This window comes from Pelobates fuscus, chromosome 12, assembly GCF_036172605.1.
Source record: "Pelobates fuscus isolate aPelFus1 chromosome 12, aPelFus1.pri, whole genome shotgun sequence".
Lineage (NCBI taxonomy): Eukaryota > Metazoa > Chordata > Amphibia > Anura > Pelobatidae > Pelobates > Pelobates fuscus.
This window is the reverse complement of record NC_086328.1, coordinates 100,880,466-100,941,413: the sequence shown is the minus strand read 5'-3', so window position 1 is coordinate 100,941,413 and position 60,948 is coordinate 100,880,466. Positions and strand designations below refer to the sequence as shown.

Genomic DNA, 60,948 nt, shown 5'->3' with positions numbered 1-60,948 from the left:
AATCCCTTACCATTTATCACACTCAGCCAGTATCATAGGTTAGCTCCTGGTTTCTGCATACTATAGCAGAGTGTTCCATTTCCTGTAGGTGGCAGTGTTGATAGAACCACTGTTGGTCTTGATGTGAAATGTAAATTATTGTGAATTAAACCTGAAGTTGAGCCCATGCTGGAGTTTAATTTATGGTTTATGGTTATGTTTAGAACAATCTTATGTGTAATTTATATTGGCTGGTAAATTGTATATGACATGTGAAGACAGTTTTGCTGTTGACCAGTAGGGGTCAGAAATGCTGATTGTATGTTAAAATACCCTTTAACCCCTTAAGGACCAAACTTCTGGAATAAAAAAACCCCATCATTACATGTCACACATGTCATATGTCCTTAAGGGGTTAATCCTACCGTTTGACAGATAGGAGTCAGTATAAAAGCGAAAATGCTGTAGTTAGTTTGTTTGCTTATGAAGTGAAATAAAGTCTGAGAAGCCTGTAGTATACCGATTGACCGGTAGGGGTCAGCATGTAGGTGAAAATGCCATGGTTAGTTGGTTTGTACATGAAATGCAATAATGTCTGAGAAGCCTGTAGTACACTGAATGACTGGTAGGGGTCAGTGTGTAGGTGAAAATGCAGTGGTTTATTGTTTTGTACATGAAAAGCAATAATGTCTGAGAAGCCTGTAGTACACCAAATGACTGATAGGGGTCAGTGTGTAAGTGAAAAATGCAGTGGTTTGTTGGTTTGTACATGAAATGCAATAATGTCTTGAGAAGCCTTTAGTACACCGAATAACCGGTAGGGGTCAGTGTGTAGGCGCAAATGCAGTGGTTCGTTGATTTGTACATGAAATGCGATAATATCTAAGAAGCCTTTAGTACACCAAAAGACCAGTAGGGGTCAGTGTGTAGGCGAAAATGCAGTTGTTCGTTGATTTGTACATGAAATGCAATAATGTCTGAGAAGCATGTAGTACACCAAATGACCAGTAGGGGTCAGTATGTAGGCGAAAATGCAGTGGTTCGATGGTTTGTACATAAAATGCGATAATGTCTAAGAAGCCTGTAGTATACCAAAAACCGGTAGGGGTCAGTGTATAGGTGAAAATGCAGTGGTTTATTGGTTTGTACATGAAAATGCAAAAAACGTCTAAGACGCCTGTAGTACACCAAATGACCAATAGGGGTCAGTGTGTAGGTGAAAAATGCGGTGGTTGGTTGGTTTTTACATGAAATGCAATAATGTCTGAGAAGCCTGTAGTACACTGAATGACCGGTAGGGGTCAGTGTGTAGGCGAAAATGCAGTGGTTCGATGGTTTGTACATGAAATGCAATAATGTCTGAAAAGCCTGTAGTACACCAAATGACCGGTAGGGGGTTTAAACGAATGAACTTGCAATGGTTTTAGAACAGACTTAGACAAAATGCAGCCGTAAAGTGAGGACCTGACCCGTGCATGGTGCCGTGGGACTGATGCCTGGCGTAACGGGTAGGTCGACTTACAGTTTGTGAGTCACTTGGACACCATCCACGGTGATGGATTGAAGAAAGAAGGTGGTAGGCCGGAAAAGCCTGTGGCTGGATTCCTGACACAGCTCTGCTTAGAAAACCTCATGGAGTAATCAGGTAAAATGGCGTCTGGATGACCCGGAAGTGGAAATCATTCTGATGCTGACCTCAAGTGATATGAGTCAGGTAAGGGGTGTCCCTTATATAGGGGAGTGAATTAATTTAAGCCCCTCCCACAAATACAGGCCAAACGGCCTTAATACATAAGGAAGCCAATAATACTTGCAAAAGGGCAATTAAAGTGGCTAAACTAGAAATGAGAAATTGATAGCCAAAGAATGCAAAACCAACCCCAAACATTTTTTCAAGTACATTAATTCTAAAAAAACAAAAAATGAAAGTGTAGGTACACTGAAAACAGAGATGGGTCTGTTAGTCAATGAAGACCAGGAAAAGGCAGAAATTTTAAATAACTATTTTTCTTCAGTATATATTAATGAGGATGGTAAGAGATATGCAAATGATTGCTGCAACAAATTTGCAGATAACTTGTGATTGGATAACTCGAGACAAGGTGCTACAGCTATTAAAGAAAATTAATGTAAATAAAGCTCCGGGGTCTGACGGTATCCACCCACGAGTACTTAAGGAGCTAAGTGGGGAAATAAGTGAACCTCTGTATTTAATTTTTCAAGATTATTTTGTTTCAGGTATTGTACCGGAGGATTGGAGGAAGGCAGATGTTGTTCCTATATTCAAAAAGGGTTCAAAATCCTTGCCTGGAAATTATAGACCTGTGAGCTTAACTTCTGTGGCTGGGAAATTATTTGAACGGCTATTAAGGGATAATATTCAGGAATTCATTGGGAAGAACTGTGTTATTAGCAATAATCAGCATGGTTTTATGAAACATAGGTCATGTCAAACTAACGTAATTGCATTCTACGAAGAAGTAAGTAGAAATATAGATCAGGGTGTTGCAGTGGATGTGATCTACTTGGATTTTGCCAAGGCATTTGATACGGTTCCTCACAATAGGTTAGTCTTCAAACTAAAAGAAATTGGTCTAGATGAATATTCTTGTTCTTGGGTAGAACATTGGCTTAAGGATAGAGTACAACGAGTTGTCATAAATGGTAAATTTTCTTTCCCCCTCCTAATACTGATCCTCCTCTCTCGCTCTCCCTTCAAGTCAGTGATATCCACATAAGTCCATCTCTGCAAGCACGCTGTCTTGGCGTCATACTTTACTCTGGTCTCACCTTTGAGTCTCACATCCAGTTTGTTGCCAAGTGCTGTAGGTTCCAACTCAAAAACATAGCCCGCATCCGCCCCTTTCTTACACAAGATGCTACCAAGGAGCTTGTCCATGCTCTAGTAATTTCCCTCATGGATTACTGTAACCCTCTTTTGATTGGTCTCCCCAAAAGCCGTATTGCCCCGCTACAGTCTGTAATGAATGCTGCAGCTAGACTGATTTTCCTCTCTAGTCGGTCCTCTCACACCTCACCCCTCTGCCAGCCCTTACATTGGCTCCCTGTATACTATAGGAGTCAATTCAAAGTGCTAACCCATACATTTAAAGCACTGAACAATTCTAGCCCCTCTTATATCTCTTCACTGAGCCATAGGTATGCCCCTCCTTGTTCCCTCCGCTCTGCCCGTGACCACCTCCTGACCGCTGCTCGCACCCGTACGGCCTACTCGCGCTTGCAGGACCTCTCGCGGACGGCTCCTTTCCTATGGAATTGCCTGCCTACTGCCATCAGACTCTCCCCTAGTCTTCAATCATTTAAGAAGGGCCTTAAAACCCAAAGCTTATGGTCTCCCAGAGTAATCTCTACCTTACATACCTGTCTCTTGCTCTCTCCTATAGGACAGTGCTTTACTATCTCCTCCAGCTCTGCTTCACTCCCACCCTATTTGATATTTCCTGTCCTAACGTTTCTAATACTCCACCTCCTATAGTCTGTAAGCTTGTTTGAGCAGGGTCCTCTTCAACCTATTGTTCCTGTACGTTTTCTTGTAATTGTCCTATTTATAGTTACATCCCCCCTCTCAAAATATTGTAAAGCGCTACGGAATCTGATGGCGCTATATAAATGGCAATAATATTAATAATAAAAATTATATACTGGTCATTTCTTTGTCAGTGGGCAAACATTCAAAATCAGCAGGGGATCAAATACTTTTTCCCCTCACTGTATACACACACACACACACACACACACTACTACACACACACTCATACAGACAGTATATATATATACACTGCCTTACATATACAATGCTATACAGACAGTCAATGTACAAACATTATAAGTAGTTTATTAGTGATTTAGGGATTTTTCTCCTTCCAAGTGTTCTCATTCTTTTATGTACGTCGTGTCCTGTGATGTCACGCATATATAATTAATTATGCAAATTTACATAGCCGGTATTTAACAAAATAAATAAAAAAAAGATTGCAACCCTAACATTTAATAAAGTCTATATGCTTTAATATGGTGGCATTTTGTGTACAATTATTACAGTTGTTTGCTCCAGTAGCTTTTGTTTTCTTTGCAGAACTGTCCTTTCACTGGGAACTCTGTTAACAGCTTTTAATAGGGCCTATACCGGCCTGATGGTTGCAACTATTTATGTCAATGAAACTGTTATGTCAATGTTGTCACCTGAACCGGAGTCATCCGTATATATCAACAAAGACAACGACACACGCTTTATTAACTTGCTTAACATTTATTTAATTGATTTTTTCTTTTTTAAATATATATCACAGGTAATGAACATTTCAGACACAGAATAAAATTAAGATAATTTCTAAATTTGGTTTAAACCAGTTTGCAAACTTCAGTTGTGACTCAGCATAATCTAATTGCTGTTAGGATATGAGTTGCTCAAATAACTTACGTTCTCATTTAAAGGTGCCTTAGGTTTAATTTCAGTATATTTTTGTGTAACTTACATTATCCCTGACTATCGCTCACTAGCAAGGAGAATGTGTTATAAGTTTGCCTTGTATATCTATTGCTTCTCTCTTTCGAGAGTCTGCTTTTGTTATTTGGGCTTAACATTCTTTTCCTTAGATGTGTTTTACTGGTTATTATCTTCACTACTTATTTTGTCTCTTGTCTCATATTCCTAGCAGTGGGTATCGACACAGGCACAACTGATGACATTTATAAAGGAATATTTCTTGGTTACACCAGTGGGACAACTTAAGTCGATGGTCACTTTTTCCGTTTGAGTTTCCTGGCAACAGCTACACTGGTGCTCCATGGTCTGTGCAGTTTCCGAATATCTGTAGAGAAGATGGGGTAAGTGATTGCATGAAGCCTTGTGTACATAAAGAAAGTATGGATTAATTCACTAAACTAAGAGTTGTGGACTACTGTCAAGAGATTTTCCAGCTTGGCTTTTTTTGGTCTATTATTTTTAATAAACTTGTCAATTCTCTACTTGCTCGTTTAATAAGTTTACCTTATACAGTGCTAAAATAATTAAAACAGTAGAGAAAAATCAAGTCTGTTCCCTGGAGATATCTTTACATTTTAATTTTAAAGTACAACTACACCCTCCTTAGTATGAGTTGGCTATTAAACTACATTTGTAATTCCATGCTGTTTTTAGTATGTTGTAACTTTAAAGAGATGATGTATTCGTATCTCAGTTATGCAGAGTTTTCCCCTACAATATCAATAATATGGGAAAATAAAACTCTTAAAACCGAAAGAATTGAGAGAATGTTGGGGATGTTCTTTTAGTCCCATATTTGCAGTGACTTACTTGGAGGAACTGGCACAATTGCCCGAGCAGTAAGACATTGTCACTGGGGAAAGGGACTTGCAGCCATCTTGAAGGACGATGCTTTCGGTTTTTATTTTCTGACACTTTGTGGGTTGTTGGACACCTTTGAATAAATGAGAGAAATGTTAAGACTGATGTCTTGTGACAGAGCAGGGATGGGGAATCTAGAGGAAGTTACTTAATAGAGAGTTCAGGAATGTGAAAAAACACAGCGGAGGCCAATGTCATAGAGTTGGGGAAGGCTGAAGTAATTTAGGAGTTGAACATGCATTGTACAGCATTTCAGTAGATATAGGAACTATTGCAAGGGGAAATTATGACAATTTAGATTTACGACTCTACTAAACAGAAAAATAACTGCCTGGATTCAGCTCGTATAATTACCGTATATACTCGAGTATAAGCCGACCCGAATATAAGCCGAGGCCCCTAATTTTACCCCAAAAAACTGGGAAAACTTATTGACTCGAGTATAAGACTAGGGTGGGAAATGCAGCAGCTACTGGTAAATTTCTAAATAAAATTAGATCCTAAAAAAAATATATTAACTGAATATTTATTTACAGTGTGTGTATAATGAATGCAGTGTGTGTGTATGAATGCAGTGTGTGTGTATGAATGCAGTGTGTGTGTATGAATGCAGTGTGTGTATGAATGCAGTGTGTGTATGAATGCAGCGTGTGTGAGTGCAGCGTGTGTATGAGTGCAGTTTGTGTGTGTGTATGAGTGCAGTGTGTGTATGAGTGCAGTGTGTGTATGAGTGCAGTGTGTGTGTATGAATGCAGTGTGTGTGTATGAATGCAGTGTGTGTATGAGTGCAGCGTGTGTGTATGAGTGCAGCGTGTGTGTATGAGTGCAGCGTGTGTATGAGTGCAGTGTGTGTGTGTATGAGTGCAGTGTGTGTATATGAGTGCAGTGTGTGTATATGAGTGCAGTGTGCGTGTATGAGTGCAGTATGTGTGTATAAATGCAGTGTGTGTGTATGAATGCAGTGTGTGTATGAATGCAGTGTGTGTGTATGAGTGCAGTGTGTGTGTATGAATGCAGTGTGTGTGAGTGCAGTGTGTGTGTGTGAGTGCAGTGTGTGTATGAGTGCAGTGTGTGTATGTGTGCAGTGTGTGTGTGTATGAATCCAGTGTGTGTGTGTGTTGCAGTGGTGGGGGTGGGCAATTTAATTATTTTTTTATTTATTTATTTTATTTTTTTATAATTATTTTAATATATTTTTTTAATTATTATTCATCTTATTTTTTATTTTATTATTATTATTTTTTTTCGTCCCCCCTCCCTGCTTGATATATGGCAGGGAGGGGGGCTCTTACTCCCTGGTGGTCCAGCATTGGTAGTTCAGTGGGGGCTGTGGGGGCTGCAGAGAGATGTAACTTACCTGTCCTGCAGCTCCTGTCAGCTCTCTCCTCCTCCTCGCCGTCCGTACAGCTCCCTCTGTCAGCTCCCAGTGTAAGTCTCGCGAGAGCCGCGGCTCTCGCGAGATTTACACTGGGAGCTGACCGAGGTGCTGAACGGACGGCGCGGAGGAGGAGAGAGCTGACAGGAGCTGCAGGACAGGTAAGTAACGCTCTCTGCAGCCCCCACAGCCCCTGTCTGTATTATGGCAATGCAAATTGCCATAATACAGACTATTGACTCGAGTATAAGCCGAGTTGGGGTTTTTTAGCACAAAAAATGTGCTGAAAAACTCGGCTTATACTCGAGTATATACGGTATACCATGAAAATGCTGTGACAATCTTAGAGAGGGTACATGGGGAAAAAAAGGTCCCTAGCTTAAGTCCCAAACAGCTATTAACAAATTTAACTGGTATTGGTCACAACACTCTTGATCTTCTAAATTGTTAAATGTATGATAACAAAATATATATGTTTAACAATGCTTACAGGTCTGACAGCATCCAGTGTCATCCATTTTAATTGTACCCTGAAATAAAGTAAGTAAAAGTAGAGAACGTAAAAACTGTGATCATTTGGCACAAGATGACTTAACTTCCTAGACATTTCATATCAATATGGATAGGCATACAATAACCCTCTGTACATTAGTGATACAAGCAATAATTGACTCTCTCTTCACCAAAACGTATTATTATTTCAATGATGCATCTGCCTTTCTTACACAGTGCACTAAAGTACCATAACTACTTACATATGCAAGAGCTGCTAGAAATAAGCTTGGTACTATGAAAACCGACGTGACATACAAACTAGTGGACCACCAACACAGAGTGGTTGGCTTTTAATGACATTCAAAATATTCCCTTTGCACAGACAAAATATACTATAGTACATCTAACAACACTTTTGGTAAATACTCACATTGATACAGTTATCCACGTCAATTTGGGGGCAGGACATTATGGATGCCACAGGTAGCAACTTGTCATTTTTCTTTACACACTCATAATGTGTGCAGTTATCACCAGGAGGTGACCAGATCTCTCCGGGCTGAGAAGAAAAATCAATTGGCCTTATAGAGACACTTGGTCATTTATTGATGTATTGATCGCATTGACTGAAAATATGAGCCACTATATGCAATGACTTCATTGTCTCACATACTGAGGATATCACTATCTACATGCCGGCCTTAATTGTTATTTAGCCATAGCGAACATATGGGTATCTGCCCACCTTGGATTAATTATTATTTCAAATGCTGAATATACAGCCCACTGATTCATTTATATCAAGTAAGTTTCAACACGTCATTCACACAAAGAAACACTTTAGCCATTACCTTAGTTAATGGTCTGGTTATTCACTCACATGTTCAGTTAGTAGCTAGACACCTTTAAATTTATATCTTGTTTTCTCAATGTAATGCTACTATATAAAATGCCAATTTACACCGCCATACTCTCCCTGGTAATGACACAGCACATAATTAGCTAGTTTGATTATCTATGCACTTGGCTTGTCAGCAGCATTCACGTATCTTCCCCCAATTCTTTACATTGCTCTTACTCTTTAATTATGCTCTCCTTTTCACCACACACACTACATCTGCCAGTTATCTCTTTAGTACTACACTACCATTTTATTCGCTCTTTTGTTTCGTATCTTACTTTTCAAATCTTTCTCATCCACATATTTTCTAACGCTTTTCCTTTATTTATATTCCTCCATCTCAATTTTTTTCTATAATGACTTATTTCCAACACCTTGTTGCTTTTTTTTTATAGTTTATATTTTTATCTATCTTTATTTCACTTTCTTTCCTATTTACTTTTAACATTCCTATATACAAATGGTATGCAATGTGCTTACCGGCAGCAGATAAACAGAGTTATCTGGAAGATCTATGGTACAGTTAGTCTGTACACACTTTCCGCAGCATTTATCTGGAATGTCTTGATACACATAACCCTGAAAGAAAGAACCCATTAGACATTTCACACTTAGTAGTACTTCTGTCAACAATGAAGATCATTATAGTAGCCATGCAGTGTGGTCCACATAATCTGTGGCTTATTTAGACCATTACCTTTGCGCATTTTATTTGACACACAAGTGGTGTGCAGGAAATGGAAGGCTGTTCCATGGTGATCTCACAGTTACACTGCTCGCATGGGTTGGTTGAAGGAACAATGGTGCCAGGCTAAGAAGAAGGTCAAAATATACACAAATTCACAAGTTGAAAAATGTTTGTTGTATAAGATGAAAGCATTTATGTTATCAAGTACATAGTAATATAGACTGAAAAAAGACAGGTTCATAATTTTCCGCCTTTTACATATTGATATTTCTGCTCTTGATCCAAAAGAAGACGAAAAAAACTACTTATTGACTCCAAACTGGGAGTCTTATTTCTCACTGGATATCTATCTTTGCATGCAATAGAAGGCACAACACATTAGATGCATTACCTGGTACTCGGTTTCATTATACACACACACAGGTTTGGGCTCTGTGAAGATGGAAACACATCAAATGTTAACCTAAAGCTTGAGTAACACTTTTTATTTCGTACATAGCAAGCATCTCCCACAAGATGTAATGAAATGATAAAACATGCAATTATTGCAATACATACCACATGTGTAGGCAGGGCAGCAGGCTCCTTCATTGTAATGTGGTACAGATTCAGTGCCAGGTGCACAAACAGGCTTCTCACTTCTACACAAGCTGAGGTTGCACCCTGTAGAACGGTAAGAGTTAATTCTCAGCAGTGGCTTACTTACTAACCAATATGAAATTATATAATCTTTTGGGTTTTTAGTTGCTAACCAGCACTCGCACACTCTAAGTCTCACAGGCATTTATCATTTAAACCACAACAGCAGGCCAATAAGGAATGTGTCAAGCACTTACTGCATTCTGTCACAATGCAGCAGGGGTTGGCAAGGTCGGGCACAGATATTGGCATTGATCCTTCCTCTGTGCAAGTGTTAGGGGTAGGTGAAGGGCACACCTTTGGTGTACACTGCACACTCATTGTCTGGTTATCACATTGACATGTTTGGCAGTTACTTTCCCATTCTTCTCCTGGCTACAATGGATATAAAGCAAAGATGTAAAGTTACTAGGTGGACAAATACATTTTGTAGAGTCCCCATTTAATCTCCATATAGACCACAATAAATTACCTCTCTGGGCATTCCATCTGGGCCAGTGCAACCTAAAAGAAAATAAAAAAGCACAGGTCAATCTACAGATTTTGTGAATGTCAAGCACCTGCTCTTACCCAGCCATGTAGCCTATGGAACTATGGTCAAGTTTAGTCATTTTTAATCCTATCACACTACTATAATCTTTTAAAAGTATTATGAATTCAGAGGAATCTGGTAAAAGAATGGGGTAAAAAAAAAATAACAAATTGAATATAAACTACTTAGTTAAAGGTAACTTACCACAAGAGGTGACACATATGCTCGAAATTTTGTTGAATTTGAAAGTACCCTCAGGACAATAACATCCTTCAACAATATCATGCTGGCTGTTATGTGTGAACATTTCATTGTATCTGCAATGACAGTAAAATCAGACATGAAGGGATATGAGGAAATGCGGCCATTAAATACTCAGGATAATTCAGTGAACTCACTCACCTGGAGTTACAGGTAGGTTCTGTTGGAACGCCACATGGTTTATAAACCGTACCTTCGGTGCAATTCTTGGCTGCAAGCGGGGAAAATAAGAAAAGTTTAATGCAATCCAATTAAATAGAGCATGCAGATAAACTTAGAGTGGCCTTTATTTTAATTTTGATACGTTCAATAAAAAGGTTAATGCAATGTACAAGAATATCTCTATCAACAATCAACTGTTATCCACGTTATGAAATGTTGGTGCTTTATAACTAATATTACACTAATAATAATATCCAAAAATTAACAATTATCCCCGAAAGAATGGTGGCCTTGCATTAGACAGTTTTATATGCTATTTGGACTAGAGGATCTCCTTAACATATTTTTTTAATAAACTATAGTTTGATAATGTTGCACTTACGACATATGCCATTAGTACTGTTCCTCCAATCTATACAGATGCCTTGTATAGCACATATTCTGGCATAACTCTCTAAACTGGAGCAGAGAATTCCACCACCGGTCCTGTTACATCCATCATGGACACAGGACTGGAAGAATGGATCAGGGGGCACAGCTGTGTGGCACGGCTTGAAGACACTAATAAAAAAAAAAAAAAAAACAACTTTTAGTGAAAAAGCAAAACTGCTCAGCGTTATTTTCATGTTAAGAGTGACAATAACAGGATTGGTTACTAAACTGAGAATTGTTGAGAATGCAAAGTGAATTAGAAATGAATTTCAAATTTAGGGCCAAACTGGTAATTTTAGCCTTGAATTTTAAACTCACTTAGAATCCTGACAATACTCATTTTAGTGAAGAACCCTGAATACCTTTGTACATTTTAATCTTACATCTTTATTGAAAGCAAGGAAATTAAGTTTTACTCTCAGAGCTGCCTCACATTCTTTGTTTGGTAGCAATTCAGAGAGATTATAGCAAGTGACGTATTTAGAACTCGTGCTATTGTTTATGTTTTGAGTGTGTGACTGTCGGAGACCTTAATAACTTTCATGCATAGCTAAAGCATATATAGTAGTCAGTTAGTGATATAAAACGGATGTAGAAATTCCTACGCATGAGTAGTCAAAATGTCCTGTGTTTTACAATCTTGATTCCAAATTTGTAACTTTTTAGACGGTTCTAACTCTGAACCTTGCAAACAATTAAAAAATAGTAAGTACCTGCTAAGGATGAGAGAGCAGAGCTCTGGGGTCTCGCAGGGCCCTTCCCCCCCAGTAGTGGGTGCAAAATGGGTAGATGGTAGAGTGGACAGTTCTGTAAGTGGAATAGCTGTTGATGAGATTGTTGGAGGTAGGCTAGATAACAATGTGGAGAAATATGTGGATGCCTTTGTGGAAAATTGGAATGTGGTTTGGATTATAGTGGAAGGGGCAATGGTGGAGGAGGCACTACAGGTAGATGGATCCTGGTCTGGTGCACTCCATTCTCCTGCCATTTGTGCACAAGATGGAGCCAGCTTTCCATTGGGCAGTATGCAATCATCAATACGGTTATTGGAACACTTGCCTTTAGAAGGAAAGGAGAAACTTAGTATAATATGAGATACACAACTTGTTCTCTATTAATTTAATACCCAGACATTGATAAGCCACAATGAATATATATGAGGTGCTTACCACAATGGCCTTCTGTATTCCCTGAAAACTTGTTTAATGGCAACCTAATAGTGAAACTAATGACATTAAATGAGATGTAGGCGGACAACTCTGGTATTTCCACAATCACAAAGATACCAGAGAAGGAGATATTAATGCCGTTTCTGTTTATTGTTGGGTACACCCTTTCCTCGTTGAAGTATACCTGAAATGATGCAAAAGTAGCATGTTAATATGTAATAATGCCTTGCAGTCTTAATAGGTTGTGAACCCAAATCAACACATCATGTGTAAATGTACAGTGTAGCTATATTTCAATAAAAGAACCAACTAATATAACATGACTTCAATGACTCTTATTTATTTCACAATTACACTGCTTGCATGAATTGGTGTAAGAAACATTTGGTATTGTGCTAAGAAGAAGGGCAATAAATACACGATTTCACAAGTAGAAAATAGGTATATAAAATTATAGTTTCTGGGTTATCATCCCTTGGCTGTATACAATTAACCTTTTAGTTGTGTCAGTTAAAGGGTAACTTGATTTTCCTATTTAGTTGCTTTTGAAACATTAAGTTGTGATTATTAATGGTCGCACGACTCACCTGATCTTGTTTGTTCAGAGATTATTTAACCCCTTAAGGACACAACTTCTGGAATAAAAGGGAATTATGACGGAATATTTCTATCATATGTCCTGAAGGGGTTAATATGTAGTCCTTTTTTTTCAGATGTGCACATTTGAAATGCTCTTATTAAAAAGCTATTGTCTCTTGTTTATTTGTATCGGAAACAAAAAGCTATTGTCTCTTGTTTATTTGCATTCGAAACTGTTTATTAATAGCATTAAACTGAATTGCTACCTTGCTCTCCGGTCTCTGGTTCTCCTCTCGGGATTCCAGCACGACCACATCATTCTTGTACATGATCCGGAGTGTCTTAACACAGTTTGGATCATCAGGGTCACAACTGAAGTTATCAATATAAATCTGGAAATGGTCAAAGCGTGGTGTGATTTGCTGAACAAGGACATAGGTGCATTGGCCAGAGAAGTCATAATAAGTACCATCAAAAGTGATGTAATGGGAGTTTCCCCAACCACCGCAAACACCTGAAAATATAAAAATAACAAAGATTAGTTCCATGGAAGTATAGAGAATATTTATGTTAGACTTTTTTTTCTTGTCCAGTTACCGTATTTCACCGCATAACTGTCCCCTCAGCATGAAGGTCGCACCATGGTTTTTCAGTACATAAATTGGTTCAAATCATATTCATCGCAATAGTCTAATAGTCACAAAATTGTCCATTGCTGTTTTTGTTGTGAGACAAAATTTTATTCTTGAAAACTGATGGCGAACATCCTGCTGATTTTATACTTATGAGAGGATTTATTACCTATCAGTTTATTGTATTTTAGTGCGTTTTATCTATGTAATTCATTAGATAATGTGCATGTTCTTAGCTTAAACAACAGGAGGACAGGAATCAGAATCATAACTGGGAGATAGGGACCAGCATCAGATTTTATGTAATGCATTAGGAAATATGCATATTCTCAGCAACTATATTATGTTTTCAGCAACTTTGTTATCAGCAAATGTAGTATTATCAACAACTGTTAAAACAAAACAAAGCTACACATAATGGTTGCATATAATATAGCAAAAAAAATAAAGCTTCACATAATGGTCGCACCCATATTTTTAAGAAAATAATTAGTCATAATATCTGTGACTATTATGCGGTGAAATACGGTAGTTACATATTAGCTACAGGGCTGGGTTTACAAAAAAAGGACATTCAGTAGAATTAAAATTAATACTATAATTTAATTATTTACAAGAAGTTAAATTAACATTTTCTAGTTTTCAAATATACCTAATTACTTATCTCAAAGGCACTCATTTTATCAAGTCTTTTATCAAGTATATAAGTCTGGTTAGACCCTTGGAGAGAGCTGATATTAGGTTCCCAAAATACTAGTTTGCACAACAGTCAAACATACATTTATACATCGTCTCAGAACATTTTCTATAAAATCTCTACACAGTTTAATGCATTTATTAGGACTCACATTCACATTGATTTTGATAGCAGCAGCCACTCTCGTCATATGTTTTTCTTGGCTGGAAGCGATTGGCGCAGACAATGTTTTTAACTGGTGGGCATTGCATCTTTTTTATATCTATGTTGTTCTGACCAACACAAGTTGCATTGTAACATTGGTCTACAGCCCAGGTTTCATTTATCTGTGAAGAGAGTGGATTTTATTTTTTTTCTCTCCTCTTGCAGTTTAAGCCAGGACATATTACTTTTACAGTATACAGTCTATCTCTGTGGACCAGAGTATTAATGTAACGTTCACTAGGGAACCCTAACACGCAGACAGGACAGAGTAGAGAGAATTGCAATACCGATCCTTAGAATGGTCGGGTTATGCAAAAAGGATAGTCAAAACACGAGCAGAGATCAAGGGAAACAGAGAGAGACAGAATAACGAGAGACAAAGCCAAATATCAGTAACCAGGAAATCCAAATAAGTGCAACGCTCAATGGTAAACCAAAGACCACCACCGGGCACTGAGGCAAGGGAGGTTTTAGCTTATGTACACACAGGGTTTGTCTTATTGGCTAACCTCCAATTAGTGTTAACCACAACACGTGGGAAGAGTTTATTCCCTCCCTTGTGGTCTCTGAGGTCATCACTGTGTGCCGGGTCTCATGACCGGGTGCAGCACACACATAAGGAGGTGGCTCTGGAGCGTGCAGCATCAGACACACTGCCAGTCTGGAGACAGGGACCAGATGATGCTGCTCGCGGTGACGAGGTAAGCAAGGTCGCCGCGAGCGGCGCGGGGGCAGGGGACCTGACAATTAATGAATAATTATTTACCTAACTAAGTCAGTTAAGCTAAGTTCTGGCAGTGCTAGTTCTGGCATCTAATTAACATTTTGTAAAAGACAATAGACCATTTAAAAACATTCAACATTTTGGATTTTAGAATATTGTCAATAAAATATTTCCTCCATGCTGCTATGGAACCCACTTGGCAAAGGGTTAGTGGGTTCCTGCCTTTTAATAACCAAACGTAGAGAATTACAATATTTTATATCATATATGTATGTAATAAGATGTAAAGCTATTTCTTTTATGATAAACAAGTTCTTAGAAACAGTTCAATAACACTCTAGAGGTTTGTGTTCTCAGTCTCTATAAAAAAAGAAGCACTGTTCCTTTTTTCTGATGATTATTATAAATGTTTGTTAATATAATTGAGAGGCAAGTCAATACCTTTCTAGGTGGCGTTAGTGCACTGCACTCATATGTTGGGGTGCTGGATGTCAAAGGAGGTGTAGCAGAATGCTTTGTCTGAGATGTTGCGGTGCTCATGCCACGTGAGGTTGTAATGCTTGGCTTTTGGGAAGTGGTGATTGCTGTTCTGGTAGTGACAGTTTTTCCGGTAATACTTGTGGTGGTTTTTTGTGTAGAATTGTCACATTCTTCACTATATCTCTCCACTTGGCAGGTCTCATTACATCGGGCAAAGAAACACCAGCCTGCATTATCAGTTGTGTTATATAACACTTTGCCTGTAGGATACAATGGCAGTTATATATTAACCACAGTAGTAAAATATTTAAAGGAAAATCTATACAACATAATTAAGTTACATATGTGTGAGGGTTGGGCAATTATTGATCCCCAGATGTAGATTTACACCTGCCATAATGTTAAAAGGACACTATATTAACCAGAACAACAACTTAATGTAGTTGTTCTGGTGTCTTTAGCCTGCCCCTGAATGCTTTTTAATGTAATGTTTACATTACTGCATAGGAACACCTCTAGTGGCAGTTACTCAGCCACTAGAGGTGCTTCCTGGGTCAGTGCTGCACAATGTACTGCACTGACATTCAGCATCTACATTCCAAAAAGTCCTTTCTAGCCTCCAGGAACCTCATGTGGGGAATGCTATCCCAACAAAATTAGCATATTACCAATCAACCTCAGTGCCGTGAATCCAAGGCTCTGTTTAAAGTGAGCACAACCATTATCACCAATATTATATCCATCTTCCATACAGTACTACACATCTGGTTTATTTCTTTTTTGCTCTATATCCCCGGAGGAATACCATTTGGGACAAAGGGGTGTGTTGCTGCCTCAAAGGCAAAAAGGAGTTACTTACGGAGCCAATACCGTATAGGCTCCAGTCCATGTGAGTGGTTCTAGCCATTTGTTACTATCACTCACCCTTATTCTGTAAACCATCTGCACTATATTTTCTTTTTGCTGTTTTGTTTTCTATGTACATTTGGATATATACTTTCAAGATTGTCACTGTACTGGAGGGATGAGTGTACCCCCTTATCATTTATACCTATTATAGCGCTCCACTTGTTGGTAAAAGTCTATACCTTTTTTTTTATATTTGTACTTTACTGTGGATAAGGGTATTCCACTTTTTGTGTTGAGCTGCTTCTTCTGTTTAGGCACTTTAGAGTATCACTCACCATCTCTGCAAAGAGATAGTAGTTGTTTTTTTGTGTTATATTGTATCTACATTCAACTTTGCAAGGAGACGCTGAGCTTTCCTCATAGAGATGCATTATGAGGAGATGCTGATTGGCGCAGTGTGGCATTTTGACATGCATGCGCGTTATCCTCCCAATGCTTGGATTGGCTGAGATTGTCATTTATGATGATCTCAGCCAAGGAGGCGGGGTGGGGGCAGAGTCATTGCAGGCAGACACACGCAGTGCTGTAATAATGGTGAATTTTCATCCTTTTTGAGTGGGTAAAGGTGGTCTGGAAGCCTAAAATTAGTTTTTAATGCTATAGGGTCAAGAATGCATATTTGTATTCTTGGCCCTATAGTGTCTCCTTAAAGCATCATGGAAGATTCAGTTCTAGAAAATCCTTGGGTTCTATTATTTTCCCCTCCCCCTCACATGTGAAAACCATGCCAATTTAATAGCATTCTTTATTAATAAACCTACTGTTACAATCATTTTATTCATTCTATTCCATTATGAAGAAAAACTGATTTTTCGTCTGGTTGGTAGTATAAACTGTATAAAACTCTGGGGGAATTATTTACTAACCACTAATACAAAATAGTCAAGATGAAGAAATTTCTCAAACCCAGTTCACTGCTTAATGAATATGTATGCATGTGCGTTTGTTTACAAGGTAAATACCTACTAATTTCTGCATTAATCATAATACTGTATAAATTATTCACCAAGCGGAATTTGATTTCTTAATGCTGATTGGTATTTTCAAATATTCATAAATCCAAACATTCTGTCTTTAAACTATTGTACTTACCAGGAGGAACCAGCATGCCATTCAAGTTGCACATACACTTGGCAGTTGTAAATGTTTGTTGAGCTGTGGACTGTTGATTTGTTGAATTAGGAGTTGTAATTGCTTCATGCATTGTAATGGATGTGCGGGCATGTGTACTTGGTCTAGATGTTATGTAAGGAGATGTAATATTTCCAGATTCACTTGAATAGCTTCTGGCAGAGGTCGCTCTACCAGATACAGTTGAAACCTTAGTGGTTTTTCCTGAAATTGGTTTCTTAGTTGTAGATTTTTCTTCACCATGCTTTGTGGTTGATACCTGCCTAGATGTATTTGGTTTAGATGTTCTGTAAGCAGATGTCACTTCCTCAGATTTGCTTGATGACTTTCTGGTAGAAGTTATTTCACCAGATTCAGTTGAAAATGTAGTAGTTTTTTGGGTAAATGGTTTTTGGGGAGTTGTTTTTTCTTGTTTAGACTTTGTGGTAGATATTTTGAAAGCTGTACTAAGTCGAGATGTTCTGTAAGGGGATGTCACCTCACCAGATTCACTTGAAGAGCTTCTGGCAGAGGTCGCTCTACCAGATACAGTTGACACCTTAGTGGTTTTTCCTGAAATTGGTTTCTGAGTTGTAGATTTTTCTTCACCATGCTTTGTGGTTGATACCTGCCTAGATGTATTTGGTTTAGATGTTCTGTAAGAGGATGTCACTTCCTCAGATTTGCTTGATGACTTTCTGGTAGAAGTTATTTCACCAGATTCAGTTGAAAATTTAGTAGTTTTTTGGGTAAATGGTTTTTGGGGAGATGTTTTTTCTTGTTTAGACTTTGTGGTAGATATTTTGAAAGCTGTACTAAGTCGAGATGTTCTGTAAGGGGATGTAACCTCACCAGATTCACTCGAAGAGCTTCTGGCAGAGGTCACTCTACCAGATACAGTTGAAACCTTAGTGGTTTTTCCTGAAATTGGTTTCTGAGTTGTAGAATTTTCTTCACCATGCTTTGTGGTTGATACCTGCCTAGATGTATTTGGTTTAGATGTTCTGTAAGCAGATGTCACTTCCTCAGATTTGCTTGATGACTTTCTGGTAGAAGTTATTTCACCAGATTCAGTTGAAAATTTAGTAGTTTTTTGGGTAAATGGTTTTTGGGGAGTTGTTTTTTCTTGTTTAGACTTTGTGGTAGATATTTTGAAAGCTGTACTAAGTCGAGATGTTCTGTAAGGGGATGTCACCTCACCAGATTCACTCGAAGAGCTTCTGGAAGAGGTCGCTCTACCAGATACAGTTGAAACCTTAGTGGTTTTTCCTGAAATTGGTTTCTGAGTTGTAGATTTTTCTTCACCATGCTTTGCGGTTGATACCTGCCTAGATGTATTTGGTTTAGATGTTCTGTAAGCAGATGTCACTTCCTCAGATTTGCTTGATGACTTTCTGGTAGAAGTTATTTCACCAGATTCAGTTAAAAATTTAGTAGTTTTTTGGGTAAATGGTTTTTGGGGAGTTGTTTTTTCTTGTTTAGACTTTGTGGTAGATATTTTGAAAGCTGTACTAAGTCGAGATGTTCTGTAAGGGGATGTAACCTCACCAGATTCACTCGAAGAGCTTCTGGCAGAGGTCGCTCTACCAGATACAGTTGAAACCTTAGTGGTTTTTCCTGAAATTGGTTTCTGAGTTGTAGAATTTTCTTCACCATGCTTTGTGGTTGATACCTGCCTAGATGTATTTGGTTTAGATGTTCTGTAAGCAGATGTCACTTCCTCAGATTTGCTTGATGACTTTCTGGTAGAAGTTATTTCACCAGATTCAGTTGAAAATTTAGTAGTTTTTTGGGTAAATGGTTTTTGGGGAGTTGTTTTTTCTTGTTTAGACTTTGTGGTAGATATTTTGAAAGCTGTACTAAGTCGAGATGTTCTGTAAGGGAATGTCACCTCACCAGATTCACTCGAAGAGCTTCTGGAAGAGGTCGCTCTACCAGATACAGTTGAAACCTTAGTGGTTTTTCCTGAAATTGGTTTCTGAGTTGTAGATTTTTCTTCACCATGCTTTGCGGTTGATACCTGCCTAGATGTATTTGGTTTAGATGTTCTGTAAGCAGATGTCACTTCCTCAGATTTGCTTGATGACTTTCTGGTAGAAGTTATTTCACCAGATTCAGTTGAAAATTTAGTAGTTTTTTGGGTAAATGGTTTTTGGGGAGTTGTTTTTTCTTGTTTAGACTTTGTGGTAGATATTTTGAAAGCTGTACTAAGTCGAGATGTTCTGTAAGGGGATGTCACCTCACCAGATTCACTCGAAGAGCTTCTGGCAGAGGTCGCTCTACCAGATACAGTTGAAACCTTAGTGGTTTTTCCTGAAATTGGTTTCTGAGTTGTAGATTTTTCTTCACCATGCTTTGTGGTTGATACCTGCCTAGATGTATTTGGTTTAGATGTTCTGTAAGCAGATGTCACTTCCTCAGATTTGCTTGATGACTTTCTGGTAGAAGTTATTTCACCAGATTCAGTTGAAAATTTAGTAGTTTTTTGGGTAAATGGTTTTTGGGGAGTTGTTTTTTCTTGGTTAGACTTTGTGGTAGATATTTTGAAAGCTGTACTAAGTCGAGATGTTCTGTAAGGGGATGTCACCTCACCAGATTCACTTGAAGAGCTTCTGGCAGAGGTCGCTCTACCAGATACAGTTGAAACCTTAGTGGTTTTTCCTGAAATTGGTTTCTGAGTTGTAGATTTTTCTTCACCATGCTTTGTGGTTGATACCTGCCTAGATGTATTTGGTTTAGATGTTCTGTAAGCAGATGTCACTTCCTCAGATTTGCTTGATGACTTTCTGGTAGAAGTTATTTCACCAGATTCAGTTGAAAATTTAGTAGTTTTTTGGGTAAATGGTTTTTGGGGAGTTGTTTTTTCTTGGTTAGACTTTGTGGTAGATATTTTGAAAGCTGTACTAAGTCGAGATGTTCTGTAAAGGGATGTCACCTCACCAGATTCACTTGAAGAGCTTCTGGCAGAGGTCGCTCTACCAGATACAGTTGAAACCTTAGTGGTTTTTCCTGAAATTGGTTTCTGAGTTGTAGATTTTTCTTCACCATGCTTTGTGGTTGATACCTGCCTAGATGTATTTGGTTTAGATGTTCTGTAAGCAGATGTCATATCCTCAGATTTGCTTGATGACTTTCTGGTAGAAGTTATTTCACCAGATTCAGTTGAAAATTTAGTAGTTTTTTGGGTAAATGGTTTTTGGGAAGTCGTTTTTTCTTGTTTAGACTTTGTGGTAGATATTTTGAAAGCTGTACTAAGTCGAGATGTTCTGTAAGGGGATGTAACCTCACCAGATTCACTCGAAGAGCTTCTGGCAGAGGTAACTCTACCAGATACAGTTGAAACCTTAGTGGTTTTTCCTGAAATTGATTTCTGAGTTGTAGATTTTTCTTCATCATGCTTTGTGGTTGATACATGCCTGGATGTATTTGGTTTAGATGTTCTGTAAGCAGATGTCACTTCCTTAGATTTGCTTGATGACTTTCTGGTAGAAGTTATTTCACCAGATTCAGTTGAAAATGTAGTAGTTTTTTGAGTAAATGGTTTTTGGGGAGTTGTTTTTTCTTGTTTAGACTTTGTGGTAGATATTTTTAAAGCTGTACTAAGTCTAGATGTTTTGTAAGCAGATGTAACTTCACCAGATATAGTTGAAGACTTTTTTGTAGAAGTTACTTCACGAGAGGCTGTTGAAAACTTTGTTGTTTTTTGGGTAATTGGTTTCTGAGTTGAAGATTTTTCTTCTTCTGGTGAAGTATTTGTTTTCTGGGAAGCTGTGCTCAGTCTAGAAGTTTTGTAAGCAGATGTCACTTCTCCAGATGCAGTTGAAGACTTTCTGGTAGAAGTACCTTCACCAGAGGCTGTTGAAAACGTTGTAGTTTTTTGGGTTGATGGTTTCTGAGAAGTAGATTTTTCTTCTTCTGGTGAAGTACTTGTTTTCTGGGAAGCTGTGCTCTGTCTAGAAGTTTTGTAAGCAGATGTCACTTCACCAGATGCAGTTGAAGACTTTCTTGTAGATGTTAATTCTCCGGCTGATGTTGAAAGCTTTGTTGTTTTTTGGGTAATTGGTTTCTGAGAAGTAGTTTTTTCTTCTTCTGGCATAGTAGTTGGTTTTTGGGAAACTGTGCTCAGTCTAGAAGTTTTGTAAGCAGATGTCACTTCACCAGATGCAGTTGATGACTTTCTTGTAGATGTAACTTCACCAGAGGCTGTTGAAAACTTTGTTGTTTTTTGGGTTGATGGTTTCTGAGAAGTAGTATTTTCTTCTTCTGGCATAGTAGTTGTTTTTTGGGAAGCTGTACTCAGTCTAGAAGTTTTGTAAGCAGATGTCACTTCACCAGATGCAGTTGAAGACTTTCTTGTAGATGTTAATTCTCCGGCTGATGTTGAAAGCTTTGTTGTTTTTTGGGTAATTGGTTTCTGAGAAGTAGTTTTTTCTTCTTCTGGCATAGTAGTTGGTTTTTGGGAAACTGTGCTCAGTCTAGAAGTTTTGTAAGCAGATGTCACTTCACCAGATGCAGTTGATGACTTTCTTGTAGATGTAACTTCACCAGAGGCTGTTGAAAACTTTGTTGTTTTTTGGGTTGATGGTTTCTGAGAAGTAGTATTTTCTTCTTCTGGCATAGTAGTTGTTTTTTGGGAAGCTGTGCTCAGTCTGGAAGTTTTGTAAGCAGATGTCACTTCACCAGATGCAGTTGATGACTTTCTTGTAGATGTTACTTCACCAGAGGCTGTTGAAAACTTTGTTGTTTTTTGGGTAATTGGTTTCTGAGACATGGTTGATTCTTCTTCTTCTGGTGTTGTAGTTGATTTTTTTAAATCTGTGCTCAGTTTAGAAGTTTTGTATGCAGATGTCACTTCACCAGATGCAGTTGAAGACTTTCTTGTAGATGTTAGTTCTCCGGCTGATGTTGAAAGCTTTGTTGTTTTTTGGGTTGATGGTTTCTGAGAAGTCGTTTTTTCTTCTTCTGGTGAAGTACTTGTTTTCTGGGAAGCTGTGCTCTGTCTAGAAGTTTTGTAAGCAGATGTCACTTCACCAGATGCAGTTGAAGACTTTCTTGTAGATGTTAATTCTCCGGCTGATGTTGAAAGCTTTGTTGTTTTTTGGGTAATTGGTTTCTGAGAAGTAGTTTTTTCTTCTTCTGGCATAGTAGTTGGTTTTTGGGAAACTGTGCTCAGTCTAGAAGTTTTGTAAGCAGATGTCACTTCACCAGATGCAGTTGATGACTTTCTTGTAGATGTAACTTCACCAGAGGCTGTTGAAAACTTTGTTGTTTTTTGGGTTGATGGTTTCTGAGAAGTAGTATTTTCTTCTTCTGGCATAGTAGTTGTTTTTTGGGAAGCTGTGCTCAGTCTAGAAGTTTTGTAAGCAGATGTCACTTCACCAGATGCAGTTGATGACTTTCTTGTAGATGTTACTTCACCAGAGGCTGTTGAAAACTTTGTTGTTTTTTGGGTAATTGGTTTCTGAGACATGGTTGATTCTTCTTCTTCTGGTGTTGTAGTTGATTTTTTTAAATCTGTGCTCAGTTTAGAAGTTTTGTATGCAGATGTCACTTCACCAGATGCAGTTGAAGACTGTCTTGTAGATGTTAGTTCCCCGGCTGACGTTGAAAGCTTTGTTGTTTTTTGGGTTGATGGTTTCTGAGAAGTAGATTTTTCTTCTTCTGGTGAAGTACTTGTTTTCTGGGAAGCTGTGCTCTGTCTAGAAGTTTTGTAAGCAGATGTCACTTCACCAGATGCAGTTGAAGACTTTCTTGTAGATGTTAATTCTCCGGCTGATGTTGAAAGCTTTGTTGTTTTTTGGGTAATTGGTTTCTGAGAAGTAGTTTTTTCTTCTTCTGGCATAGTAGTTGGTTTTTGGGAAACTGTGCTCAGTCTAGAAGTTTTGTAAGCAGATGTCACTTCACCAGATGCAGTTGATGACTTTCTTGTAGATGTAACTTCACCAGAGGCTGTTGAAAACTTTGTTGTTTTTTGGGTTGATGGTTTCTGAGAAGTAGTATTTTCTTCTTCTGGCATAGTAGTTGTTTTTTGGGAAGCTGTGCTCAGTCTAGAAGTTTTGTAAGCAGATGTCACTTCACCAGATGCAGTTGATGACTTTCTTGTAGATGTTACTTCACCAGAGGCTGTTGAAAACTTTGTTGTTTTTTGGGTAATTGGTTTCTGAGACATGGTTGATTCTTCTTCTTCTGGTGTTGTAGTTGATTTTTTTAAATCTGTGCTCAGTTTAGAAGTTTTGTATGCAGATGTCACTTCACCAGATGCAGTTGAAGACTGTCTTGTAGATGTTAGTTCCCCGGCTGACGTTGAAAGCTTTGTTGTTTTTTGGGTTGATGGTTTCTGAGAAGTAGATTTTTCTTCTTCTGGTGAAGTACTTGTTTTCTGGGAAGCTGTGCTCTGTCTAGAAGTTTTGTAAGCAGATGTCACTTCACCAGATGCAGTTGAAGACTTTCTTGTAGATGTTAATTCTCCGGCTGATGTTGAAAGCTTTGTTGTTTTTTGGGTAATTGGTTTCTGAGAAGTAGTTTTTTCTTCTTCTGGCATAGTAGTTGGTTTTTGGGAAACTGTGCTCAGTCTAGAAGTTTTGTAAGCAGATGTCACTTCACCAGATGCAGTTGATGACTTTCTTGTAGATGTAACTTCACCAGAGGCTGTTGAAAACTTTGTTGTTTTTTGGGTTGATGGTTTCTGAGAAGTAGTATTTTCTTCTTCTGGCATAGTAGTTGTTTTTTGGGAAGCTGTACTCAGTCTAGAAGTTTTGTAAGCAGATGTCACTTCACCAGATGCAGTTGATGACTTTCTTGTAGATGTTACTTCACCAGAGGCTGTTGAAAACTTTGTTGTTTTTTGGGTAATTGGTTTCTGAGACATGGTTGATTCTTCTTCTTCTGGTGTTGTAGTTGATTTTTTTAAATCTGTGCTCAGTTTAGAAGTTTTGTATGCAGATGTCACTTCACCAGATACAGTTGAAACCTTAGTGGTTTTTCCTGAAATTGGTTTCTGAGTTGTAGATTTTTCTTCACCATGCTTTGTGGTTGATACCTGCCTAGATGTATTTGGTTTAGATGTTCTGTAAGCAGATGTCACTTCCTCAGATTTGCTTGATGACTTTCTGGTAGAAGTTATTTCACCAGATTCAGTTGAAAATTTAGTAGTTTTTTGGGTAAATGGTTTTTGGGGAGTTGTTTTTTCTTGTTTAGACTTTGTGGTAGATATTTTGAAAGCTGTACTAAGTCGAGATGTTCTGTAAAGGGATGTCACCTCACCAGATTCACTTGAAGAGCTTCTGGCAGAGGTTACTCTACCAGATACAGTTGAAACCTTAGTGGTTTTTCCTGAAATTGGTTTCTGAGTTGTAGATTTTTCTTCACCATGCTTTGTGGTTGATACCTGCCTAGATGTATTTGGTTTAGATGTTCTGTAAGCAGATGTCACTTCCTCAGATTTGCTTGATGACTTTCTGGTAGAAGTTATTTCACCAGATTCAGTTGAAAATTTAGTAGTTTTTTGGGTAAATGGTTTTTGGGAAGTCGTTTTTTCTTGTTTAGACTTTGTGGTAGATATTTTGAAAGCTGTACTAAGTCGAGATGTTCTGTAAGGGGATGTAACCTCACCAGATTCACTCGAAGAGCTTCTGGCAGAGGTCGCTCTACCAGATACTGTTGAAACCTTAGTGGTTTTTCCTGAAATTGGTTTCTGAGTTGTAGATTTCTCTTCACCATGCTTTGTGGTTGATACCTGCCTGGATGTATTTAGTTTAGATGTTCTGTAAGCAGATGTCTTTTCCTCAGATTTGCTTGATGACCTTCTGGTAGAAGTTATTTCACCAGATTCAGTTGAAAATGTTGTAGTTTTTTGGGTAAATGGTTTTTGGGAAGTCGTTTTTTCTTGTTTAGACTTTGTGGTAGATATTTTGAAAGCTGTACTAAGTCGAGAAGTTTTGTAAGCAGATGTCACTTCACCAGATGCAGTTGAAGACTTTCTTGTAGATGTTAGTTCTCCGGCTGATGTTGAAAACTTTGTTGTTTTTTGGGTAATTGGTTTCTGAGAAGTAGTATTTTCTTCTTCTGGCATAGTAGTTGGTTTTTGGGAAGCTGTGCTCAGTCTAGATGTTTTGTAAGCAGATGTAACTTCACCAGATATAGTTGAAGACTTTTTTGTAGAAGTTACTTCACCAGAGGCTGTTGAAAACTTTGTTGTTTTTTGGGTAATTGGTTTCTGAGTTGTAGATTTTTCTTCTTCTGGCATAGTACTTGTTTTCTGGGAAGCTGTGCTCTGTCTAGAAGTTTTGTAAGCAGATGTCATTTCACCAGATGCAGTTGATGACTTTCTTGTAGATGTAACTTCACCAGAGGCTGTTGAAAACTTTGTTGTTTTTTGGGTAATTGGTTTCTGAGACATGGTTGATTCTTCTTCTTCTGGTGTTGTAGTTGATTTTTTTAAATCTGTGCTCAGTTTAGAAGTTTTGTATGCAGATGTCACATCACCAGATACAGTTGAAACTTTAGTGGTTTTTCCTGAAATTGGTTTCTGAGTTGTAGATTTTTCTTCACCATGCTTTGTGGTTGATACCTGCCTAGATGTATTTGGTTTAGATGTTCTGTAAGCAGATGTCACTTCCTCAGATTTGCTTGATGACTTTCTGGTAGAAGTTATTTCACCAGATTCAGTTGAAAATTTAGTCGTTTTTTGGGTAAATGGTTTTTGGGAAGTCGTTTTTTCTTGTTTAGACTTTGTGGTAGATATTTTGAAAGCTGTACTAAGTCGAGATGTTCTGTAAGGGGATGTAACCTCACCAGATTCACTCGAAGAGCTTCTGGCAGAGGTCGCTCTACCAGATACAGTTGAAACCTTAGTGGTTTTTCCTGAAATTGGTTTCTGAGTTGTAGATTTTTCTTCACCATGCTTTGTGGTTGATACCTGCCTGGATGTATTTGGTTTAGATGTTCTGTAAGCAGATGTCACTTCCTTAGATTTGCTTGATGACCTTCTGGTAGAAGTTATTTCACCAGATTCAGTTGAAAATTTTGTAGTTTTTTGGGTAAATGGTTTTTGGGAAGTCGTTTTTTCTTGTTTAGACTTTGTGGTAGATATTTTGAAAGCTGTACTAAGTCGAGAAGTTTTGTAAGCAGATGTCACTTCACCAGATGCAGTTGAAGACTTTCTTGTAGATGTTAGTTCTCCGGCTGATGTTGAAAACTTTGTTGTTTTTTGGGTAATTGGTTTCTGAGAAGTAGTATTTCCTTCTTCTGGCATAGTAGTTGGTTTTTGGAAAGCTGTGCTCTGTCTAGAAGTTTTGTAAGCAGATGTCACTTCACCAGATGCAGTTGATGACTTTCTTGTAGATGTAACTTCACCAGAGGCTGTCGAAAACTTTGTTGTTTTTTGGGTGTATGGTTTCTGAGAAGTAGTTTTTTCTTCTTCAGGTGAAGTACTTGTTTTCTGGGAAGCTGTGCTCTGTCTAGAAGTTTTGTAAGCAGATGTCACTTCACCAGATGCAGTTGAAGACTTTCTTGTAGATGTTAATTCTCCGGCTGATGTTGAAAGCTTTGTTGTTTTTTGGGTAATTGGTTTCTGAGAAGTAGTTTTTTCTTCTTCTGGCATAGTAGTTGGTTTTTGGGAAACTGTGCTCAGTCTAGAAGTTTTGTAAGCAGATGTCACTTCACCAGATGCAGTTGATGACTTTCTTGTAGATGTAACTTCACCAGAGGCTGTTGAAAACTTTGTTGTTTTTTGGGTTGATGGTTTCTGAGAAGTAGTATTTTCTTCTTCTGGCATAGTAGTTGTTTTTTGGGAAGCTGTGCTCAGTCTAGAAGTTTTGTAAGCAGATGTCACTTCACCAGATGCAGTTGATGACTTTCTTGTAGATGTTACTTCACCAGAGGCTGTTGAAAACTTTGTTGTTTTTTGGGTAATTGGTTTCTGAGACATGGTTGATTCTTCTTCTTCTGGTGTTGTAGTTGATTTTTTTAAATCTGTGCTCAGTTTAGAAGTTTTGTATGCAGATGTCACTTCACCAGATGCAGTTGAAGACTGTCTTGTAGATTTTAGTTCCCCGGCTGACGTTGAAAGCTTTGTTGTTTTTTGGGTTGATGGTTTCTGAGAAGTAGATTTTTCTTCTTTTGGTGAAGTACTTGTTTTCTGGGAAGCTGTGCTCTGTCTAGAAGTTTTGTAAGCAGATGTCACTTCACCAGATGCAGTTGAAGACTTTCTTGTAGATGTTAATTCTCCGGCTGATGTTGAAAGCTTTGTTGTTTTTTGGGTAATTGGTTTCTGAGAAGTAGTTTTTTCTTCTTCTGGCATAGTAGTTGGTTTTTGGGAAACTGTGCTCAGTCTAGAAGTTTTGTAAGCAGATGTCACTTCACCAGATGCAGTTGATGACTTTCTTGTAGATGTAACTTCACCAGAGGCTGTTGAAAACTTTGTTGTTTTTTGGGTTGATGGTTTCTGAGAAGTAGTATTTTCTTCTTCTGGCATAGTAGTTGTTTTTTGGGAAGCTGTACTCAGTCTAGAAGTTTTGTAAGCAGATGTCACTTCACCAGATGCAGTTGATGACTTTCTTGTAGATGTTACTTCACCAGAGGCTGTTGAAAACTTTGTTGTTTTTTGGGTAATTGGTTTCTGAGACATGGTTGATTCTTCTTCTTCTGGTGTTGTAGTTGATTTTTTTAAATCTGTGCTCAGTTTAGAAGTTTTGTATGCAGATGTCACTTCACCAGATACAGTTGAAACCTTAGTGGTTTTTCCTGAAATTGGTTTCTGAGTTGTAGATTTTTCTTCACCATGCTTTGTGGTTGATACCTGCCTAGATGTATTTGGTTTAGATGTTCTGTAAGCAGATGTCACTTCCTCAGATTTGCTTGATGACTTTCTGGTAGAAGTTATTTCACCAGATTCAGTTGAAAATTTAGTAGTTTTTTGGGTAAATGGTTTTTGGGGAGTTGTTTTTTCTTGTTTAGACTTTGTGGTAGATATTTTGAAAGCTGTACTAAGTCGAGATGTTCTGTAAAGGGATGTCACCTCACCAGATTCACTTGAAGAGCTTCTGGCAGAGGTTACTCTACCAGATACAGTTGAAACCTTAGTGGTTTTTCCTGAAATTGGTTTCTGAGTTGTAGATTTTTCTTCACCATGCTTTGTGGTTGATACCTGCCTAGATGTATTTGGTTTAGATGTTCTGTAAGCAGATGTCACTTCCTCAGATTTGCTTGATGACTTTCTGGTAGAAGTTATTTCACCAGATTCAGTTGAAAATTTAGTAGTTTTTTGGGTAAATGGTTTTTGGGGAGTTGTTTTTTCTTGTTTAGACTTTGTGGTAGATATTTTGAAATCTGTACTAAGTCGAGATGTTCTGTAAGGGGATGTAACCTCACCAGATTCACTCGAAGAGCTTCTGGCAGAGGTCGCTCTACCAGATACTGTTGAAACCTTAGTGGTTTTTCCTGAAATTGGTTTCTGAGTTGTAGATTTCTCTTCACCATGCTTTGTGGTTGATACCTGCCTGGATGTATTTGGTTTAGATGTTCTGTAAGCAGATGTCACTTCCTCAGATTTGCTTGATGACTTTCTGGTAGAAGTTATTTCACCAGATTCAGTTGAAAATTTAGTAGTTTTTTGGGTAAATGGTTTTTGGGAAGTCGTTTTTTCTTGTTTAGACTTTGTGGTAGATATTTTGAAAGCTGTACTAAGTCGAGATGTTCTGTAAGGAGATGTAACCTCACCAGATTCACTCGAAGAGCTTCTGGCAGAGGTCGCTCTACCAGATACTGTTGAAACCTTAGTGGTTTTTCCTGAAATTGGTTTCTGAGTTGTAGATTTCTCTTCACCATGCTTTGTGGTTGATACCTGCCTGGATGTATTTGGTTTAGATGTTCTGTAAGCAGATGTCTTTTCCTCAGATTTGCTTGATGACCTTCTGGTAGAAGTTATTTCACCAGATTCAGTTGAAAATGTTGTAGTTTTTTGGGTAAATGGTTTTTGGGAAGTCGTTTTTTCTTGTTTAGACTTTGTGGTAGATATTTTGAAAGCTGTACTAAGTCGAGAAGTTTTGTAAGCAGATGTCACTTCACCAGATGCAGTTGAAGACTTTCTTGTAGATGTTAGTTCTCCGGCTGATGTTGAAAACTTTGTTGTTTTTTGGGTAATTGGTTTCTGAGAAGTAGTATTTTCTTCTTCTGGCATAGTAGTTGGTTTTTGGGAAGCTGTGCTCAGTCTAGATGTTTTGTAAGCAGATGTAACTTCACCAGATATAGTTGAAAACTTTTTTGTAGAAGTTACTTCACCAGAGGCTGTTGAAAACTTTGTTGTTTTTTGGGTAATTGGTTTCTGAGTTGTAGATTTTTCTTCTTCTGGCATAGTACTTGTTTTCTGGGAAGCTGTGCTCTGTCTAGAAGTTTTGTAAGCAGATGTCATTTCACCAGATGCAGTTGATGACTTTCTTGTAGATGTAACTTCACCAGAGGCTGTTGAAAACTTTGTTGTTTTTTGGGTTGATGGTTTCTGAGAAGTAGTAATTTCTTCTTCTGGCATAGTAGTTTGTTTTTGGGAAGCTGTGCTCAGTCTAGAAGTTTTGTAAGCAGATGTCACTTCACCAGATGCAGTTGATGACTTTCTTGTAGATGTTACTTCACCAGAGGCTGTGGAAAACTTTGTTGTTTTTTGGGTAATTGGTTTCTGAGACATGGTTGATTCTTCTTCTTCTGGTGTTGTAGTTGATTTTTTTAAATCTGTGCTCAGTTTAGAAGTTTTGTATGCAGATGTCACATCACCAGATACAGTTGAAACTTTAGTGGTTTTTCCTGAAATTGGTTTCTGAGTTGTAGATTTTTCTTCACCATGCTTTGTGGTTGATACCTGCCTAGATGTATTTGGTTTAGATGTTCTGTAAGCAGATGTCACTTCCTCAGATTTGCTTGATGACTTTCTGGTAGAAGTTATTTCACCAGATTCAGTTGAAAATTTAGTCGTTTTTTGGGTAAATGGTTTTTGGGAAGTCGTTTTTTCTTGTTTAGACTTTGTGGTAGATATTTTGAAAGCTGTACTAAGTCGAGATGTTCTGTAAGGGGATGTAACCTCACCAGATTCACTCGAAGAGCTTCTGGCAGAGGTCGCTCTACCAGATACAGTTGAAACCTTAGTGGTTTTTCCTGAAATTGGTTTCTGAGTTGTAGATTTTTCTTCACCATGCTTTGTGGTTGATACCTGCCTGGATGTATTTGGTTTAGATGTTCTGTAAGCAGATGTCACTTCCTTAGATTTGCTTGATGACCTTCTGGTAGAAGTTATTTCACCAGATTCAGTTGAAAATGTTGTAGTTTTTTGGGTAAATGGTTTTTGGGAAGTCGTTTTTTCTTGTTTAGACTTTGTGGTAGATATTTTGAAAGCTGTACTAAGTCGAGAAGTTTTGTAAGCAGATGTCACTTCACCAGATGCAGTTGAAGACTTTCTTGTAGATGTTAGTTCTCCGGCTGATGTTGAAAACTTTGTTGTTTTTTGGGTAATTGGTTTCTGAGAAGTAGTATTTCCTTCTTCTGGCATAGTAGTTGGTTTTTGGGAAGCTGTGCTCTGTCTAGAAGTTTTGTAAGCAGATGTCACTTCACCAGATGCAGTTGATGACTTTCTTGTAGATGTAACTTCACCAGAGGCTGTCGAAAACTTTGTTGTTTTTTGGGTTGATGGTTTCTGAGAAGTAGTTTTTTCTTCTTCTGGTGAAGTACTTGTTTTCTGGGAAGCTGTGCTCTGTCTAGAAGTTTTGTAAGCAGATGTCACTTCACCAGATGCAGTTGATGACTTTCTTGTAGATGTTACTTCACCAGAGGCTGTTGAAAACGTTGTTGTTTTTTGGGTAATTGTTTTTTGAGACATAGTTGATTCTTCTTCCTCTGGTGTTGTAGTTGATTTTTTTAAATCTGTGCTCAGTTTAGAAGTTTTGTATGCAGATGTCACTTCACCAGATGCAGTTGAAGACTTTCTTGTAGATGTTAGTTCTCCGGCTGATGTAGAAAACTTTGTTGTTTTTGGGGTAATTGGTTTCTGAGAAGTAGTATTTTCTTCTTCTGGCATAGTAGTTGGTTTTTGGGAAGCTGTGCTCAGTCTAGAAGTTTTGTAAACAGATGTCACTTCACCAGATGCAGTTGATGACTTTCTTGTAGATGTTACTTCACCAGAGGCTGTTGAAAACGTTGTTGTTTTTTGGGTAATTGTTTTTTGAGACATAGTTGATTCTTCTTCCTCTGGTGTTGTAGTTGATTTTTTTAAATCTGTGCTCAGTTTAGAAGTTTTGTATGCAGATGTCACTTCACCAGATGCAGTTGAAGACTTTCTTGTAGATGTTAGTTCTCCGGCTGATGTAGAAAACTTTGTTGTTTTTGGGGTAATTGGTTTCTGAGAAGTAGTATTTTCTTCTTCTGGCATAGTAGTTGGTTTTTGGGAAGCTGTGCTCAGTCTAGAAGTTTTGTAAACAGATGTCACTTCACCAGATGCAGTTGATGACTTTCTTGTAGATGTTACTTCACCAGAGGCTGTTGAAAACGTTGTTGTTTTTTGGGTAATTGTTTTTTGAGACATAGTTGATTCTTCTTCCTCTGGTGTTGTAGTTGATTTTTTTAAATCTGTGCTCAGTTTAGAAGTTTTGTATGCAGATGTCACTTCACCAGATGCAGTTGAAGCCTTTCTTGTAGATATTAGTTCTCCGGCTGATGTTGAAAACTTTGTTGTTTTTTGGGTTGATGGTTTCTGAGAAGTAGTTTTTTCTTCTGGTGAAGTACTTGTTTTCTGGGAAGCTGTGCTCAGTCTAGAAGTTTTGTAAGCAGATGTCACTTCACCAGATGCAGTTATTGACTTTCTTGTAGATGTTACTTCACCAGAGGCTGTTGAAAACATTGTTGTTTTTGGGGTAATTGGTTTCTGAGAAGTAGTTTCTTCTTCTTCTGGTATTGTACTTGATTTTTGGAAAGCTGTGCTCTGTCTAGAAGATTTGTAAGCAGATGTCACTTCACCAGATGCAGTTGAAGACTTTCTGGAAGAAGTTACTTTACCAGAAGCTGTCGAAAATGTTGTTGTTTTTTGGGTAATTGGTTTCTGAGAAGTCGTTTTTTCTTCTTCTGGAGTTGTGGTATATTTTAGGAAAGCTGTGCTGAGTCTCGAGGTACTTTTCTGTGTACCTGTAAATTCATTTTCTGCTGTTTCAACAATTGTTGTTTTTAGTGATAATGGTGTATGGAACTGCACGTCTTCTGATGTTGTGGCTGATGCAGTTGTTTTCACTGAAATAGGCTGATTGGTTGTCTCTTCTTCTTTGAGTGTTTCAGTTGTTAACTTATGGATGCCTGTAGTAAATGTCGAGACATCTTCCTTTGTAGATGTTACCTCACCTAAACTAGTGCTGATTGGATAGCTAGACGTGGAAGGCAAGAGTGTTGTGGATGTACATCTAGAACAGCAGAGAACTCTAATTGCATAGTTGTAGCAAAATGGGAATGGGCCAGTCTGTTCCTCATTCATACAAACAAGTCCATTGGTAACATTGCAATATACAGTCTGCTGTGATTCATCTATGGTAATATCAGGAAAATCAACATTTCTACACTGGATATCCGATGGCTCATCACACAGATTATATCCAGCATTTCTGATGTTTTCATATGTTTCAAAGTCTCCATATGTTTTTTCATCTGGAAAACTTTCATCAAACCACTGTGACCATTGACATACAGGTTCACATGTAATGCTGGAAATTCGAGGAGTTGAAGATGTTTCCATGGTATTAAATTTTGTTGTTGTAACTTCACTGGTATGATATCCTTCAGGAGTTGATGCTGTACTGTTCTCTTTCTCTGTTATGTTTTCAGATGTGATCATGCTTTCTGTAGTTGTAGTTCTTGTCAACTTAGATGTTTTTGCAAGAACTGTGGTTGTCTCCATAATTGTTGTTGCATGGGCAGAAATGGTAGATGATTCACAGTCCTTCATAGAGCAACAGAGAAAATTTACTTGATAGTTATAGCAAAAGGGAAAGTTGCTAATTTGATCTTTGTTGTGGCAGATGAGACCATGGGTAACATTGCAGGTAACAACTTGTCCAAGATCTCTTAAGTCTATATCGGGGAATCTTTCAGCTCTACATGCAATATCATCTGGCATTTTGCAAATATTATTATTAACAGCTGCAATATTTTCAAGTGTCTCAAAATCTCCATCAGATGTCTCACTAGTGGGGTAGTAATTATCATACCAACCAGTCCATGTGCATGTCTGTTTGCATGGTGTATTAAGAAAAGTGGTATGTGATTTAGCAGTGGATGAGTGTTGTGGGAACTCTGTTGTTGCAACTTCAGTTGTTTGTTCTTTTTCTCGAGTTGATCCTGTACTACGCTCCCTCTCTGTTACGTTTTTTGATGTGACCATGTGTTCTGTTGTTCTTGCCAATTTAGATGTTTTTTCAGGAACTGTGGTTGTCTTGACAACAGTTGTATGTGGCATAGCAGTGGATGAGTGTTGTGAGAACTTTGTGCTTTCTGTTATTACATTTTCATTTGTCGTCAATGATTGTGTATTACTTATGGAGGAAGATGTCTCTAGGGTTTGCTGCAAAACTGTGCTGGAAATATATATTGGTGGCGCAGTTGAACTTTTCATAGTCTTTGAAGATGTAGATGTCAGTGGCAAAGATAGTGGAGAGGTCAAGAGAGCAGAAGTGGGTGTTTTTGTAGCCTCTCCACAAGGCACATAGCTACAACATAAGATACGAATCTCATAATTAAAGCAGAGCTGAGAGAATTGCTCATTGTTAAAACACAAAAGTCCTTTGGATGTATTGCAGTGAATAACCTGACCCAAGTCCTCAACTGATATATTGGGGAACTTTGTTGCTCGACATTCTACCTGGGATGGAACCTTACAAACAGAGTGCCCATTCTCTCTGATTTTGTCAAATGTTTCATTATCACCATTTGTTAGACCATACGTTGGACCACTGACATCATACCACATTGACCATTTACAGACTTCTTCTAGGCAGGATACTGAGGTTGGTGATGTTGGTTCTGTAACAATTAATAAATAAATTAAAAAATTACTGATAAGCAGAAGAGCAGTCATTTTATAGTTTGGTTATCTGATTGCAATTAATAAAAGCTAAGTGTTACTTTGGGTAAAGATTTTGTGACAAAAATTGAATAGAAAACATTGTCTAAAAGATTTTACAGAAGCAGTAGTGTGTCATAAATGTCTAAACATTCACATTATTGAAAAAAAACAACAACTTTAGGATAAACAGTTATATTTGTTCTTTTTAATTTAAAAATTAAGAAAAAAATTAAAATTACCTGAGGTGGACAGATTAACAACAGGTGGTGTAGTTCTGTCAAACTTGAAAGTTGTCGTGGGTGTTGTGGTAGTTTTTTCACATGGGTACACATTTCTGTCTATGGTTCCATTAGATGAACATCTGGCTGTTATGCACCCTCCAATTCCATCAGTGGTATTATAGATGATCTCTCCATAGTTATATTTCATGTTTCCATAATAGCAATAGCATGCTGTAAATTTTAGTTTGGAAAAAAATAATATGTTTGCGCAATATTAAAAATTGAAGAAAAAATATTCTCGGGAATTATTCATTACAAGTATGCTTCTAAAATTCACATTAATCAACTTTGTTAGTGTCTGAAAATGATATGTCTGAAAAAATGTGAATAAATAAATAAGTTGGCAGATTGACACATCTTTCCAATGAATGTCATTGTCAAGTCGGATATGGGCCACACATCCAGTGTCCAGAGATCCACAGGAGTCTCTACTGCTGTGAGCAGCGCTCACATCTGGCGCGTCTACAGATGCTGTGCATCTGAGCCATTTAGAGGTACAGCCTCTAATTATAACGATAATGTGCGTGTAACGTCACCCACAAACGTTCCTTGGCCATGTGAACGCAAATAGCGCATTACAGACCTTTTAAGGCTATTAAACTTTGTTTGTCAGTTATTCTATGCCCTGTTGTGGTTTCCCTTTATGGCTTATCCGAGTTGTCCATTTTCCATTTGATCCCTCTGTATATTTGACCTTTAGCTCTTATTTTAACTTTTCTGATTTTTTATTGTCCTATTCCTTGGCTTGTTTCACTGTTTACCCTCTCTGTGTACTCTTTACCTTAGCTTGTCTTGTTTCTTCTAGTCTTTACATTAAATCTGAGTACTTTATGGCCTTATAATATTTTTAGGGTTTTTTATTACTTTGCTGGTAACTTGACTTCTGTGTGTTGGGTTTTAGACAACCTGGACAATCATCTTAACTTGCAATGGTGAGCAATGACAATGTAACGGAATTTATTCTTATGCTATTGATTAAAAAAAAAAAATGCAATGTGTAGATGCTTTCATTGATTTATATTCCAAAAACTATAAATAGGAAATGAAGGAAACAAGGCAAGTATATTTAAAAAACATTTGTGGCCTATTAAGATAAAAATATGAAACCCACCTCTGAAGTCCATCTGACAGCGACGTCCTTTTCTGGTGCAGATACTGACAAAAAAGAAAAAAACAAACTTAAGAAACTATTCTTTATTGATAGTTATCATAAAGGATAAGTGCCATGTAAGAATAATACATATCAATCAATTTTCTAAATGTAATAATAATAAAAAAAAATATATATATATATAACCACTGTATTACATTTTCTGACTGTGCAGATGAAGAGAAAATTAGCTCTAATGACAATTGAGGCTGGAATGTTTGTTTTGGAAAAAAAAGTAGGAAAAAAAACCCTACAATTTAAGTCTTCCCATGCCTTCTAAATTTGAATTTACATACTTATATATCATTTACAGAATATGATATTACAGACCTTCTCTAGTAGGTAAGTAAGTCCACCTCCAGAAGTAGCATTTGCTAGCCCAAAACAAAAATTCCAGGTTTGATTGGTTAAATCTGTGCCTAAAATATATCCATTATCAGAACATCTATTATGTTGGTGACATGCGTCAAATCTCCGCAAAGTCCTCACGTGGCCCTGACTTCATCACATTCCTTTCCCAGCAGCGAGGCAAAAGAACATCATGGATGGATGCTCAGGCTGCAGGGAGAACTTAACCTTTGTGCTGGATAACAATTAATAACCTTATACTATGATACTGTTAGCTTATTGGTGCTATTCTTCAAGCCTAATGCCGGCAACAGGTAATGCAGTGAGCATTTTCTTGATTATGTGATTAATACATGGTGGCACGAGCATCGTACACTGTTATACTGCTAGCTTATTGGTGCTATTCCCTAAACCAATTAAGAATACATCCATGTGGGTGTTTCTCTCTGCATATTGAACTATTCACATTGCATGGGATATTAAAGGGATCATCCCCCTAAACGCTGATCCCAAGTAGGGTTAATGAACCCTTGGGTATTGAAACAGATTCCTTGAGGAGAGAGATCACTCTGCCCCTGACGACAGCGTTATGATACGCTGAAACGCATTATTTATTTTAATATGCTCTTTTGCACTTGTTAGGTAGCACCTTTTTTCTTTTTTTGTGCTGGAGTTACTTATATATATATAGGATCTCTGGTTCAGGTAGCTTCGTGCGTCACCGAGGTATTAGGGACAGATGCAGATCTCTTATTTATGGGGTATGGTGGTTATGGTGGGAGTGGAATAGTGATTACAACAATTGCTTGGAGAAGTCTTCCTTCTACTTTGATTTTGATTAACCTTCAGCTAGTAGATATCTAGGAAGCTCTTTTTCTTCTCTGTGTAGAGATTTAGACTACTTCCCCCATTTCTTATCACCTTCCATTCTGCCTAATAGCAGGGTATCCTTATATAGTGGAACGCTGGTGTGCACTCTATGGTGTTTCCTTATACCTAGTATGTACATTTTGTTCAGATTTAGGACCTTTAACTGGTAATAGTAGCTCTATGGCACATGGATCAATAAAGGTTTTTACTGTATTTTTTTGGCTTGTAAGCTACTTATTTAACTTAAGTTGTACTTCCATTCGGAGTGAATGCCCAGGATATTGTCTTCATTCCTTTTCTAATTAATGCTTTTAGTTATTTATTTTAAAGAGAGGGCAGGCGAGACATCACCAGTTACTCCATCTAAAACGCATTACAGGACTAGGCTTATTTTAATGCATTGGTGTTCAGCAGATCTAGTTATAGAGAAAAGCTAAAAAGGAAACATTATTTGGCCTATGAGAAAACAGAGCTTGTGCCAAATGTGATGATGATGTGTTAAGTAAAAAATATTTTGCGTTTAGAGGACTCCTTTAAGCAATACAATTTTTACAGGGAGACAGGAGGAGCAAATAATGTACATGATACGTTTTCTGCAATTGCCACAGCTGCTTATATATTGTACCGGCCACTGCTGATGAAAGAAATAATACACTTTACATTATACTGTACGATTATATTTTAAGGGTGTAAAAGACCTAACAGTGTATCCAGGCACTGCCAGGTTTGAGTGCTCATGGCTAAGTATCTGTCATAACGGGATGTAAGCTTATATTTGGAGAATTGTTAAAGTTTATGGTTGAAATAAAATGTAATGGTTATACAAGGTTATGGATTTTGTAACTGGTGCTTGTTTGAATGCGATCAATTGTGGCAATGGTAATCATCAAAAAATATATGAGACGGAGATTTACCAGTATTCACAGTTTTCGTATGAAGGCACCATGTCTCCAACATTATAGCGTTTGCCATCATCATCATAGCATCCACAGTTTGCCTGTGCAACACACTGCATGATATCTTCATCGAAGAAAGGACGTGCCTTAGGGCATTTTGGATAACAGCCTGTAAATGTAGTTAAAATACAAAAAGATCACATAAAAAGATCACTGCAATCAACACACATACCCATGTCATCCGTGACATCTCTCACACTGATTTTTACATACCTTCTAATCCTGGCAGTTGGTTCATGCAATTTCCACTTGGATTTCGGCAAGTCTTCATGCATGGAGCTCCGCATGGCTTGTAGTGCCACTCACATTCTCCTTCAGCGTTGTAGTAATCACAGAAAAGGGCTGGAAAAAAGTAATAAGTTAATGAAATCCCACTATGTACTTAGAGCTCAAATTTAAAAAAAAGTTGAGATATGCTCAGAGAAAAATGACCATAGACATGTCAGTATCCTGAGTGCTAGATGAAGTTACCATAGATATATGCTGGTAGACATTCTGTTTGGACCTAAAAGGTTTCTTTTAAACATTTTTTCAATCTCTCTCTTGTAAAAAAAACATTTTTATAACAAAGATGCAAACTGGTCTTTGCACATTTTGTGAACGCTTGAAATAAATTTATCAGTATCACCAATCAGCTGATTATGTGTTGGTTTGTTAAAGGGACATTTATAAGCATCAAAACTATTACATCTTGTAGTGTAATTTGTACATAGATGCTGCCTTCTTTTCTGGCAATATAGAGTATTGCTGAAATGGCAAAGTTTACATTTTGCCTAAAACATGTCAGAGAGATCGCCACTAGAGTTATGTCTTGATGATGCTGAATGTGGCTATTATTATAAAGAAGCATTGGATTTCCAGAGAGCACCGATGGCTGAACATTCAAATTTTTTTTTATTTTAACAAGAGTAATATAAATCTAATCTGAAGTTAATAAGGAATACTCTAACGTTAAAAAATTGATAAATATATTTTTCAGCATTATTACATCTTATTCTTCCATTTCATACAGATATAACTTCCCTTAAAATGCAATTTTCTGATGATACCCATACGTTGGGGTGTTAGAACATTTTTGGAGTGTAACTTACGGCAAATCGAGGGGCTCCTCCATGCTACACAGATTCCAACTTTATTACATGCTGCAGCATAAGCTGCTACAGCTGTACAGTAACACTCGCAATCTCCTCCTGAGTCACAAGCACACGTGTCTTGGACACATGCTTCGAGGAATGGGCTGGGATCAACCTGAAAAATTAATATAGTTACATTTATTTTATGAAGAAGAAGAAACACTTCCCGGTTATATACAAGTAGACATCTCTCTTTCTGTCATTTCTTTGAACAAACTCCTAAAAACCTATTACACACTTCTGCTTTTCTTGACCATCTATAGTTAAAGGGACACTTTACGCACCAAAACCACTACATCCTAATGTCCATGTGTCCCCACATATATCAGCACTGATAACTGCGTGTCAAGTATGAGGACTCTTTCCCAGCACTGGATTTTAGATAAATTCAAGGTATTTTTAATATTTATTTAAATTAAAACTAAATGTGGGGCCCATTATCTTAATGAAAATATTATCTTAATTAATATTACATAAATAAAATAATTAGAGGGTTCCTTTAAAGTAAACCTGTATATGAATCTCAAATTATACTCTCTGCAGCTATCCATCTTAATGCAACTAATCTAAACTCATTACCCCCACAATTTATTCTTCCTACTTATTCCTTCCAGCCCAGCAGTGTACCCATACCTGTGATATCTACCCGATGAGATGCCATTATCAAACTACTTTGATTGTACGTCATCAAGTTGTTTAATCTTGGTGATGACTGAATAATTGCTTATCTGTGTAAAGTGTTTTCAAACCCTGTATATTTTCCTTACCTTGCCATGACATTTAGAGAAGACAGGGCTTGTAATAATGCTGCAATGTTTCTGTGACCAGGTCCTTCTGTATGGGTTTGCAATACAAGGGTCTCTTAGAGGTTGTGCATCTGGGCAGGTTGGTGATGCCTTCCAGCTGTTCCCAAACTCTTGTACATTGACCACGACTGCCAGACTCCTTGTGGTAAAATCATTGGACACACTGCCATCAGAATTTCCACAGAGACCACAAACTTGTCCCTGATAGAAAAAAAATGCATTGGATGGTAAGATTATGTTTTACTTCAACAACGAAAACAATTCAGCTATTTGAACTTAATATCGCTAGAATTTTACATCTTTTTTTTGGGGTGACCATTTATCTTGTGCTTTATGTGATATTATATCTGTCACTATAGCATTTTGCTAGGTAACTAGCCCAATAGATTGCCATCTTTCATCATGAGCTATTTGTCCCCCAACATCTTATCTTCTATTATGCATATTTACTTTTTGTTACCCAAATGTAATAAACACTATAAATATGATAGTACCTGTATAGAACATAGTAAATTTGCTAAGCAACGGATTGTGGTGATTTGAAAAATCTTATACAAAATTCAAATGAGGGGCAGATGGAACTGCATTACTTCTCACCTTGAATTCAGGGCTGAGCTTAATTAAGATACTAGTTTTTTTGTCCCACACGAGGACAAGTCCATTCTTCGCCTCGATTACAAAGTAGATCCCCATCTGTCTGATCTGGTAAGGAACTTCACTTCCACTGTCTCTCTCCACAACTTCAAAGACTCCATCGCTCAGCTTCAGCTCAAAGTTCTGAAATATTATTACATGCGAACTTGGTCAGATTGTATACATGGAATGGATTTTGTCCATATACATTTAATGTGTTACAGTAAAACGGCAATATATACCCAATGAACAGATATAATTCTATATAATTATGGCTGATGACGTAACATTGAACGTCTCTAGATTATAACATGAACATAACCAGTAATACTGTTGATTGTACCATGCGGTCAGGTGTGTTATAGAGATGAGAGAGGTTTTAGAAATCAGTTAATGAGAACAATTAATGGTGTTACATTGAGAGTCTATATTGGGCAATAGGGTCTCTTGAAGCTGTTATATTGAGGGACACCAAAAAATGCTAATATTTTGGACATTAAGCATTGTAAATAGCCCTAAAGTTCCCTTTACTTACTCCTAAAAACACTTTGATAGCCTTTGAACAGGTAGCCCCAGTTGTTCCACAAGGGATATTCTCAGTGATCACACGGAACGTCCCATTTCCTGAGTTGGAAGCACAATAATCCTGCAAGGGAATGACCATAAAAGAAACATGAAGTCTCACAGATTAATAATAATTTCACAAGAATTTAGATAAAGGCTGAATAAATGAAAACAATATGATATATCAACATTAAATGTGGTGCTTCAATAAACTGGACTGAATCTCTGTTTTTGTTTTAGAAATATATAGCTATATAGGAAAATGGCATTCTACAATGAACAATTTTGCCACCAAGGCAAGTCAGTAAGAAAAAAATAATTGTAAAAAATACTAGAGAGGCTATGTTAAAAACATATTGGTGCATATTGGTCTACGGGAACACAATTGTGTTCTTGTTGTATATTCAAATCATGATGTATATTTGTCTTTTTCATACCTGAGTCAAAGTATATTCACAGTCACCGCTATAATCAAATCGTTTTCCATCAAAGGTTTGGTAGTGTCCTTCCCCATATACCACACAGGTCCGATGGCATTCCTTCTTTGTACACTGCCACTTCCGATTCTTACAAGTACTATGAAAGCAAATCCATACAATTAGTAGGGTCTTAAAAAATATATATATTTTTAGTTTTTTACATTAATTATTCCATGAGTGAGTTAAAGCTAAATTATTATTTTGTTTAAAAAAACACACAAAACAAAGCAAATCAATTCTCAGAGGACGTTGTGCCCTTTTTTGAGTAATAAAGTATTCTACTCCATGTATGTTATTGTTTAGATATTTAATTTAGGGACAATCTGTAAAAATGTAGGTGTAATGATGACATCTACTGGTCATTCTGCACATTGCACCTTTTGTAGTTTAATGTAAGGGATGTGTATTAACTTGTTGCTTACCATGTATTGCAGTCTTGTTGAATACTCTGTCCACTATGGTAAACTTCCCCATTGTACAAACAAGGACATTCTGTTTCAGGCACACAGCTGCCATTGTTATTGAGCACCAGTCCATCAGGACAGATACAGCCAGAGGCACATTGTATGCTGAACTATAGATACAGAAAAAATAAATTGTTCGAAGAGGGTTTGTATAAAATCAGACTCTCATAAGAAATACACATTGAGATCATCTACTACACGTTAGAAGATGTGTGAGTGACATTTACCGGCAAATACTAGAAATATTTTGTATAAATTATCTTAAAGAGCTATCCCTTATTTTAATATCATGCCTCTCAGGTGTCTCCCTTGCGTAAGGACAGTTTTCAGATTGGGATCCAAACTACTCATTTCTCAAGTAGAGCATGCCTGCCACTTCTGTTAGCTCAGGGGATCTAATGTAAGTAGGCTGCAAATATCCCTGGCAGTTTGATTGACAGCGAGGAGAGTGTTTCCTAGCCATTGATAAAAGTGCTGATATGTCAAATAAATTGGCACTTTTATAAACTTGGGTTAAACTAGGATCATCCTTACCCATAAAGCAATTCAGTAAGATGAATTGCTTTCGGGGTGTAGAGTGATCCTTTAACTCATGTTATGAACAATAAAATCGAAAGACCTGACTTTGAAAGGCAGCAAATGGAGCTCATTTAAAAAAAAAAGTCATCTTCTGTACCTAGTCGAACAAATATCCATTCGCTAAGCATTCATTTTATGTAATATCATTGAAATTGGTTCCTTAATAAAAAAGTTATTGACTCCTCAAACCCTACTCTGAATTTTGTCCCATCCTGTATAATTAAAGGGATACAATAGTGCTAGCGTTATACTTCCCTCTAGTCCCACCCACGTGGCCTTACTATATAACCTGATTCAAGCACCAATCTCCGTTGGCACTCCGGCTTCTATGACATCACCTGATTTGGGGCACTAATGAACATGCTCAGCGAACGCTGCAAGCACATTAAGCCCTTCCCATAGGAAAGCAGGAATACTTTCCTAGAGGATATTACGGACGCTGGATGTCCTCATGCAGAGCAATGTGATTGTTGCAGTTTCTCAGAAACTTTAATAATTAACAATTCAGAGCTAAGGGATCTGGGTCACTGCAGCCAGACCACTTCAATGAGCTGAAGCCAATAGTGTCCCTTTAATGAAATTGAAGCAGTACGTGTATGTTGTCCATAGATTTACTTACACAATCCAAGTCTATTGTCTGACATGTTTTCTGACACTCGACTCCTCTGGTTCCCATAGATGCATTGGCACAATCGAAATATACCATGTTATCCGGGCATTCTGTAATACAGAAAGAAGTTCATGTTGTCTTGGTGTTGCTTTGATGTAATTAGGATTTCTCTCATTCAGTAGTGGCTAAGGATTTAAAAATCTCTACCAATATAAAGCTAAAATGTTATAAGCTTAATGGATCGTCAGGAATGCAAACATATTCTTGACACTATAGTTCGGAAGTGGCTGTTTAGGTTACCAGCCCCTCTCCGTCTCCATGACTGAGATGATCAATCTTGATGATCTCAACCAATCTCATGCTTTGCTATAGGAAAGCATTGGTAGGTTAGTGTGCATGCACGGCAAAACGCCACACTGAGCCAATCAGCATATCTTCAGAGAGATGCATTGAATCAATGCATATCTTTGGGGAGCACGCAGTGTCTCCATGCAGTGTACCCTCTCAAAGTGAGCATGTTTGTTCAATACTCTTTCAGGGCAGACCATGCATAGAGCTCTGCTGAAGAGCTCTAGCATGAGAAAAGGCTCTGTATTTGTTCTGCACAGCGCAAGCAAATTTGTTAACATGTTTGCACTGTGTTTGTTTGTAACTTGTCTCTGGTGTTTCCATAAGTGGGATACCAGAGTACAAAAGGTCAGTGTGTGTGTGAGGGGTGCTGTGTGTGAAGGGTGCTGTATGTGTAAGTGTGAAGAGTGTTATGTGTGTGTAAGGGTGCAGTGTGTGTGAGGGGTACTGTGTCAGGAGTGCAGTGTGTGTGAGGGCTGCAGTGTGTGTGTGTGTATGTGTGTGTGTGTGAGGTGTGATGGGTACATTGTGTGTGTGGTTTGTGTGTGTGATGTGTGCTTTGTATGTGAGAGGTGCAATGTGTGTGAGGGGTGCAGTGTGTGACTGTGTGTGTGTGTGTGGCGGGAGGGGTGCTGTGTGTGTGAGATGTGTGCTGTGTGTGAGACGAGTGTTGTGTGTGAGGGGTCAGTGTATGTGAGGTTTGTGTGCGTGATGGGTGCTGTATGTGTGTGTGATTGGTGCAGTGTGTGTGTTGTGTGAGACGGGTGCTGTGTGTGTCTGAGGGTAGCAGTGTTTGTGTGAGAGGGGTGCAGTATGTGTGAGGTGTGTAGTGTGTGTGTGTGTGTGTGTGTGTGAGAGAGAGAGGAGTGCAGTGTGTAGGTGTGTGAGGGGTGCAGTGTGTGTGCGTGTGATGGGTGCTGTGTATGAAAGGAGTGCAGTCTGTGTTTGAGGGGAGCAATGTGTGTATGAGAGGGGTGTGTATTAGAAACAAATAAGACCAGTATTCCCCCTCCCTTCTTACCTCTGCCCTGGGAGAGGCGCCATTGCTTGTGAAACCCAGGTCCTAGTGTGGAGTGAACTCTAGCTTGCAGCTCAGCAAGAGGTCGTCCTTGCAAGATTGGAACATTGCTATATTAACCATGGCAATGCTCCAGCCTCGCGAGAGGAACCTAGTAGAGCTCTCCCTCCCCTGCCGGCTGCTGGATATAACTGCTTGTGAGGGCCAGCGCTAGAATAGTGCTGGGTCTGCATAGGCTGGCAGACGAGATAAAAGGATCAGTCCGGTAGTCAGACTGGGCCAGTCTGTGTTGGAGCAACACGGGCCATTACAATTTGTCCGGTAATGGAGCTCTGGCCCTTTGAATGCAATTTATTATAACTTGCTTTATGATGCTTACTATTTAAATGTCAATTTAATGTCAACATTTTTTAAAGTGAATCCTTCTTCTTATGTCATTGACTCTGTCTTGCCTCTTAAAAATGTAAAAAATGACTACAGATATTATATTTTTGTAATACTGAAAAAATGTTCTGTTAGTTATACCTGGGTTAAATGAAACACAATTAAAAATTAACTAGAACAATTCTGAATGTTGCTCTGCTGTGCATTTTTAATCACCTTTATAAAAACTTGGTGTACTCCCAGCACAGCTCAGTCTGCCACCTTGACATGTGCTGTAATAAAGTCACAAACAATATATATGGTTAGTCCCAAAGACAGTGCATTTTCCCAATAATACGAACACTTTTTATTATAGAACACAATAATCAGAAATGTAAAAAGCACATTTTTCTAGGTAGAGAAAATCTATACAGATACAATAGTGTGTAGAACCCTGTTTATAGAAGAGTTAAGCAAGACTCTTGCTTAACTTAAGTTATAGGTGATAACCTTATAATTTTCAGCAAATTATAATCTTTTCTTTTCAATTTGCAAAGAGCTGATCCTTGAGATCGGATTTTTGTAATGGAGTTATTGTCACATCTATGAGCTGTTGCTGTTCAGAGTGGCCTTTCTAAAATCTTTATGGAAAATGGGAATGTATACCAAATCAGCAACATCATCAATGGTATTACAGCCGAGACATTTTCCTTTTTTATGGCACCAGATACAAAAGAAAGGGTGAAGAAAACCCTCTACTGGAAGGGAGTGTGCAGAAGTAGTACAAGTCATACACTTAGTTAGTAAGAACATATCAGCAATAAAATCAACAAATACCTGTTGCCCATGATCCACCCATGGATGCCAAGTCATGTAAAAATGTATCTTGCTTATTATTAAGTTTATAATTTTAAAATTGTTCTGTTGCTTACCACATGGCTCCATTGTCAAAGATGACCTCTCCAGCAGGCATTGCCGATCCCTTGTAGAAGCAAGGACAATCTTTGGCTGACACACAAGTTCCACTTTCATCTAAAAATGTTCCATTGGGACACCCACAGCCATCCAGGGGATTGTACTTGACAGCACAAGTTGGGTCAGGTTCACTAAGAGAGCGGCAGGTTTTCTGGCAAGAGCTTACAGTGTACTGGTAGGTAGAGTTCTTGGGACAATTCTGAGTATATTTATCTACAAGGAAACATAGATATTCAGGTTCTGCTTGCAACAGTGGCTAACATGGGTCAGCTTACTAAAATTTGTGAGCTAAATTGTTTCATAAATGCCTCTTAAAACTGGTGGATCAGCGACTTAGAACTATGTGAAACAAAAGTAGCTATGTTAAGGAGCACATTTTTCAAAGGTTAAAAAATAAATTAGGTAATTCATTGAATACACTCGAAGTACCATGTGCAGATGTATTATACTGGGTATAAAGATGTATTAAGGGAAGCAAGAACCATATACAATAAATTAAGGAATCCTGAAATCTGAGGATTTCTCAACAAGTACATTAATACAGTAAAAATAGGGATTTGTGATAAGTAATATATATCATGTACTCCAGAAGCACAATTTCCTGTATGGTGTAAGTGCTATGGAAAATTACGGAAATGCCCCTATAACTCACCACAGATTTGACCTCTCCACTTAACCAATATGATCCCCTCAGCAGCACATGCTCGGACGTAGGATGAAAATGCTGCGCACACACTGTCATCACTCTTCTCATAATTACAGCTGTCAAAAATACAATTCTGTGGAGAAAATACAGAACAATAAAGTTTTACAACAACAAAAAGAAGGAAAACATCATAAAAAAATGAATATAGAGAATGTGGAAACCATATATTTCAGTTTTAATGGCTATAGTTGTTTTGTTTTTTGTTTAAACTATGTAAGGGTTTTTACTTTATCTTCCAAACTGACTTGATGACATCACTGAAATAAAAATTAACTTGGTGAGGGTCACTGGCCATCCTCTAAGCAGTGTATATCATGCTTCTATCAGTGTTCCAAACAATGAGCCTAACTGTTGTTTCTAGAATACTCAGGAAACACAGAATGGAAGGATGATAATCAGTCTGTGCCAAAAACCTTAATGGTATAAGGCCACTCTAGACACAACACAGAGAAAGGCACCATTCTGGTTGTTGTTGCCCAAGAGTGACGGGTCCAGTAGTATATGCACAGGCAGCTGCTCATTGAGTACCTGCTCCGTCTAAAGTGAAATGATTGAAATACCAAGTATTTAGTTGAGTAAAGTTCACATTCCTTATCAATTATTATTCAGCCACAGCAAAAGGAGATGTCACCCACCTTTACATAGACCTTTGGGTTTACTGTGTCATGGCAGGTAGAAAAGGGTCCTTTGGGGTCTGAGAGCAAAGAGCACCAGTAGCGAGCATACTTCTCTGTTAGAAAAAAATGGCAGACAGTATAGGTTGAACATATTTCAATGGCAGCACAATATATTTACAAATATGTGGTCACATGTGGTAAAACAGGGTATGAATAAATCAGATGCAGTAATCTATATTTGCATGTTTCTATTTACAGAAAAATTAAAAAAAAATTGGTTTCTTAGTCTTAGTGGAAAGGCAATGTTGCAGTAATTGCTTTACATCTCAGCTTGGGAATGAATAAAATCAATTATTTTAACATGCTTAAGGGTTTAGGGAAAACGTGTATTGTGAAAACTGGTTCTGTAACAAGTGAATGGTCGTGTACTACTGTAGTGTATAATGACAATCCGTCTTGTAGCATTTCTAAGTGAGCCTAGGTCAATGCATGATAACTGATCTAAAAGCCTCCGGAGTCCGTACCATTTGCTACGCTGAGTGTACATGGATCTTCATAGCTGTCCTTTATATCATCACAATCTGCTTGACTCTTCCATGTGTTGGCAAATGCAGCAGCAGTACCTTCCAATACACCACTTAGAGATTGATAATCATCTGTACGAATATTGTTAAAATTTCCGCAGAGACCTATTGTCAAAAACAAAAGAAGTGCTTGTTATTTTATATTTAATTTCCATTATATTACCAAACACAGAAAATATGAATGACTCAATATGTTAAAGCTACAAGTTCTATTGGGCCTGTTAAAGTTCATGTTTTTGACTTTACTAAATTCTACAACTTTTAAATCAAAGATTAAGGTGGTAAGGGAGCCTGGTTACTTTAAGTGCATGTTGGGTGTACCAAGATTATTATGATTATTATATTATTATTTATATAGCGCAAACAAATTCCGCAGCGCTTTACAGTGGGTGGACGAACAGACATGTAGTTGTAACCAGACAAGTTGGACACACAGGAACCGCTGCAGTCCATTTTGGCTTTGTAAGTAATTATTTTCATCTTTATTGACTTCAGTATCCTCTGGCAGACCTGTTCTATACCTTTTCCATTTAAAAAAAAATGTGTTTTGGTGCTTTTTAGTGCAATTTGATAACAGCCAGACTTGGTGATTCTTTCTAAAGAATCCAAAATGACCGATTGGCATCTTCCTATTTGCATTGAGCATGTGCAAACTGCCTTAAAAAGCCAGAGTGACATTTAAGGAAGTTCACTGAAAAGGTTTTTTAAAGGTAATTATTCCTTATGGATGGTTTATTTGGTGAATTTGCTGCTTCTAATGTTGGTTTTAACCCTGATCCTTATACATGGTGTCGTTAAATGCCACTGATGGTTTTAACCATCTCAAATATTATTGATCTCCTTAAAATGGGTTGTGCCCACATGGGTTCAAACCCCACTCCTGGTGCATGTTCCAATGGACAAATGTCTGTGTGGGTTCAGACCCCACTCCTGGTACAAAATGCCACTGATGGTTTTAAACATCCCAAATATTATTAATAAAGGTAAGGGGATTACTATAATTCGATATTAAAGGTTTTTAAATGTTTTATTTTGCTGGTATATGTTTGTAATTAGTTCTCTTAAAGTACAATTATCCTACGATTAAACGTTTTAACAAAGGAGTTTTAACAAAGGAGCAATGATTGTTAGACCATCTATTTAAAAACTTCATCCCAACATGGGACTTGCCTACAGTTTTGCATAGTCTGACAGGCACACCCTTTGAGTCTATGGATTCTTCATCTTTAGGGTTCTTAACACTGAAATGTATTTTCCTTGTAGCCATCAGCTCAGCCAGAAGAGCTTCAGAATTACAAGCCCTTTCATCTGATCATATCATCCTTTTACTCAATTTGTTGGAGATAAGGCAGTTTTCAATCCATGTCAGCATCAACAAACCCTCCCTTTTTTCTGGACTGACTTGGTTACGAGGCGGCTTATTTTGGAGAGATGGATTCCTTATATACCATCATTTGAAATTTAGATTCCTATCCTATCAGCTGAGAGGGAGGGGCTAACCCACAGGTAATGCTGACATGGATATTGGCCAGGAAAAGAGCATTACGGTAAGTATTGTAACAATTTTCTGTTATGTATTTATATGTTGCTAACATATACCCTCTGTCTCGTCTTTCCTCCAAGATATACATGTTAAGTTCATTTAACCTTTCCCTGTAAGGTTTATCTAATAGACTTGATAGACCTCTCTTTTAATCAAGTGAAAACTATAGTAATGTAATTGTTTTGGTGAGTAGAATCATTCCCTTCAGGCTTTTTGCAGTAAACACTGTCTTCTCAGAGAAAATGCAGTGTTTACATTACAGCCTAGGGACACCTCCAGTGGACACTCCTCAGATGGCTACTAGAGGTGCTCCTGAGGCAGCACTGCACACTGTGCTGCACTGACATTCTAATGTCTCCATCCTCTACATAGAGACACTGAACTTTCATTATAGAGATGCATTAATTCACTTCATGTCTATGAGGAGATGCTGATTGGGTCTCCTTGGGTGAGATCATTAGAACTGACAATCTCAGTTACTCCAATGCTTTCCTATGGCAAAGCATTGTGTTTGGCTGAGATCGTCACTTCTGATGATGTCAGCCAAGGAGGCAGATCAGGGCAGAGCCAACCCCAGAAGACAGGAATAAAGGTAATATTTTACTATATTTAGGAGGGCAAGTGGGGACAGGGTAGCTAGACCGTGTTTTTACCACTATAGGGTCCTGAATACATGTTTGTGTTTCTGACCCTACAGTGTTCCTTTAACGATTTTGATGCCTCAAAGTATAAAGAGGCCTTAAGCATCCCTGTGAAATGCTTATAGATAGTTGCATTTAGGAAGTCTTCAAGATGCATCTCTTACTCTGCTCACATGTATATATATGGGTAGGAGTATTTACTTACCACATGTTGCACCGAGATAGTTATGATCTAGTGTGACAAAGATCTGCATGAATGGGACCAACTGAACTTCAATCTGTAAGCCATTAATGCTGTGAATAACCAGGAAGAATGAGGATGGCTGGAACACAATAATGCTTTCTGAAAAACAAAATGTGGGAATTTGATAATGAGAAACAAAGTAGCAATGAGTAGTACATGGACTTGTACCAAGCATACAATCAGCACTATATAAGCACTAACCAAGTTACTTAGGGTGTTTTAACAAGGCTATGAACTAAGGCGTTGAAGTTTTTGATACAGAAATTATGTAATCATGTCTGTTTCTTTGAAAGCTAGAAATGACTTGTCAATAGGTTAATGAAGAGGTCAATCTAATTATCACAATTTGTTACGTACTATCCTCTAGAATTGAAACCCGGCAGATGTCCTTGTTTCATCTGCATGCTAGGAATGGACATTCCGTTATAATAAGCGTAATCCAATTATGGCACAGGTTTTCACACAAAAGTTGGACCACCCTGTTTTAGGGCCCTTTGTAATTTTTTTTAAAAGCAAATTATTGCCTGCTAGGATTTCACATGGTCAGGCAGTTCACCAAGAGAAGACTTCTTAAAAGAACTATGGAATAGGGACATTCCAGTTAAGATAAATATCCAATACTACTGCTAATTATGTATTTGTTCATTTGTATTTTGCCAACATTTTCCTTCCTTGTTTTTTATATATATATATATATATATATATATATATATATATATATATATATATATATATATATATATATATATACACTTATTATATTTATTTATATACTACTACTGTAAATAATTGTGTAGTAATGTACCTGTAGTTAGTGGTAGTTGAGCATACATGCCGTTCAGGAGAACTGTACCAGTGGATTTTACAGTGACAACCTATTAAAAAAAGATAAAGAAAACTATAACGATATAGAGAGATGAATAGTATGTTACTTTTTTTCTTATTAAATACACCAATCTTATCTTATAGTTCTGTTAATGTTAATAAAGTGACTTTTGACTCACAGCACTTCCTTTTTCCAGAGAGAGGGTAATACTCTTCAGACAGGTCTCTGTGTCAGTGACACCACATCTCCGCAAATCGGCCAGGAGGGTGAATGTATTTGTGTCACAGTCCTGAGAAGAAAACATGTCAAAGTTAATAATCAATGGTGATCTTCTTCCTTCTCAGACAGGGTCTTGACCTTTTATGAGTTGAAAAGTCTCACCTTAGTAAATATATAACTACAATCTCCATGGAAGGTGTAGTGACCTCCATCATAGGTGTTGATGTGAGAACCTCCTTCCAGAGAACAATGTCCAGGACAGTCAACGTCTGTGCAGCTCCACTGACCTCCTGTACAGGTACTAATATGGAAAGAATCCAGTGATATCAACAACAAAAATATCAGAGGATATATGGATGTATGGGGCATAAAATGAAATGCCATCATGTAAATGTCACAATTTAGTAGGAAATTTATGAGAAATGGAATTTTCTATTTACCAGGTAGTGCATTTGGTGCTGTATGATTCTCCTGGTGCGTACTTGTTATTGTTATGTGTACAAGAGCATTCACTTTGTGGGACACAGCCCCTGTTATCAACATCATCCAATACAGTTCCTTTAAGAAAAAGATACATTACATGTGGATCAAACATAAAGAATGATCATTTAATCATAAGAATTGAACAAGAGAGCACAGTATGTCTGCCTTAACTCGTTTCCTTAAACTGTAAGTGTTCTATGTAGAATTATATTTTCTTACAGTTTTGAATAGATAGGTTACCTAGAGGACAGAAGCATCCATCAATACAATGTTCTTCACAAACCAGTGACCTGTCAGGATTGGAACAGGTGTCCGTACACGGTGATCCACATTCCATATATTCCATATTCATTTGACATTTCGCGCCTACCAAAATAATAAAATATCATTAGTTAATAAAGAAAGTTAAACATTCTGCTGTCTCACTTCCAATAAATAGGTTATCAGCTGTACCAGCTGTTAGATAGTGTATTTACCACAAACAGTATTTTTTCTCCATTCTTGGGGTCTGCCACCAGCATGGGTGCACTGACGTGAGTACTCAGCCAGAGTGTCACAGAAACAGGAGGCATCAGAAGACGTTGTGCAGCTGCACAGATCCAACATGCAAGAGGCCACATATGGATCCACTGGAAGGCGTCGGTTACAGTCAATGAAGGCTGGACTGGTGAGCATTCTAAAGCATGTTTCTTGCTGTTGGAGCAAGATTTGATGGTTACTCATTTATTCTATATATAAAAGATTAATGGAGGTGCAGGAATTGCTAGCAGAATGATTGGTTGTATAGGGAGAAGTATAAGTAGTAGAAAGAGGAAAGTGCTGATGTCATGAACAGAGCACTGGTGAGATCTCACTTGGAGTATTGTACGCAGTACTGGAGACCGTATCTTTAGAAGGATATTGTTACTTTGGAGAGTGAGCAGAGAAGGGCTACTAAACTGGTTCATGGATTGCAGGATAAAACTTACCAGGAATGTTTTAAGGATCTTAACATGTGTAGCTTGGAGGAAAGACGAGACATGGGGATATGATAGAAACACTTAAATACATAAAGGGAATGAACACAGTAAAGGAAGAGACTATATTTAAAAGATGAAAAACTACCACAACAAGAGGACATAGTAAAGGTTTAAACAAATTATCAGAACGTATTGCTTTACTAAGAGGGTAGCGGATGCATGGAACGGCCTTCCAGTGGCAGAGATTCTATGTGTGCTATAGACTTTGGCCACTCTGGCAATGCCACTCTAGTACCCTTTCATTCATCAAATCTTTGTATTGTTGAAACATTTTAGTTGTTTTCAATTCAGCTTGTTTTTTTTTGAATACTCGGAATTAAAAAAAATAGAAATAGCATATTTGTTATTTAGTATAAACTATACTCAAATTAGTTATTTTATCATTTAAGTTAAATCACTTTACTAGTCTACAGAATGGAGAGTCCTAATCCCTCCCTCCTTTCTTTTATTTATATATTCTATCTTTATTTTATTTAAAAAAAATGTATATTTAAAATCTTTGCTGTGCATGAAAAAATACAGTTTAGCTTGCGAGGCCACAACAGCTGTCACAAGTGCACAATAGACATAGTGGATAATTGCGTAACGTTTACAGATTCTGCACATACTGATAGTGTGCAATATAACGTTGCATGGCATTGTTAGGATAGAGCACAATTTTATGATATAGTAAAGAAAACAGGAAAGGAACGCGTCTAGTCAGGTCTGCCCAGCTAATAAACAGGATACATGCTAAGAGCAAACATTCGTAAGTGAGTTGTGTAGCTAGGAGACATGCCCGGTTAAGTAAGACATGAGTAAATGTTAGGACCTACATCAATAAGATTAAGTGGCACTGATCCACCATATTACCCCATTAAAGGCATAAACATAAACATTGGAGACAACAGTGCACTACCCCGATTAGCATCTGAAACATTGAGTGTTGCATTGCATGTTAGAAGCCAGTGCTATCAAGACGTTTGTAATTAATGCTCAGTAGGTGAGTGGTGTACCGTAAAAATGAAAGGCAGGATTTTGCTAGTAAACAAATTAATCTTTGCAAAGGTCACCATTTGTTGTAAGTTTTTATCCAGTGCTTGTTATGTTGAGGGGGAGATTGGCTGTCATCTTGCTATGCATGGGCGCATGCCGAGCAGCCGACTCTGCTTCTCCACCGCTCAGAAATGACTGGAAATAGCGCAATGCCTGCTTTCAATGCCGTAGACGGCTGCGTTACATCTGTCTCTGGACAGGAAGCGAGGGCCACCTCTGAATTCCAATAAGATGGGCCCACTCTTCTCTGCCTGGTCCTCTGCCCACGTGAAAAGTGTTAGGCAGACTGAGCCAGCACATATCTTCCCCTACCCCTCTCTGCGCACTCTATTCCACCATACTCCTCTCCCCTCCTTTCTGCACTGCTGCTGTCTTCTACTTTGCGAAATAGATGTGTTATATATTTTCTATCTTTAAATGACAACTGAAGGTTCAGCAATCAGATATTTTATTTAACTACTATACTACTACTAGTATAGTAGTACTACTAATAGTAGTTAAACTACTATTGTTAAGTATATGTTGCTTGTTTTTTTAAAGGGACACTTTATGCACTATAACCATTTCATCTCATTGAATTAAAGGGAAACTCCAGTGCCAGGAAAACAATCCGTTTTCCTGGCACTGCAGGTCCCCTCTCCCTCCCACCTCCCAATCCCCGGTTGCTGAAGGGGTGAAAACCCCTTCAGTCACTTACCAGAGGCAGCGACATGTCCCACGTCGCTGCTTCTTACTCCCCCGCCAATCCTCCTCTGCATTATGTCGGCCGGTGGGCGAGACTGATCCCGCCCGCCGGCCGGGGAGACCTAATGCGCATGCGCATTAGAGCTCCCCATAGGAAAGCATTAAAAATTTCCTTTCCTATGGGGAATTGAGTGATGCTGGAGGTCCTCACATGCGTGAGCACAGAAAATCTGTGCTAGAGACACGGAAGTGCCCTCTAGTGGCTGTCTAGTAGACAGCCACTAGAGGTGGAGTTAACCCTGCAAGGTAATTATTGCAGTTTATAAAAAACTGCAATAATTACACTTGCAGGGTTAAGGGTAGTGGGAGTTGGCACCCAGACCACTCCAGTGGGCAGAAGTGGTCTGGGTGCCTGGAGTGTCCCTTTAATAATAGATCCTGCAGTCCTATGGTGTTGTCGCACCACTCGTTGAATGAGCAGTATAGCAATGAACGAAGGTCCCTGGCCACCCACAGAAAACTTGTGGTGATTTTAAAAAATGCATATTTTAACTCTTTTTTTAAAAAATGAAGTAGCTATGGATTATTTTTTTGCATCACATGACTTTCTTCACTAAACACCAAACTGAAGTGAATCGAAAACTGAATTGCATAATTTTGACAATAGCTGATTTGGAGAAACTCACCAACTCTACTATAATTACATTTTGGCTATTCTCTTGCTACACTCTTTTGTTGTCTACCTTCCAATGAATCAGATGACACAGTCAAGACACATTGTTGACTGAAACCGGTCTGAAATAGTGTTCTATGATTGACGAAACATTAAGGGAAAATTATTATGACTTTAAAGTTTACTACTGAACCAAAAGATGATGGGCATCAAATTGTTAACATCTTACCAGGTCACTGCATTTTTTAGAGGCAGCTGGAGTTATATCTACACATGTTTCTGTTGGTCCATCCAGTTTTTGAAGATTTCCAAATTGCAGTGGGGTCAGTGGAATATCTACAAAAATACAAAGAAATATCACAATTGAAATTACAACCAACCTATTGTATTTACTCTCAAGGGAAATTCTGATTATAAATTCAAATAGCTCTAGTTAGCTTATATTGCTGTACTGTTGACACATGTCGACATATGAAAAACTCACCATTAATTATGAATTCATCTTGCACCAACCCATTCATATTTCCACATAAACCACATGTGCTGCCATTGTATTTGGAGGGCAAGACCAACTAGAAATAAAAGATAACTATTAATATTTGTAGGTATGGGAGAAACTTTAGAAGCCATGTATAACAATGTTGGGTTCTGAAAATTGGCCCAGAGTGCTAAAATTGAGGTAGCTACTGTGGCAACCGGCAGTAACGTTGCTTGGTGACTCCAGCCCATTTTAGAACAGACACGCTCTATACATAACCCCCGTTGTTTCTTATTGAGTGGACATGTATTCATTATTTGGAGACTAGATTTAGTGAGTTAATCAGTAGCAAGTCATTTGGGCTAAAACACACGTGTCAAAGAACTCAAGTGGCAAAACCCAAAACCCCATTTCCTCTTACCATGAGGGCATCATCTTCATTCCACATAAAGATCAGTCCAAGTTTAGCAGTAACCTTCACATAAACACTGCTCTTTTGTATTTGTACTCCAAACTGACTGTATGGAAGAGTGACTCTGGAAAACACAAAAGGTAGTGGTCCTTTGATATAGTAACATACTAACATAGTAACTTATGTTGAAAAAAGACTACAGTGCATGAAGTTCAATGTTTAAAACATATCTTTTTATGCTGTTTATCATGAAGAAGACAAAAACACAATTTGGAGTAATGGATAATTATGCCACAAAATAGGGGAAAAAATCCTTCTTGACTCCATAAATGGCGATCAAATTTCTCTTTGGATCAACAACCTGTTCAAATACATACTAATATATACCAATTATTAGACTTGTGCAATTGGTTCTGGCCAGTACGGACAAGGCGAATGCATTTTAATCCATTTCCGGATAAATCGATTAGTCAGAGATTTACTTATTGATTCTTATTCTTTAAACACACAAATACATTCAGATTGATATTGATTAATCTGGATATGGATTAAAAGGCATTAACTTGCATTAAAAAATTGATCCACAAATCTATTAATTATATCCGTGAAAATTCTGTTTTTCTGAAAAGAGCATTTAGGCTTTTATAAAATAAAGTATCTACAGAATTTTATTTTCTATATCTATCAATGTCCATGCATTTTTTAACTAGTGATGACAATTCTGCATAATTATATTGGTGTATTATTATTATTATTATTATTATTATTATAACTGGTATTTATATAGCGCCAACATATTCCGTAGCGCTTTACAATATTATCTGGGGGAGATTTAACCATAAATTAGACAATGACAAAAACTTACAGGAAACGATAGGTTGAAGAGGGCCCTGCTCAAACGAGCTTACAGTCTATATGAGGTAGGACGTAAAACCCAACAGTACAGGAGGTAGCAATCAAACAAGGTGGAGTGAAGCAGAACTGGAGGAGAGAATAGAGTGTTGCCCTTTAGGACAGAGCAAGGGACAGGTATTTATGGTAGAGGTCACTCTGGGAGGCCATAAGCTTTCCTAAAGAGGTTTTGAGGCACTTTTTAAATGATTGAAGACTAGGGGAGAGCTTGATGGTCATTGGCAGGTTATTCCAAATGAAAAGAAGCCACCCATGAGAAGTCCTGCAAGTGTGACAGCAAAAGGTCAGGGCAGAGCGGAGAGACCGAGAAGGGGCATACCTGTGGATCAGTGAAGAAATATAGGAGGGGCTAGAATTGGTCAGTGCTTTATAGGTGTGGATTAGTACCTTGAATTGACTCCTATAGGATACAGGAAGCCAATGTAAGGACTGACAGAGGGGAGAGGTGTGAGTGGAGTGACAGGAGAGGAAAATTAGTCTAGCTGCATCATTACAGACTGTAGCGGGGCAAAACGACTTGTGCGAAGACCAATTAGGAGAGAGTTACAATAATCCATGTGAGAGATTACTAGAGCATGGACAAGCTCCTTAGTAGCATCTTGTGATAGAAAGGGGCGAATGCGGACTATGTATATAAGGTGGAATCTACAGGATTTGGTAACAGGCTGGATGTGAGGCTCAAATGTGAGGCCAGAATCAAGTATAACGCCAAGACAGGGCTTGCAGGGATGGACTGATGTGGGTACCACTCACTTGAAGGGAGAGCGAAAGAGGGGGATCAGTATTAGTAGGAGAAAAGACACGTTCAGTTTTAGAGAGATTGAGTTTCAAAAAAACGGAGGACATCCAATCAGAGGTGGAAGAAAGACAAGCAGTGGCACTTTGCAGGACGGCAGGGACGAGGTCCGGGGAAGAGAGGGATATATGAGTGTATAATGCGTCTTAGTAAGGGGACATATTATTGAACTTAAGTGGGACTGAATATACTAGAAATGGATTAGGCCACGATCAAATATGCCATTGAGTCTCCATATTTTAAAATAATTTTAGTTACAAAATAATAAAATTTAATGTTGTTTTATATGTGCTGCTATGATATGCCACCTGGTTTTACAAAAAAATTAAATCTTTCAACAAATATGGTGATTTCTGTGAAGAGGCCTGTTTTTGCAATTCAGTTGGACCCGAGACGTCATTAATACAACAGTGGTTCCTTCAATTCTAGACTTACTTTTCATCTCCAACAGAGACATTTCCTCTCTTCATATCAATGACAAGCCCCTCGATCTTCAACACCACATATGAAATGGTGGTATTCTCTGCACCTTCATTTCGTCTTATCTGAATATTGAAATCTTCATAGTTATTCCTGCAGTTGGAGGCAAACAGGTAGTTGCAGTTGCCAGGGAACTGAAAAATTTCTCCATCAAAGGTCTTGTAGTGGAAGTTACCCCATGTGCTGCAGACTTTGTCATTGTGTGGAGGATTCATACCTAAGATGAAAGTGTTGAAATGTTTTTCAGATATTGTTGGTTTTATCAAGACATTTTTACATTTTTAAGGTAACACAAATCTTTCAATAGTAAAAGTATATGTTGAATAAAAGATTTGGGTTTTTAAGCCACAAACATTATTTTAGACACATGTGATTATCAAATTATACATCTTTACCTTGTGAGTTGAAAGTTACCTTGTTTGATGCAAATGTGACAAGCTAACGTTACACATAAGGGAAACATTAACAATAGGTTTAAAAATAGGGCTATTACCTACCACCTAGCCTGAGCTACTTCCTGACTCCTGTGCAATAAGGGGCCATACCACATGCCATTCAAAGCAGTTTAAGGCTATGGTTACTCATTGTGTGTTCTTTGCCTTGATAAAAATATATTTGTTTTAAGTTGACACTGCAATAATATATATTGATAATACACTTTTAAATGTAAGTCTATATGTTACATAGCTTAACAAACACAGATAATGATTAACAAAGACACACCATTGCCCAAACACAAAAAGAGCTTTTTAAAAAAATCACAGTTTAGTCAATATGCATTCAGTGAAAACATACACACATTTATTATGCATTGTTTTCATTGGGGCTATTTCTAAAACAGCTGGCATAAGCTGCATATCTCTTGTCTGAAGCCTATGCAAGCCCTCCCCTTTAAACCATGCCCAGACTTTCTGTGGCTGTCCAATCACAGACTTCTAAATGCATCTCAAAAACAAGTATTTACAATTCTGGTGATCTGAGCAATTGCCTTCCTCTTATGTTTAGCTTCAGTGAGCTAAACTACCAGGAAGTACTGGACCTATTGTCTGCTTGAAAGTCAGGGGGTGTAACAAGATTAATTTAAAAACGTGCCAATTTCTATTGAAATCCACACTTTTTGCAAAATTTAAAAAAACATGGTCACAATCTTAAAACATAAAGCATATCAGCAATCTTCAGTGCTTTCGGGGACTGGAGTGTCCCTTTAAGCCTATGCAGTAGTTCAAGGTATTCCAAGAAAACTTTAATGCATACTTTAAAATTTCACTTTTGGAATGCTGTTAAAGAATGTTCACTTTCTTAATGATATGGAAGGATTATCTGCAGACCTCCTAAGTAAACTACCTACACGTAATAAAGTATAGTTCCACATCTTTCTAAAGAAGGGATCTAACAAAGGACTGGAGATGAATAAACGTTTGCAACACACTGCAGTGGTTATAGTTCCATGAGTATTTGATTTCTGTTACCCTGTATTTTGACAAACTGTTTTAGTTGCTCTTCCCAACATCTTAAGCCTGGCCCCTCTGCAGCCAGAGAGGCCAGGCTTTTGATAACAGAGAGACACCAAGGTTTGTTAAACCTCTCCAAAATGCTATCAAAATAAACCAAAGGATGGCATCCAAATAAGCATAGCACCATAACAAGTACATTTAACTTTGGCGGTTATGGTGCATGTTCGTTCAGCAAAGAAAAGAAAAAAACACAGCTGATGAACTACCACATCCATCCAAAGTTATCAATCTATATTAACAAACAAGTTGAGGTTTTGCAAATAGTGAGTTTCATATCTATTGTAGCGACATCTCAACAACAAACAAAACAAATCCCCTTTTTAATTTTGTTATACTTACTTATTTTGACAACTTTCATTATAAAGCTGGCCATTTATGACAGACAGATCAGTTACTAGCGGAATAGTGAATTAAAACAAAATAATAGAATCAGTGAAAAGACAGGATAGACAAAATATATTGAACAGACCCAGTATTTGACCAAGGTAAGCAAATGAATGATGTGTGACCACGTCCCCTTCTAGGGTCCAAATTTTATGCCTATGATTCAACTATCAAACATGGCAGTATCACTTACCTCTTGATTGTGATTCAATTGGAATGGTCAGAGTTAGAACAGAGAAGGTCCACAGGATTGGACCCATTGTCCCCATGTTTGTTCAGAGACAGGGGACTCAGAGAAACTTCAGCAAGTGCATATGGTTGGGATGCCTAGGTATTTATATGGTTGCTGCTCAATGGAAGCCATCAGTAAGATCTTAATACTTACTGATCCTTGTAATTACACCAAAGGATGATCTTCAAACCCATAATTTTGTATATATTTGAACTTGTAAACCAGGTTTACATTGATCCCTGCATCATAAATTGTGCTTTTTTTTTGTAAATGACATACACTGTAATACAGCCCATCTTATCAGCAGTTTTAGTGGCCATTGGTGTATAACCGTAACTGATACACTGTTATCAAAGCATATGTTCTAAAAATGTCAAAATACTTTGTGTTGAACTTTATGATGGACAGCTAACAGCTTTTTTTTTTTTTTTTAATTATAACCAGTTTAATTTTATCAGTCAGAGCCCATA

The 60,948-nt window shown here is 37.8% G+C and overlaps 1 protein-coding gene across 1 annotated transcript; it reads right to left on the bottom strand.

Annotated features, from left to right (window-relative positions):
* Window positions 1-4,243: 4,243 nt before the first annotated feature.
* Window positions 4,244-60,515, bottom strand: LOC134578532 (mucin-5AC-like). Its single transcript, XM_063437513.1, has 50 exons — window positions 60,440-60,515; window positions 58,304-58,565; window positions 56,170-56,284; window positions 55,755-55,842; window positions 55,500-55,606; window positions 52,336-52,552; window positions 52,100-52,225; window positions 51,817-51,934; window positions 51,539-51,677; window positions 51,336-51,446; window positions 51,137-51,206; window positions 50,293-50,430; window positions 47,844-48,008; window positions 47,338-47,432; window positions 46,649-46,775; window positions 45,954-46,209; window positions 45,259-45,314; window positions 43,302-43,402; window positions 42,062-42,213; window positions 41,598-41,736; window positions 41,132-41,242; window positions 40,561-40,740; window positions 39,925-40,164; window positions 39,116-39,272; window positions 38,238-38,366; window positions 37,983-38,133; window positions 35,812-35,855; window positions 34,659-34,871; window positions 33,953-34,376; window positions 33,151-33,709; window positions 27,962-30,897; window positions 17,319-27,835; window positions 15,279-15,577; window positions 14,061-14,235; window positions 12,847-13,094; window positions 12,002-12,185; window positions 11,546-11,891; window positions 10,783-10,961; window positions 10,380-10,449; window positions 10,182-10,294; window positions 9,918-9,949; window positions 9,643-9,820; window positions 9,365-9,469; window positions 9,198-9,238; window positions 8,816-8,929; window positions 8,599-8,697; window positions 7,648-7,776; window positions 7,213-7,252; window positions 5,297-5,420; window positions 4,244-4,811 (listed from the first exon to the last, which is right to left on the bottom strand). Exons 1-50 carry the CDS (start codon window positions 60,513-60,515, stop codon window positions 4,652-4,654), a joined length of 20,955 nt encoding a protein of 6,984 aa, XP_063293583.1. The 3' UTR covers window positions 4,244-4,651.
* Window positions 60,516-60,948: the final 433 nt, after the last annotated feature.

Bases quoted from the DNA above. Each gene is read 5' to 3' on its own strand.
- LOC134578532 (XM_063437513.1), bottom strand. From the start codon at position 60,515: ATGGGGACAATGGGTCCAATCCTGTGGACCTTCTCTGTTCTAACTCTG. The intron at 46,776-47,337 runs GTGGGTGACATC...TTTTCTCCACAG, and splicing joins ACCCAAAGGTCTATGTAAAG to AATTGTATTTTTGACAGCTG. The intron at 10,295-10,379 runs GTGAGTGAGTTC...CTGTCATTGCAG, and splicing joins GAACCTACCTGTAACTCCAG to ATACAATGAAATGTTCACAC.